Source organism: Vanacampus margaritifer, chromosome 1, assembly GCF_051991255.1.
Source record: "Vanacampus margaritifer isolate UIUO_Vmar chromosome 1, RoL_Vmar_1.0, whole genome shotgun sequence".
Lineage (NCBI taxonomy): Eukaryota > Metazoa > Chordata > Actinopteri > Syngnathiformes > Syngnathidae > Vanacampus > Vanacampus margaritifer.
This window is the reverse complement of record NC_135432.1, coordinates 56,809,891-56,881,979: the sequence shown is the minus strand read 5'-3', so window position 1 is coordinate 56,881,979 and position 72,089 is coordinate 56,809,891. Positions and strand designations below refer to the sequence as shown.

The window sequence follows — 72,089 nt, the reverse complement described above, 5'->3', positions numbered from 1 at the left end:
GTGCCCAAGTCTCTCTGGTCGTCCAGCTTTTTCCTCTTGCTGCTTCTAATAGCAATACGTCAATGCACTCATCATTCACCCCCCCCCCCCAAAAAAAAGCAACATCTGGTCACCCTATGCAAATACTAAATCACATAATGATTACAGCTGGGGGAAAAAAATACTTACTCTTCTTTTTTTCAGTTTGAAAGCCACAAATCATTGTCGGAACTGGCCTCAATCAATTGACCATGGATGGTCATCACTGTTGGTCCTAAATGTTGGTTCTGTCCCTGAAATGATACCAGCATCGGCTGCCCACTTGTGACCATTTTATGATCAGGAACTAGAAATGAGAAACTAGAAGAATCGAAAATTGCCATTAATCTCGTGCAATTTTAAGTGAAAATGTTATATTGGAATATATATGCCTTTTTTTTTTTAATTATTTGTCATGGGGGTTTTGGGAGATGTTATTTGTCAAAAGTACTACTGGTATCGGTACTTGGTATCGGTATCAGTTACAACTCAAGAGTTGAGTGCGCACTCGTGCTGGTATCAATCTGAGGGGAAAAAAAGTGGTATTGAACATCCCTACTCACTTCACTCCACCTGTTACCATGACATTGCTAGACTCTGAAAGAAATGTGTAATGAACATTCTCATTAGATCTAGACTAAATTCTTTTTTTCTGAAAAAAAAATAAAATAAAAATAAAAGTGTAACGGAACAGCGCAGCAGTGACGTTGACTGTTTGGAAATGCTCTTCTACTTGGACGATGTGTATGAAAGATTTTTTAATAATCCATCCTTTGATTTTCTCCTCATTTGGGTCACAGTAAAGATGGAGCCGTAGCCAGTTGCAGGGCACGTTTACATTTCCATTCACACTCAAATTCACACCTATGTAAAATTTACAGTCTTCGATTAAATGAACATGCGCGTTTTGGGAACATGTGGGGAAGTGGTGATACCTGAATAAAATTCACGTAAGAAGAATGGGAAGAGAGCGAGAGCTGAGATTCGAACACTGAACCGCGGCAAATGCGCTAGCCACATATGCTCCACCATGCGGTGCCCTTTTTTTTTTTTTTTATGGAAACATCTTTTCCTTATTTCTTTTATTTTACTATCCTGGACAATATGTTATAGCGATGGAAAAATTGCAAAAAAAGATTAAAAAGTAAACAATAGATGCATATAAACAGAATATGGATACATAAAAGCTGAAAGTGATTAAAAACTCGGGTAAAATGTTGACAACTGGATTTTGCTGTACTATGTCACTAAAATGTTGATAAAAAATGAAATTCAGGTCATGTGAAGACACCACATGACATCACAGTTTGTTAATGAACAAATGCAGAATTAGTCTTAATTGAGAAATCATTCTAATCTTAAATGTAGGTTGAAAATTGTTTAAATGTTGCTCTTGGCACATGGGAATTTCTTGGAAGTCTAATTAACAAGGATTAGAGTTTTTTCTTTTGATGGGGGTCCAAAGAGAATGACAAGAGGGCTTCATTAGACTCATGACAATTTGTTGAGCGTGGTCATTCCATCTGTGTGTGTGTCCGACTAAAACAGAGGTGGGAGTACTATGAGCCCACAAAATGATTAATGGCACCGACCAGGTAAAATGGCCTGATGTTTTTAATCTTCTCCATTGAAAGTTACTGAGATAACTGACATATCTGCAAAGTAAATGAACGTTTGTTGCTTGTAAGATAAACTCTATTGGACAGAACTTTATGTTACAAAAACTGCACCCCGGAGTTGTTTTGAAAAAAAAAAAAGTACTTTTTCATCTCCCTTTCTTCTCCCTTAGTCACAGACATCTTGGCTCATGTTGACCGAGCGCAAATGAAAGCATCCAGAGCAAAGAATGGATGAAGCCGTGTCCATAGTGTGAGCAGGGGAGGAGAGGCCCCAGTGTGCTGAAATAGCTCCAAAAGAAATGAGATCCAGGCTCTTATTTGTCAGGGTGTCTGCCTGCCTGCTCTGCACTCTGTGAATATGCATGAGGATTTGAGAGGTATAAATAGCGGAGGTGTCCATATTGCCACTGCCTCCTCCATCAGCACAGAGAGGGGCTTTAATGGGCTTATTATGAAGCGTATTACATCACCAACGGCCAATTACAAACTCCACAAGGAGCGAGGAAAGGGAGCACTTTTTCTGTCACATGCCTTGGACTTGTAGGTAGCATATTCTATTGATCAGTTTGTTTGCATCATTGAAAGTGGCAACTAAATGCACAGATGGCTTGTTCAAATGGCATTCATTTATTTACTCACAACATGCAAGGCTAGCGGGGTTGCAAAGTTAACTTCTATGACTGACAAGGATGTCCTGCTAGTTTTGGCACGAATGCTAATAAAATACATGATGATATGTATCCAAATTATTCACGGTTGACATATTTTATTCTGCAAAGTGGGCTGTTTGCCACTAATTTATACAGTAATGCAGATGATGAAGATTTAGTTTGAAACATCCGCTCATGTGAGCAAAATGCCAGGTGTGTGCCAGTTGAAGTTAAGAGTAGGCCAGGCCAACTCAATTCGGAGTCAAGTCAGTCACCACAATTGCTTCCGAAGGCCAACTTCAAAATAAAAGCTAGTAAGGCATTGGTATCCATGTAAAGTAATACTTGTTCTGCTTTTATTTTGAAGTTGACCTTCTCAACACAGTGCATTATAGCCTAATCATAATTATTGTAATTATTCATTAAATTTAATTATTATTTGATCTATTACGATTTATTTTTGCCGTGAATCTAAATGTGCCATTTAGCAATGACAGCTGTCTATTAGGTTAAAAAAAAAGAAGTAATTCTGAAGTTGAGAGAAGATGGAAAATTAATCAGCCAAATATTGATCTTACCCAGTACCATCATTTGGATTGTCCTGAAGAAAAAAAAAAAAGATAAAAATTGGGAAGGAAGTAATGGATATTAAATGAGTAGATCAAGTAAAACTACAGCAGCTGATGACAGAAAGACCATAAAATAACTTTGTGATTTGAGCAACAAACTTCCAGAAGCCAGGATGGAGGTAACATAAGGGACATTTTGTAGAAGACTTCATGATGAAAGTGCAAACACTACACCAGAGCAACTCATTAGCAAAAATAACAGGAAGACACGGATAGTAAAAAACAAAATCCAATTGGGTTGCTTGCAGCATGCAGCATATTAATGACTCCAAACTACAAAGGAATTAATCATATGAGCAAATTGGAAGGTTTATTACTCACTAGCCAAGTCAATCTCCAGACTTAAACCCTATAGAACACATATTTTACCTACTAAAGAGGAGACTGAAGGGGTTGAACCCTCCAACCACACAACCAAAATGGGCTGTGGGGGGTGGGGGGAAATCCTGAAAACCCATAAAAAAAAGAATGCAAGTTTCCAGGTGTCAGGGTCACAAACGCCAAATGTGCTTATTCTTTTTTTTTTTTTTTATGAATTGTACCAATTCTTTTATATAGTAAATACTGTATGTATTTAGTGTTGCATATTTGTTTTAATATGCTTAAAATGCAGTACTTTTATTCTTCAGGTATATAGCTAGCCAGACAGAATATTATTTAATTTATATTTGGATGAATAAAGGCTTATTCCGATCTGTAACGCTATTTATTAGAGTCCAAAGTAACTGTAACTTTCCTGGGCTTAAAAGGTACAGGATTGTATGTTTCGAAACTGTAACAATCAAGTGGTAGGCAGTTAAAAGGGTACCTTTTTTCCTGATCTACTTTTTCTGAGACCAACTTGCTCCAGTCAATTTGAATAGAAACAGTTTGTATGTGTCAGCTCTGAAATAACAGATTTTTCAAGTTACAACCTAGCATGAATTATGATGCTCTAGCTTTAGCTCCTTGCAACCCTGCACGGGATAAGTGGTGCAGCAAATGGAGAGACAGATAGCATTTGGAATCTTGTTAGAAAATCTGATCAGTGGTGTTTGTGAATGCAATCTTTGCATATGGCGTGTAAATTTGTTTATCAGCGTGCACCTTGGCCCACTTCTCCCCATAGTTCCCTGATACACTCAGTCAGACTCCTGCTCCATTTCCATTGACCCACTTTGATTATGATATCAGATTGTAGCAAAACTGGAAGTGGGAATATTGTTTTGCATTATCAGACGGCGGCGAGTGTAAACGGTGCTTTTATAGGCAGCGCGGAAGGTCAGAGGTAGAAAGTGGTCTTTACTTATGAAAATAATAAGTGCAGCCCGTAAGAGATAAACACGTGTGATACAACCACAGCCAGTGTAGAAAAGAAAGCGGGTGAGATAAGTGTGCGATGGGGGAGACCGAGCAGTGATCTCACGATAAGCCTGATAGAAAAGAGGGGCTCAGAGTTCGAGTTGCATGAATGCAGCGCAAACCACATTGGGCCTCCTCTGCCATCGGCGACACCAGCGACACCAGCTGAGTGGCTGCCGCCGAGCGGATGCCAGCGCACATGCAGATGAAAAGCGTCGGGGAGAAACAATTGGGCAGTGGGGCAGCGGAGCCGGCCATGAGGGGAGGCAGATAGAGAGTAAGAGCGAGCGAGGGAGAAGGTACCATCCCTGCCGCTCTTTATCGCCGCCATTGATCATGGCGTGTGCGCATTGATCCAAGTCGACCATCTGCTACAGTTAGATAAGCGTGCGAGGGCCCGGGCATTGTGCTGTCACTCACCGAGTGTGCGCCGAGAGAGTGAGGGAGAGAGAGCGAGAGAGGGGAATGGGAGTGGTGATGTTGAGGAAGGAGGGGTGCGTTGGCTGCAGGGAATTATGGGGGCAGGATTAGCCTCCTCACTTGCAGGAAACAGAATTTTAAACGGCTGTCTCCTGCCTCCCTCACACAGACACACACCGCCCCCCCAGTGTGTTGTCTCCCTGCCCCCACTCTGACTCCTCACACACTCTCTATTACAGTCAACTTCATCAGCTTCGTGGCTCAAACGGTATACGGACGTGAAAGAGTGCTTCATCGTTAGGTCTCATTTCAGTGTCGTCGGATATGACCCCATGTCGTCATCACGACAGATAAAGCTCAAAAGCCGGCAGAAAGAATGTAGCTTCTAGAAAACTAATCAAAACAGAGGGAATATCGAAATAAAGCCAGGAATTCATAACTCGCGGGAAAAAAGGCCATCTTGCGTCACTGTTACTGTCAACTTCTGTCAATAAACTAAGAGGAAGAATTAGAAGAAGAAGATTTGATTTTGATTTTGAAAAATGACATTTATTTGCCGCACTTATTTACATTCGTTTCATAACACACAGCTCGACAAGAGCAGTTAAATAAATAGATTTAAAAAAAAAATGCTTTTACATCAGAACATCACTAAAACATAGCGCCTCCTCATTCACGTCGCACAGTGCCCCGTTAATAGTCCACATCTCACAAAAACTATCCAAATCTCCTGAAGAAGAAGAAGAAGAAGAAGATACAACTGTGAAATGTATTGAGCTGGTTGCAACGCTTACTTTTGTTAAGTTAAGTTTATTTATTTGGAAGAAACAAAACAAATTCACCAGTAAGAAGTTCATCACGAAAATAATGATGACACAGTCATGATGGACCGGTGAAATTTACTGACAGTCCTAAAATAGCGACTGTAATTTAGCGATGATTTCAAATAATGGCAGATTGAAGATGACGGTCCAAATTCAATGACGCGCCATCCTCTACCACTTTCACTCTCAGTAGTGCTAGTGTCATTTTAACCAGAACAAGTCACCAATACTGCGAAATACTTCAAGACAAGTAAGAACCGAATCTGTGATTTGACATTATTTGCTGTTGCTGGAGTTTGATGGTTGTTGGTGACTTGTGTGTTGGTTGCGCTTAATATTGTAATCGAAATCATTTCTTTAAAAAAAATTGTCACTAGTAACAAGAGCTGTACAAAAAAAATGGTGGTAATTCCTATTTTTTGACTGGTGACACCGTTTTTTTAGGGAAACAAAATGGCATCTTGGTGTAAAACAGCGGTGTTCAAACTATGCCCCGATGTCCATTTGAGGCCCGTCCTCCATTTTTAAGTGGTCCGTGGTATAAACTAAAAACAACATTTGCTGCTAATAAATGTGTTTTAACAGATGCAAATAAAGTGCACTGTTAACAACATATCTCTTCATGGACCGGACTGTTTTTTACATAGTGCTTTATCTACACCATAATGTTGGGAGATGAGCACTCTACCACTGCCATGCCGCCCCCTAACATAAGCCGCTATTCATAACACTGTGATGAATAAAGATGATTAATTTTTACGAGCAAAAAATCCTCCACTTTCTGATCTGTGTCAAGGTCCAAATGGTGAAAATATCACGTGAATGATTTCCAAGCAACTTCTTTTGAAATGGCCATCTTACGACAGATTGTTCCAGTTTTTGGTTCTGATTGTACAGATGGGATTCAGCTGCTTTTCAGTGCAGGGGCTGATATTTTTGAGTGGGTTTTAGGGTCTCGACCACCCCAAAATCTTGTAAAATCCCAAACTATTTTTCTTATGAAACACTGTTCAGGTAGCAGTTTTTCAACAACAACAAAAAAGAAATTAATTTTGGTGTGCTTGATTTTGAAATTAAAGTAAAATAAATAAATAAAATTAGCCCTTGCATCCTTTGATTTTTGTGTAGTGTAGCCAACGGAGGGAAAAGTTTGGACACCACTGAAGTGCATTGGGCTGAGTTTCACCTGCTCCCTTCCCTCTGACTCGCAGCAAAGCAAAGAGTATTTGGGAAACATTTCAGTTGCTGGGGAGACCTATAAAAGAGCAACTGCAATAGCGCGATGTCAGCGAGAGCGTGTGTTCTCCACTGAGGCCCCGCCCTAACGCCAAAGCTCGCCCTAGCTTGTGTGCGAGTGTCTTTAAGTCTATTCTGCTCTGTTGTTGCAACTTTTTCTTTTCTTTGCTCCATTTTCCTCTTTAGAATTTGCACATCGGGGTCCAGCACACAAGACCACTGCTTTGTGGGAGGGTGGGGGCTGTTTTTGATGTGAAGGCGAAAGTGGTATGGAGGGATTAGTGTGGTCGGCTGGATCATTTTACAGCCACCGAACCCCCCCCCCCCCCTCCCCCCCACCCCAGACTGGTGGACAATGGGGATTAAAACTTCTCTTATTCTTCAGCCCCAAATGACAGGATGACAAAGACAGTATTCCTCTGGGTCTTTTAACACCAGGCTGCACAGCTGAAGTTGTGGCCGGGGTGGGGGGCTGCGGTGGGTGGGGTGGGATGGCTTTAGTAGGTCCAGCGTCTTATACAGAAAATTAATCCTATGGAATTTTCTCCTCATTGCAAATGGAGATTTGTACCTTTTGCCTTGCTATATTGGTCAATCCCACATCAAGCATCAATAGAGGAAAGGAGCATCCGGTGGATGGAAAGTTCGTATATGGTGCATACCAGCTGGTGCATCCGTTCAACTGCACTGCGCCAAAGACAAGGTTTCAGTCCCTCTTTTGCAACACAGTCTACATGACACACTAATTATACTTCATTTCATCCTGCACAGCTTCTTTGCAAAGGCCCAAGCAATAATCACATCAATTTCACTCCAATTTTCGGCACCAAGGGGGAGGCAACCTACCGAAATGATCTTCACAAGTTTCAAATTGATGCCAGGGTGGATGTGGCGCAAAGGAAAACGCCACAAACGCCTTTTACCAAACAAGCCAATACCAAAAGAATGAAAGTATTTTGACCAAGTAAAAGCAGGTCTAAATTGTGGCGCAGGTGGTGTAACCCAATTTTGTTGGATTTGATTGAGACCGAGGCAGACAAAATCTGAGGTCTGATGTCATGTAGGGTGATCACATGATCACAAAACAGCTTGCGTAATACATTTGGGGGGGGTTGGGGGGGGGGGGGGGGGGCAAAAACATAACGATTTACGGCCCACTTTTTGAAGATACTCATTATATAGAAAAGTAGGCCTATTTAAAGAAAGAAGAAAAAAGCGCTTAATCGGTTCAGTCTAAACTAGAACAATCAATTGGGATTTTTTCTTGACGTTCCCAATTGGCGTGCTCAATTACCTTATGTGCGGCCAAGAGTCACCAAATGTAATTTTTTTCCATCTGCAGCAGGTTTCAGCAGTTTACCAAACAACCTCTTACCTTGAACACATTTCTTCAAGTTTAGCAAACCATGTGCCAAAGCTAATCAAATTCTTAAGAAAAGCAAAATGCAACTAGATAAAGTGCAATTTCTGCAAAAATTGCATGGGAATGCTGAAAGCTGAATGCTAATATCGGAATGTTCAGGTTGCTGGTGCTTTTGAAGTAAATTGAAAGATAAATTATGTAAAAATTACAACAACAAAAATTTGTAGTTAAATGACAAATTAATAAAAATAAAACCTGAACTTCAATCTGTCTAAAGTGCAAATTAATGATTTTAGAGAAATTACAATCCATTTCCTGATATGATAGTCAGTTGGTATCAAACCATCGAATGTACTCAAATGTCCAAGTGGGGTTTGAACCCTTTAACAACTGAGTTAACTTGACTTCTTCAAAATCATGGCTAATGGAGTATTTTGAAAAGTTGACTGAGCAACTGACATGTATATCACTTGGCATAACGACCATGGATACATTTGCAACGTATAATCAGAGGTAGGATTCAAACCTGCAACCTCCTGGTCATTGCACTTTACCAACTGCGCCACTGAGCAGTATCAGACACCTGGCAATGATGATAAGTTGTATGTATGGAAGTGGGTGGGAAAAGTACTTGGAAAAAGTTCAATGTCAGTCCCATTGAAAATGAATGCGGGAAAAGTTGATATTTAGCGTTAAATTGTGCGAATGTAGAATCCGACAATGTGGAGTCCTTGAGCAAGACACTGAAACTTAATTTGCTCGCAGTGGACCTAGTAGCGCCCTGCATGGCAAACTCAATGTCACTGCATGCTCTTTTACTGATGAATGGAAAAATGCAATGTTGACGACAACACAACAAATGACACACATCCCCTTCCTCCATGGGAAAATTGTCTCTCTATTAATAATAATAATAGGGGGGCGGGGGAGGCTTTTGATTGTGGGGTGGGGATATTTAAAATATATGCATATTATCTCTTTCACCCCAGCCTCACATCTCACACCCTTCCTCCTTCTCGCTCCCCCCTTCTGTCTCTTGCTCTCTCACTTCCCCTCTCTCTCTCTTTGCAGTAAATAAAAGATTAAAAATGAGTGTTCTAAAAACACCGACTGGTCACCAGAAGATAATTGTTTCAGCTTTGTTTACTGTGCGTGAATATTTTCTCCCTTTTTAGTCCTTTTTTTTTTTCTTTTTCATTGTGTCCATAATTAAAAATTTCTTTATTTTCAAAGTAGCCCTAAAAGAGGGAGCTAAATTGCCTTTTCTGTGTTTATGTTGTCATTGGCCCACTGTTTGGAAGGGTAGAGGAGGGGGCGCATGGGAGAGAGCAGCAATGTCCTTGGGAAGGATGGAAGATCAATTTTGTGTGTAAAGTGAGGCTAGTGAATATTTTTCATGTAAATTCATATTTCTGCAATCCTAATACAACGCCATGCACTTCTTATTTGGAAAAATATATATAATCTAGAATTAAATTCTCAGCATGTTTGGGCTGATCAAATCTTCAAATTGCTCCTTATACACATCTGAAGTGTTGATAGACCCCAAAACAAAAAAACTACGACAGGCGCCCTGACACCTTATAATGAACCCTGCATCTCAACAACAACACACACTCCAAACCCCTGACCTGAAACCTGCTTAACCAGCACAGGCAGCCAAAATGAATTTCCGGAAGCCTGACTTTCTTGCACATTGATGAAGTCACAGTGTTGCCTCCATTCATTTGATGAACCGAGGAAGTGTGCGCCTCCTCCCTCGCGGGGCAATGTCAGAACTGAGAACACATCTGATGATTAGGGAACTCATTAGAAAAAGGTGACAATGAGCTTTCGCGACAATTTTTTTTACACATCTCCCTTCAGCGAAGCCGGCGACGTGAACCGCCTCGGAATGATGCTGAGACTCCCAACGGAGGACAACACAGGAGTCCCCGGTGGAAGTCAAGATCGGCATCAAATTTGAAGCCCCCCGTATATGAGAGAGTCAGAGATGAAGAATGTTCAAGCAAGCACACACTTCACACAAATGCACAACGCTACAGAGAAGCTCTTCCGTGATCACAGTCGCCTCACCCCCGGTTCTATTCCTCTTCTGCTTAGCCAGGCGGCCATAATTGAATCTCAGGTTGGGATTAATTCTAGGAGCCGCACTTGACTCGGTCAAAACCACTATTACAGCGAGGCAATGCATTTCTTTTTTACACAGCACTTCACATTGATTAGGCAATGTGCAGTGATGAGACATGCATTGGATTCCAGAGCAGTCATTTGCATGAAATGAGTGGTTTGGGGAGAGGTGTTGCCTGGCACTATATGAAAAAAGGCCTGGCGGTGAATCCTATCATGTATTGAAGGGCACACATAACCTAATAAGTGGGAATATCAACTCTTGTTTGTTTCATGTTTACCTGCGGCATAATTATAATAATTGACATGCCCTGAGTGTATTTCCATCTTTAGTCAGCTTATGGGCAGCACTTTCAGTGGGTTTAGCTGCTTTCTTTATCAGTTGGCTTCTTACATCACATCAAAACAAGGAAGCTCCAGTTGGCTAGTAGTAGACCAGATAATATCCTCTCAGAATTTTTGGATTCAGATTAGAAAAAGTTTTAATACGCTATAATAATTGTTTTGTTTTTGTTTTTTGAGTGCTGGGAAAAAATATAAATTACACAAGCCATTATTTTAAATAAACATTGTGTAAATTGTTGTGTATTGTGTATTTCTGTTTTACTGAATATAGTTGTGTGTGTTTTTCCATCCATGTGCTGTAAGATATTGTTGTTGTTCAGTTACTTCAGCATAATTTTTGGTTTGCTTGTTAATTTTAATATGAGCACTTGGTATACAGTTCTTCATAATTTTTTACATTTATTTTCAATGTTTGCCATTTTTTGTGAAGCAGTACAATTGAAAATGTAGTTATCATTTTTAAGTATTAACAATTTAAAGGAGTATCATTTGTCAACCGTCCATTTTTTTTTACAATAATGTCTTCTATGCACTCCCACTGGTCTAAACATGGTATTCTGATTAATATTTTGTTTGTGGAATATGACTTAAGCAGCAAAATCCACCCATTTTTATCCATCTCAGCCACTTGCTGCCGACTGAAAATGACATCACAGTTGTTCAGGGCTCACGTACAGTAACAACCAATCACAATATCTTAAATACTTTTTTTCCCTTTAAAGCTTTAATTTTATAATATTCAAAGATGCTTGACCTGTTTTACTGTGAAATTTTTAACATTATTTTTTATTTTCTTCAAATCTTTCAAATGAGCAAAGATATTTTTTTGACATTATACAAGAAATGTTCTTAAATGTTGTAACATTTTTCTGATTGTTTCAAATAAAAGTTAAAAAAAAACCCTCTTCTCTCAATCTCTTAAATGCTTTTGAGACAAGACAGAATACAGAATAAGAGACAGAATAAGAGAGATTAAGATTAAATTGTAGCTATAACATCCAAAAATGGTTCACCTGTTAGTGTGACCTGAAATGTTCTTAAATGTTGTAACATTTTTGTGATTATTTCAATAAAAGTTATGTATTTATTTATTTAATTATTTTTAGAGTAACAACCAATCACGGCCCACCTGTTTTCTGAAGCAGAACCGTGCTTGGCCATAACCTGAACACTGAGCAACTGTGATGTCATTTTTAGTCGATAGCAAGTGGCAAAATGGCCGCCTTCCGAGATGGTTAAAAATGAGTTGTTTTTTTCTGCTTAACTCATATTCTATGAACACAATATTACTGAAAACTATCTTATTAATTACATAGATTAACGCCATTAATTTAGAGCCACTATGACATAAACCGTACCATTGCTGGTGGTCACGTGGTGCAATTTAATTAATTATTAGATGTTTAAAGAAAATGTCCACTACATCGACTGGCGCAAGTCTGGTTTTTAATGATGAAATGTTTTCTCTACTCCACATGTGAAAGTACTGACTTGATCAGAAACTGTCTGACTGTCATTTTTAAGGTGAAAGGACGGAGAAGAGAACTTGTGGTCCAGCAAACGCATCTGTAGAGTGCTGAGCGGATGGAAGGATGGAAGAGTGGACTGAAAAAGGCCCTCTTTCAGTTTTGAAAGAGAGCAAGGGAACGTTTTCCTTGCCTCCTCCCGTTGTGCTGTCAAACTCGATCAGCGGTGAAGAGCGGTGACGCTGCTCGCCTCCCAGACTCCCCCTCCGCACAATGGAGTCTGCGAGGACCCACCATGCATTTCACATTCAATTTAGCCCTCCCCGGGACATGGCTGTCAGGGTCAGCATCAGCGGTATTAGACAAGGTTGGGGGTGGTGGCCAAAGTCTTGGACTGTGGCAGGTTCTAAAGGGAGGAGGGGGTATAATGACAATGCTGATGGGTTTGGGCTTGTCGTCCAAAAAGGGGCGCTGATGTTGGTTCGGGTTGGAGGGAGGTCGGCTGGGATAGAAGATCCAAGGGAAATGGACAGCAGATTTGGGGTGAAAATGGGGGTGATGGAGGGTGGCCTCTTCCCAACAATCAAAAAAAAAAAAAAAAGTCCTAAAGAAAGGTCTGGCTGGAAGCTTTATTCCCCAAAGCTTATGCTGCTTTCCATGGGGTCTTCAATGGGAGCTGGAAGACTGTTACTCTGCCGAAGCCCATTAGCCAGCATTAGGAGCGTCCACACAGCCGCACAAGGAGATTTGAGACAAACCCTAAACAGCCCATAATAACCACGAGGTACAAGCCTTGAGCCTTAAGACCTCGGCTTGGCCCAAAAAGGCCTTGAATAGACGCGCCCCAAATCATGTTGTTGAACAAATCAGGTATTAGGGAGAGAGCAGTTTGTCCGAATTTACTTTCCCTAAAGACTTTAGTTAAGCTAGTTACTGCGGAGCTTTGCTTGGGCGTCGCTTGCTTGTGTGCGATTGTGCCCGTGTGAGGGGGCCATCATTCTTCACACATCTTACGCTATGACCCCCTGCAACATAAATTCTTCCATCTCTTGCCCCCTCTTTCAGATAACAGTGCGCCAAGCGCCCAAGCCCAAATTCAGCCACTCCAAACAATAGGCTGCTATTGGCAATTAAATGGCATTTGCTGATCCCGAGTACAAGTTAATGGTATTACTCTTCTGCTGAATGGTGAAAAGGGATTTGCCTCTTCACCAATAAAGCACGACTCACTGTCTTAGCGGCATTACATAGCTTACCTTGGGCTTATGATTCACGGCCTTCCGATTACCATTTGAATGTTTCCTTCTTGGACAAGCGGTGGCAGATGTAGCACTGCTGGGCCCCAACTCCAGGAGCCGCTCTGTCGGCCCCCCGATTCAGTCCTGCTGTCTCAGGATGCTTTTCTCTCACGGTCCGTTAGTGGAAACCAGTGTAGGTTGATTTGGACTTCTTTTCTTTTCTTTTTTTCTTTTTTATTAATATTCAGCATGTTGTCATTTACGTTTTATGGGAAAGTTTTGTTTCTACAACACCAACGTAGCCCGGTTTTTGTCAGAATACACCATGTCTAGCACTAACCAATGCCAACTGCACCACCCCCCCCACCCCAAAAAAAACACTTAAAAAAATGAAAATTAGTAACCAAAAAGTTGGCAATTCCTAGGCATTCATAACCGACATTGTTGGTTGATTGCAACCCGATGACCCCAGGAGTAGGAGAGTGTTAAAAAATGTAAGCCATTAATTAATTTGGATTGCAACGTAAGCATCACTGCAAATACTTTGCCATAAATTTCAAACCAGTTAGGGATTTGTTCAACATAGCGGTCACAAAAAAAAAAACATAAATTTTTTAAAATGTATTTATTTATTTATTCTTCTCCTTATTATTATTATTATTATTATCATTATTATTATTAGGGATGGGTGAGTAACAATACTACAGTAGCTATCGTGTGAGGCCTCTTTTCAAAGTATCGGTACTCGCAATTGAGGCTGATACCAGTATTGCCCTCTTGTGACTGTTTTACGATCAGGAACTAGAAATTAGAAGAATAGAAAATTTTAATTAATTTCATGTCAAGTAAAAATGCTATTTTGGGACACATAGGTCTATAAATGGGGTTGGTTGATTGTGTGTTTCAAAAGTACTACTGGTATTGGTACTTGGTATCGGCTACTTGTCTGAAAAATAGCAGTATCGAACATCCCTTATAATAATTATTATTATTTTTATAATAATAATAATTATTATTATTATTATTATTAATAATAATAATAATAATAATAAATCACATAATTTGTTTTAAGTATGCCTGCCAACAGATTCATGACACCCAATGCTAATGCAGTGCATTCATTTCCATACTAATTCATACGAACATAAGATGAGAACGTTCAACTGAAAAAATTTAAAAAGTATTCCATTTACACACATAGAAAAAAGTATTCCATCAATATCCTTCCTTTCTTTACTTTCTGCGCAGCTCTTGTTTGTCCAAAGATCCGATGTGCCTGCAGGCACATTTTCTTTGGAGCAGATGCTTTACAATGAATATGAAAAGGCAGATTTAAAGGTGATGGCTTGTCAGAGGGGAAAGGATAAAGGTTATCGCAGCTATGTGACGTAGTGTACATATGGAGTGGTCTCTGTGGATAGAAAGGTCACAACAAAAAATGAACAAAGCACTGGAAGGGAAACAAGCCGCAGACAAATGTAGCTGAAGTATTCATGGACACCAGAAAAAAAATGTCGAATTTTGTTGTAGGCTGGCACCGAATAATGTTTCCCGGTGAAAGGAGCAGTCACAATGACTCGACATGGACAATGCATCGGAAGGCTCAGTTGAGATCATTTCAGGGTTTGTTTATAGATTGGGTTCCCACAAGCACCAGAGGGGCTCCCTTAACTTGACACAAGCGGAGAACAGAGGCGAGCGTGTCAATAGCGAGGATTATACCAGCGGCTGTTTGGCCTGCAACCATTTTGCCCGTCACAAGACACAAGAGGGCTCCAGTCTGATTCAGTTGCGCTCTCATTGTTGAGTGTTTTTGGCACTAACAAGCTGCAGTAGACTGACTTAAAATTGGCCATCGACCTATTGTATACTCAAAATCGAATTATGGTTTCCTCAATGCAAAAATATTGCAATCTGTCTGAATCATGAAATCTGGTACATTAATGTATATCACTGCACCAGTACACTGGGAACCGTTTGTCCTTCATGCTTCATTAACTTACATAAATGTAATGAAAATATATGTAATCAAGCTCTCGCCCTCTCTCTAAAGTGCCATTGCCCTAATAGCCAATAAGTGCATTCAGGCTAGAGAAACATGGCGTCTCGCTGGCATTGTTAGCCTCCTCTGGGACCCGTCTGCTTTTGCAGCGCACTTTAAGCCATTTGAGCCTCGGCTATGATCTTAATTAGCTACACCTAAAGCCCATCTCTTCCCCAGACAAGTCTAATTAAGCCCAGCGCCTTCCCACATCCACGGCCCCTCTCCTGGCTGAAAGGGAACCCTCAATCTCATGTCCGAGGATTACAACCTGGGATACCTCACAGGCAATCATCGTTCCCCGCAGCCCCCCAAAAATCCTTGGACGCTGCCCCCACGTTCCCGTTCCATGAAAGGCGCAATGCTAGTCCGCGCTAATTTGCTGCGTGTGTATTTAAAAGCCTCTTCAGCCAAGTTGAAGAGGAGAATCCCTCTTCCAGAAGCCTTAATAAGGCCAGGGGAGCGAGGCTAACCGTGTAGCAAAGAGCGCTTGTTCCTTTATGGCAATGTTATTAGTTCGATGGGGAGGAGCGCTAATATGTGAAGCCAACTTGGTGTGAATGCGCTGAAAGGCACGCTGTCTTAATTGGATAGTTCCCTTAACCCTTTGATCCGTATTGTAAACTTTCATTGTTGTCCATCAGCCTTACAGCAGCCACTGCTTGGTCTCATCTTAGCATCCTAAACTCCTTAGTGTTAGTATCAGCTCAAGCTCTTAGCGCTGGATAAGCCCTCGCTAATGTCATAATGGTGATGATTTGGCTGAGCCCTCCGGCGTTATGTCAATTCTGCCTAGGGAAGTGAGAGCCACAATTAGCAGAAATTAGCTAAATGCTATTGAGCGGCACTCAGTGTTTGAGAACAGGGCGGCGACCTGCGCAGCCCCACGCTGCGTTGACAATCAATTACGCTTGCTGGCCAACTTAGTGATCCGTGTTGCGGTCAATAATGTTCTGTGTGTGGATGCTTTTGCTTATTGAACAGGATTCGACAACCTTTTAATATCCATAGTACAAGCCAAAAAACACTGGGTAATGAGGCCCATCATTAATATTTTTATACACATCCCGCAAAGTTATTTAAAAATTAGAGGCAAAGAAACCATTTATTACTAAAAATAGCACCAAATTCTCTCTTCATAACACAATGCAAAAAAAGACAATAGAGTTTTGGAATCATAATTGGTTTGCTCTACATTCTGTTCCGTGACAAAGTCCAATTTGTGAACATATCACAACGACAATCCTCAACTAAACACTGCTTTAAAGATTGTACATTTATTACAGATTGCTCTTGTTTTGTTTCCAAAAGTGGAGATGAGAGTCGAGGTGGTTCGATTTTGGCGGGATACAGAGCCATGAGCCACACCAAAATCATGAACTGTTTGCTGAAATGCTTTTTTGACACCTTTAAAAGTTGTGATGTACAATTTAAACCAATAATAATAATAATTATACTATATATATATATATATATATATATATATATATATATATATATATATATATATATATATATATATATTAAAAAAACACTATGTCATATTGTGTGTTTTTGTTTTATTTCATTTTAATCGGATTTAGTTTTCTCATGTCGCTGTTTCCATTTTGGTGTCTTGTCTTTTGCTCGTTAGTTCCCCCCACCTGTTCTCGTCAGTCCGATCCCCGTGTCCACCAATCAGCTCCCTCAGCCACTCATGTCTCGTCCAGGTGTTCCTCGTTCTCTTGTCTATAGCTTCTTTATGTCTTTGTTGGTTCATTTTTTCTGTTTCTGTCAGTTGTCATGTCAAATGTCATGTCAAATGTTCCTTTGTTACTTTAAATCCTGATTTTTGGAATTTTGTTAATATAGTGTTTTGGATCATTCCACGTGCCTTGATTGGTGTTTTGTTCTTTTGATAGTAAATTATATTTTGAGATTACTCCTGCCCCTGGTCTTGTCTTCCTGCTTCTCTGCACTTGGGTCCACTGTTTTACTTCCAACACCATGAAAAAGCATTTTGTGACATATGGTAACAGACTGAAAAATAAAAGTGGTATCGAACATCCCTAGCCACAACTCTAATGAGAACAAGCGTTATTGAGAATGGATGGTTATATCTTTGCATAAGTTGGCAGTTATTGTTGTATTTTTCTTGGTTCTTTTGTTGACAAATCAAGGAGGAAAATATGTTTAAAAATAGAACATAAAATAAAATAAAGTGTTACTGAAGTTATGTTTAAGGCAATGCTAAAAATATACTGTAGTACCGAACATAAAAAAACATTTGAAACTGGTGTAAGGAACTGTATTTTTGGTTAAAGTGATACTTGACTCATTGAGCCATTTTCAACATAAGAAGAAAATATTTTGCCTATAATTAATGTGATACCTTCATTGTTTTTCATGAACAATTAATACCTTTAAAAACTATTTTTTTCTACTTGCTGCGGACTGAAGATGACATCACCCGTGCTCATATAACAGGTAACGGCCAATCATGGCTCAATTTGCTGACCAAACCCAGAAAACAGGTGAGTTGTGATTAGTCGTTATTTACACTCTTAATAGAGTTGGGTCAAAACTAACCCAATTATGGATCAAAAATGGACCGATCCACTTTTCTGGGTTGTTTCATGCCCCAATTGTTTGACCCAAGTAAAGGATCTGACTAATATGTATGAGTTGTTTTACACTAAAAGACCCATTTCTTGACTCAAAGTTGTGTCAAATTGACCCAAGTAGAGGATCGGTCCATTTTTGACCCATAGTTGGGTTATTTTTGACTCAACTGTTTTTAGAGTGTATGCTGCATTCGAAGAAGGTCAGAAGTCGGATTTATCCCAGTTGGCTTTTCCTAGTTCCGACCTGAAAGCGTTCGAGGCGAAAGTAAACAAGCAAAATGGCTGATAGTGATAAATTGCATTTTGTTTTGGTCCTCAAAACACATTTTGACCTCCAGCAAACTTGTCTTCTCGCAATTTTGCTTCATTTATGCATTCATTTTATTTCATAAGCATTCCATACGGTTCAGTAGTTCACCGTATAATCTCATGCAGAGAGATAGCGGCATACTGTCACGTACGTTGTCTTACGTGATGTTATGTTGAATATTTATGAATGAAGAAAGCTATCTAGTTTGATACTCGAGTAAATTGTGTTTTACCATTCACGGTATGTGTTTCCATAGTAGCCGCCATTGTAGAGTGACATCACATCAAAGTCGTGACGGTGAAGTCGGGGTATTTTTTTCTCTTGACTTCGTAAGTGGGCTTTCTGAGTTCAAGGGGGTGTTCTCGTACACACTTCCTGGTTTGAAGTCGGAAAAGTCCGACTTCCCACTTTCCTCGAATGCAACAGTATTTCCTCAGCACAGGTGATGTCATTGTCAGATGACGGCAAAATGTGTTTTTAAAGGTAATAATTAATTAACTCATTCACTGCCATTGACGGCTATAAACGTCAAAAATTCATTTGAGCTATTTCTATTAGTTTAACAGTATGAAAACCTAGAATTTTTTTTATTGTACATTTAGAACAGATATGAAATTTGTGATTAAACGCGAGTTAACTAGTGAAGTCATGCGATTAATTACGATTAAAAATTTTAATCGCCTCTTGCTCCTAATTTTTAATAATCTTTTTTGAAATGAATTTATGGCAGTGAAAGAGTTAATCAAATTAATTCTAGACAAACTGTTTCACTGTTGAAAATGGTCTAATGAGTCAAGTATCCCTTTAAAAAATGCGCCCGATGTGCCCAATGTGCCCGACCCAGACCCAACTTGTGCTTCTGTGCTGGACAAGGGAAGTGAACCATGCTAAAGTACAGCACGAGCGCTCACGAGAGTTAAGTGTGCCCAACCACAGAATGAATTGCCTAATGTGAGTGCTCACTAAAACACGTCATAATCCTTTTGAAGATTTTTTTTTTTTTTTAAAGCACAATGACTGTACTTTCTCGCTTTAAGTCTGTTTGAAATTGAGTAAATGGAAGAGTAGCTATTAGAACCCTAACATTTTCTATATTAAAGCATTATAGCCTCTATCTCAGGGAACACTGAAATTTGCTCCGCTCGCTGTCGAATCAGCCGAAATGACTCATACTGGCTCCCACTTTGAAGTTCCTCAGCAGGCTTGTGGGTCAGACCTCCCGAGGAGAGACAGTGAATTTATCAGGGTGCAACACAAAGTGAGAGTAGAAAACTCTTGTGTCCAATCGGAGAAAGGAGGCCGAAAGAGGAGGTGAGAAGGGAGGAAGAGAATTTGAGCGGGCGAGTCTGCAAGGGTCTCCTGCGAGGAGGCCAGCCCAAGGTGGCTCTCAGTGAAAAAGCTTATATGTGGATGAAAGTGCGGCCGCCCCGGGGTCCACTCGCACAGAGAGACGAGGCCAGTGATTAAGGGGGCGCAAGGGCAGGACGGCCCTTTAATTTTGGGCTGCAGAGGGGGGGAAAAAAAGGGTGGGGGGGGTTCTCGCTTGCTGGTGTATCTGTAGCCAGACAATGGCGATTACCTTCCTCTTTATCTGGCGGAGAGGCGGCTTTGAGAGCGCAATCTGAGGAGCGGAGGAAATGGCACGACACAGGATTAGTGGCACAACAGGATGGTAAATTAAATGTTGGAGATGAAAGAATGAGCCTCTGACATGCATCAATAGAGAGCATTGGCTGCATTTTAATAACAGCAGCTGAGGAGAAATACCTGTAGAGATTAACGTGTGCGTGTGTGTGTGCGTGTGTGTGTGTGGAAGGGGGGGAGATATAATTGTATAAATGACTATGGATGCCTTTTATCATGCATGCGGCAACCACAAAAAAAAACAGGACGCAAACAAAAAGGGTGTTTTTGTAATAAGCAATGGTGTCAAAAGGTCTCTACTCAGTCTCTACTTTAAGTGTGACCCCATTAGTCAAACAACAAAGTGCATACTTGTGCTTTCTTTTGAGATTTTGCCTTTACAAAGGAAATTATACTTTTATTGACATATCTAATGTTTCAATGAATAAAATAAAATAGTTTGTGAAAGTAGTGGTCTTGAATTGTGTTACTTCATAGCAAGAGGCGTTTCTAATATTTTGTCCCACACTCTAAAAAGAGAATTGTTCAACAAATTTAAGATTACAAATTGAATTGTTGACCAATTTAAAAAAAAACAACACATGATTGAATTAAGTTAGTCCGAAGTGAATATATCAAGTATAAGTGATTATGAGTTCATTAAATGTAATACTTTGGATTGGAGTCAGTTTGGATTAATTTACATCAGGTGAATATATTAAGTTTAAGCGATTATGAGTTCACTAAATTTAGGACTAAGTTAATTGTGTGTTACCACTTGAAGCAATTTTTTTTAAGTTGGTCAACAATTCAATTTCTAATCTTAAATTGGTTCAACAATTCTCTTTTTAGAGTGCAATCATGTAAGAAAGGTGACATTACGATGCAGTACAGTTTGCGTCCTCTGTAAACTACACCTAGAATAAACATGACTATTTGGGGGGAGGGGAAGAAAAATATAATCTTCACAAACTTCTTTCGACATTTTCTGTCACTATTATGTGACAGACTTGACTTAAAAGGGAAGTCCATCCCCAAAAATGTATTACAATAATTTCTATGTAGCCCCACTGGTCTATACACAGTATTCAGATTCAATCCAGCCATTTTAATCCATCTCAGGGGGCGGCCATTTTGCCACTTGCTACTGAAAGTGACATCACAGTTGCTCAAGGTTCAGGTAACGAACAATCACGTCTTAACTTGCAAACATCAAATGACCAAACTAACTGGTGAGCCGTGATTGGTTGTTACCTGCACCTGAGCAACTGTGATGTCAATTCCAGTCGACAATAAAAGCCTCGCCAAATTTGGCACACAGGCTTTTAGAGTATAAGGAAGGCCATTCATTCACCCTAAAATGAATAATGAAGAACAAGTTTCAATCAAAAGAAATACATTTGGCTTGGATTATATGGCTGGATAAATGACTTAAGCCTACTTATATACAGCTGCAAACAAAATATTATACGGTCTTCATTAGGATAAATCAACACGCTCATACATTCTCATTAGTGTCTTGGTATGCGACTGACAGCTATTAGAGATAGTAGCTACCAAAAGGAGACAAACATCATGACAGACGGATGGAAGAAAGAGAATTAAAGAGCAAAGAGTGAGTGACAAGTAACAAGGCGTGAGCGTGAACGTCCAGCAACGATTGTATCAAAGAGCAGCCTTATCGAGGTTATTACCACGCTGAAGCGGCATGATGAAGAGGAGGTCCGCCTTAATCTGGCCCACAATAGAAGGCAACAACAAAGGCGTACTTACAAGCGTTATCTGCTACAAATATCAAATCAGCTCGGGCTGCACCTAATCCTGCTAGACGGCATTGTGGGCGCTATGAACCTGAGATCACATGTGCGCGGCCATCTTGGCGAAGGAGATGTGTGTCAGGATCGGCTTTTGTTGACTTTGTTTTCATTATGATTAGATTTAGTTTTGTTGCATGGTTTGTTATGTTTTGTCCCTTTTTTCATGTCATGTCTTTCTCACTAGATTTCCACCTGTTCGCCTCAGCCCTGTTCTTTGTGTCTACCAATCATTTGTCAATTTGTTAAAGTGTGCCTCGTTGTTTTATCAATTTTCTTGAATTTAGTTTGCTGGTTTCTTTCAGTCTTTTCAGTTTATTGTCGCTGTCATGTGTTGTTAGCAACAAGTTAGCAATGTCATGTTTATGTTTCCTGCCATTTGGCGCTCATTGCCCAAGCTTTCTTGTTTCTCTAAACATTTCTTTTTTTCTTTTTCAGACTTTGTTAATTTAGTATTTGATCATTACATGTGCCTTGTTTGTTTTCGGTGAATATATATATATTTGTTTTTTCTGGGTTTGCCTATTTCCTCTAAGTAACAAAAACCATGACTATGTGAATGCTCACTCACTTAAATCCTCACTCAAATAATGACTTATTAAACACACAAACTTATCAAAACACACTTTTTAGTGTTTACCTTGACGCCTGTTTTTTTTGTTTTTTTTTGTGCACAATTCTACAAATAAAACGCTTGCTTGCTTCCAATTTTGTATCTAACAGCCCCAGTTGATGTTTATGGTAAAAGCGACTCATAAAACAATTAAAAACTGTAAATTTTAACATCAAAATGTTCTACCAAACCATGTAATTTTCTTAAAGCGTCTGCTAGCTTAAGGCTAACATACAGTATAATGCAAAACACCGTAGACAGGCTAACACAAATTAGCATCGATGTTACGATTGACATGCGTATATTTTTTCTTCTCTGTGGGAACTATGACTATTACTGGAGATTAGTTGGGGATCTTCTCTGCCCCTTTTTCTTGCGCTTAATCATGGTGCCATCCTTCCATTAAACCTCAGCACTACCCTGCATGTTGTGATACTACAATGAAGGTGCACAACTCTAAACCCTGACGAGCCTGCATGTCTACTATTTAAAAAAAAAAAAAGAAGCTATATAGCGATGGACCCAATGATGAACAGTGATATAGTTAGAGGAACACTGTACAAACATACAACAGATGCTGGCGGACACAATAATGTCACGCTAGCTCCAGCAGTGTATGAGTCATTCACCCTATGAAGTAGAAGTGTCACTTGTCTCCACTTTTCTATGTGAACTTTGAACTTGTCAACACGCCTGCCCTCAGGACGCATCCTCAGTAGCAGCAGCGGCCGGTGGGCGTGTCATTGTTGAAGGCGCCACTTGGCAGCGAGAGAAAAGGACACTGGCAACTTCATTATCCCACAATAACAGGGTAATTATTGTGTTTGTTAGCAACAAATCACAACACAACAGACTGCATGTCCCTGTCCTGTTTAGAGCATCTTAATTACTTCACTAAACACACACACACACACACACAAACGCACACACATGCATACCCCTCTCTGCTGCGGTTGTTACTTAGCATATAAAAGGCAACAGCTAATTGTCTGGACTATAAATATTCGGCATGCAATTAGCGTCCTGGCCCGCCTCAGCGGTGTGTTATCACCTCGCCGTTTTGGAACGCGGCGCCATCCGCTCGCTCAATTCTCCATAACGAATGGGAGTTTGATAGCAACGTGCAATCTTTATTTGTAACAACAAATGGACAACAGGCACCTCGCCATCAGCTTCATTTAATTTTGAGGATGGAACAACATGAAAGCCACCTAAATACAGCAGGCATAAACACACTGATTATACCTGCATATGATGTGCTACTTGAAGTCAGGTACGCTATTTTATTGATCATGAAGATGGCACTCCTTTATTGTTAACTTGTAATGAATTAATTTCTTATTTCTACAATATTTATTATTATATGTCATTTATTCATTGTTATCCTTTATCATTAGTGTCATAGAAATTAAGTTGAGTAAAATTTCTATGTGTATTTTTGGATTAGGGTACACGGGATGAAATCATTAAATCTATCGCTCTCAAAATCTGTGAGCGGACACAATTCAGTAGCAGCAGGCAAAGCGCAGCTGCACCTGTGGCGTCACTTTCGGTTTGCAGCTCATGACAGTTTGGTCAAATCAAATCTCCTTACGTTGATGAATTATTTTGTTTCATTCGTATTCAGATTAATCTGAGTATTTTGTTTGGACTCATTTGGGTTTAGTTCTTCTTTAAATGACTCAATTCCTTAATGTTTCTCTCAAGTGGCAGAATTTCAATATGTCACAGCAGAATAACGAGGGGGGAAAAAAAGGATATCCTCAATTCAGAATCTTGCCTCTTCTAAATATGGATACAAACATTCACGCTACTAATGCCTTACTACATAAGTAACACATTAGTCAATAATAGCACTGGTCTATTTCTAATGTGGTAGTCTGCTTAAAGTTAGTAAATTCGAAGATTTAATGCGTCAATTTGTGACTAAATAAAGCTAGCAAAATCTTCAACATAACTCAACATTATTTATAATGGTACATTGAAGCAAAGAAAGTCCCAGCTTGTTTAAAGCAAAGCTGCGACTAATGCAGGAGGTTCCCACATATATGCATACATTTCATAAATGACATCTACAAAAAGTGGGCAATTTATGTTCAGTGAAATACAGAATGACTCTTACTTTAATATAATACAATTACTTACTGGTATTTTAAGTTAAAGAAAGAAAGAATTTTTAATTTAAAAAAAAAAATTCATAACTTATTCACTACCAGCCATTTTCACTGAAGCAACCTCCTTCGCTCGGATTTTGACTGATTTTGCAAGGCCCACAGAATATTATGTTCTAATGCTATAAAAACATGGAACCTACCAAAATAAAGATTACAGTCTCTTCTTTCATCAGGAAAAGAGTATATTTCTATCTGTTTCCATTTTTTCAGCAATTAGCATTAGAATATAGCTAAGTTTCATCATTATTCACAAATCTGTTTAAAACAGTGGAGTAAAGAGCTTTTTGCAACATGACCCAGGTTGATCTCGTATACTCTGCTACCACCTGCTGACCATTTTTGTAATAACTACCATTGCTTCAAGCGTTCTCTTCAGTTCAGAGGCTGCGTCAAAGCCTTCTGTATGCTCTAGTATTCAAAAAAAAAACACACACACACACACATAAAAAACAAATAAATACGTTTTTGGGATGGTTAATATTTAAAATAGAACGTATTTGTATGTTTTTGGGAGCAAATGAGTTAAACATTACTATTACCGTACTGTGCTTAATAAATAAAGTGCAAAATCGGTTGATTTTTATGTTACGTGGAATTGTCGGCGTAACTAATAAAGTAACTTGTCATCTAATTTAGTTACTTTTCAAATTTACACGTTACTTTTCAAATCAAATAATCAATAATGTCACTAAGGTACTTTTTAAACTCAAGTAAACAGTGGAGCAAGTTTTTCAAGGTAAATGTGGCAACACTGGATCCAAATCAGTTATGCATCTGATAGATTGCATTGGATAGACTTTATCATGGAAGCAAAATTCAAAATCACACCATTTTAATCCGTTGTTTGCCAGAAACGGTGTCGTGTCAACGGCCCTTAAGGGTTACATTCCTCACAGGCCTTACGGAAAGGCATGAGAGCCTTAGAAAGACTTAAGGAGGTGCAGAAGAAGGTCCAAACACGAGGCTTCACTGACATTCCCCTCTGCCTGGAATGAAAGAACACGGGGAAGGGGAGAGGGGCAGAAGAAAGGTGGATCCATAAGCGAGCCTTCACGGTTGACTGCAGCCCAGTTTGAGCTGCTAAAGTGCAAACGAGAACTCCTTTCATCTCTCTTCGGGGTCACTGTCCACGGAGGCAAGGGTCCTGTCATCCTGCTCTCACTTCCAAGCTCTTCACCTCGAGGAGACCGAGGCAAGTTGGAATAACACAGCAGGAGCAACATCAGCTCAAAGCTGAGCAACACACAATAGGCAACAGAGAGTTAAGGCAATCACAAAGAAAGGCTTCAATTCACCTTAGGAGTTGATTTAAAGATGAGTTGTCGATGCAGAACATGGGAAAGTAGAAATAAAATCAAAAGGATGGATGACGGACAATTTATTATATAAAGAAATTTGGGCTGTAGTTACCCATTGAAAATACTTGACTTCAAACAGAGGAAGAAAGAAAATGATTATAGCAAGTGGAGATTTTGAGGGTGGGGCTGTTGGGCGACTAAGTCCCATCTGATTGGAGAGGCCGACTGGAGCCTAGAAACTGGTTAAGATCAAGATCCCGAGAGCTCCTAATTGGACTGGCCAGGACAGAGGAAGTCAATGAGCGGGGAGTCAGTCTCAAGATTTGGGTCTGGAAGCAGTGGGAGTGGAGTGGGCCAGGAATTTTGTGATGAAGGGGGCTTTCCAAGTCACATGAAAGTTTGCGGGGATGAACGTACCATAATTAGATTAATAAGTAGCTTAATTTATCGCAGCAGAGGATATCAGCGGCTCCACATTAGAGGCAGGCCAGAAAGATTAGCCTCGATCGGCGTTTCCAAAACACGATTAGCCTCTGCGGCACAAAGACCAGACTCTTTCACAGGTTCCTACCACAAGGGCTGGATTAGAGAAACGTGTTGAATAATCAGCAGTACCCCCGCGTGCTCCTTGCCACAGTCAGGCTGTTGGACAAAACTTCAGTGCTTTTTCCTTGTCCTGCTACAACACTTAACAATGTCGATCGTGCCCGTCCTGTCAGAAAGGCTAACAGCTCAATAGAATCTCGAGGAACAACCAACAACCTCCCCTCGTAGCACCCTGAGAATACCTTACAGACGGGAGATTGGCCCAATGGCCGATGAAGTCAAGTCCAGTCGGCAGGTTGGTGAGTGTCTGCACGGCCACAAAGTCGTTTGGCGTATCCCAAAAGGCCCCTGGGGAAACACGGCTCTAATTGATTGGCTCTCCTCTAGAATGCCAATAAAGACCCCAAGCATATGTTCGGCAGCCACATGCGGCATGAATGCAGTGCTCCGACTAAGCCTTAGATCCCTTGATCCCCACTACATCCTCTACAACCGGCCTATTGTTTAAGAGAAAAAAAACTGGAAGAAAGAGAAAGGAGCGGATGAGCTTTGCCAAGATCTGTGCAGTGGTACTACAGTAGAATAGAACTTCTATTCGAATATTTTACGAAAAAAGGTGAAAATGAGAAAACTATGTTGAAAATTCAGCAAATTCGACTGTGAACATCTAAAGGCTGAACTCGCCAAGTGTGTTTTGCTTTTATTTGGTTTGGCACTGTATATCGTGAATCGTCAAAGGGCAGTACGGTCATTTATTTTATGGTAGGTCAAACTTCCACAAAGTATGTTCTCGTGATTGAATCTTCAATTCCAAGTTTTCAAGTTCCTTTTCAGAATGCTTCCACAGCTCCGTTGTCACAGCCATCTTGATGTCGTCCACATCTTCAAAACGGTCAACCTTGATGACTTTTGTTGTGTTTGTAAAGAGAGAAAAAAAAAACACTCAACCAAGTTAGGTGAGAAGGGAGGTAGCTCCAGTTGCACCAGTAGTCTTCGTCTCCGACAGGAACTGTAGGATGCTCAGGGTATTGTTATTGTGAAGCAGCCACGAGTTGTCCTGCCACAACTCTCTGCTGTCGGCTTTTGACTGTTTTGAAGGTATGTCATGTGGTGTCTTTATGATTGTAATCCCTTCATATATATAACTATGTTGAGCAAAAAAAGAAAGTTGTCGGTCAAATATGTGCAATGTGAACTCACATGTATGAATGGAACATATGGTGTTCCACAGGGTTCAATTTTAGGGCCTGTGCTGTTTTCATTGTATCTACTGCCCCTGAGTTCCATCGTAAAGAAAACAGCAGTGGTTGTTTTTAACTGCTTTTTAAATAAAGAGTTGAGTTGAGTTGAGTGATGGCATAACTACATGATTTGCAATGCCATGTTGAGAGAGCTGTTCTAGTCCAGCACAACTAGCTATCCATCAAAACTAAAGGATGACTTCACTTATTAAGCTGCATGGAGACACTTTCTGAATTCAAGGTAAGGAGATCCAGATTTGATGAAAAAGCTACTCTCTTTGTTTGTTTTGTTCCCCATTAAACCCTGCACCTGTCTCCTGAGTTTTTGCAGTGTGGGATCCAGCCTGCCTAACGAGGACAAGCTCTATAGATTAAAGATGCTCTTGCCATCGGATTTTAGCTTCTCAGGTCTACTGTGGCAAACTGAACTGAACTGCGCTGCTTGGTGGAAACGTGGCTCACAGCAAGTCCAACTCCTGCTGTCGTACATCTACAATTCAGAGCATGATGTGTATCCTTTAGGAAAGCACACCAAATATCAAACAGATTCAAACGTGCTCGTCGATGTTCTCAAAGCACGGGGTCGTCACCACAAGATGAGTCCTGTTTACCCTTGAAAAACCAGCAAGTTTTACATTTCCTGCTGTGGCACCGACACGGCGGCCCCGATTATCCTGTGTGACTATGCAGCGCCACGCCTTGCTGATAATGTACGCAGAGTCAACACGCCTTTCAGACGGAACACGCTGGCATGGGTTGACCTAAGAGAACCTCGGTTAACTTTAGGCAACGTATGTGTCAACTTTTGATCAGCATCGCACCTCCTTTCCAGCTTTCATACCTACTAGTAGAAAATGCTTTGTGGAGGCTTCATTTCCTACAGCTGTAATGCAATAAAAGTATATTGTCTGAACACTTAATACCATTTTCTACCTACGCAAAAAGCAAAAAAACAAAAACAACTCGCGTCATGCGCACACACACACACACACTCAAGATGAGAAGAGATAAATTAATAAAACACTGGGCTTTGCTAAGTGCAGTGTGAAAAAGCTTTACCAGCCACAAATGGGCGGAGCCAACTATAGTGTAATCCTTTTTTAATAGGGGCCATGTACGAAACTGGAACTGTTGTCGAGGGTCATGCTAACAGGCTAATCTCAATTGTTTTAAACATGAAATTGTACAACAAACACTGCTCGTGTACATATGTTACACAGTATGTGTTTATATAGTTAATCAATATTCACATAAATAAACCTGCCTACACCCGTGAATCTAAGAGGGTCGTAAAAAATAACCCAACTATGGGTCAAAAATGGGTCGATTTGACCCAACTTTGAGTGAAGAAATGGGTCTTTGAGCGTAAAACCACTCATAAATCTTGGTCAGATCCTTTACTTGGGTCAAAAAATTGGGTCGTTTTGTATAAAACAACCCAGAATGTTGATCAAATTGACCCATAAAATGGATAAGTCCATTTTTGATCCATAATTGGGTTACTTTTGACCTAAATGTTTTTACAGTGCACCACTATCACAATAAAAGTACCACCTATTTTGTTTTGTTTTGGACCTGTCAAAGACCACGGACGGGCCAGATATGGCCCACGGGCCGCACTTTACAATTTCTTATCCACTATCATTCCTTCAGTAAACCTTTAATGCTCTCAAGTGCTTTGCTCCCCTCTGTTATCGGAATTAGCGCTTCATACAAAAATCAAGTTAAGTTGAACTTTTTTTTAATCGTTCTTTTGACCTCTGAAATCCTCACTGGCATCAGATTGTCCAAATGAAAGGGTGGCGTGGAAACTTAATTGGTTTGAGCTTCAGGTCAGAAGACGAGCAAGAAGTTTCAGCATGAAAGTGAGCCCTTGATGAATCAGTGTCTGTAACTTTTCGTATTTTCGATGGCATCGCTTCTAGTGTCTACAAGCTAGCTGTGATCATGTACCATCTCATGAAGTACAACAGTTCCGATGCCAGCTTCCACAACGGTTAGGCCGTCTCTCCGATGCCTCAATGGAGCATCAGAGTATATTTGATTTGATCTACATTCTGCTTGTTAGATGGCAGCTGTTAAAGTCTTCCAGTTGCCGAACAAACGAGGTGAAAACAAACAAACCCCAGGCTCGATCAGGCCGTGCGCAGTGAGCGGGGTGTTGCACGCTCTGTTAGCTATACCCCGGCAGTGAGCCTTCGCCGTGCACCAAATTAGGAACCCCCGCCATCGGGCCGACAGCTGGCGGCACTCCTCGGGGAATGCCAATTAAGTTTGTAAAACATTTAGACAACAAAACTGCACAAGAAGGGGCAAAAAACATCCCATTGAGGCGCTCGTCCCTGCAAGTCCCAGCAGTCCTCACCGTGACCTGCAATGCCTCCCACAACCCATCTGTAGAAGGATGGAGCACCTCAAAGCCAATGTGGGCCTGGGAGAACAACAAATATGTTCATACAAATGCACATATCCAATCCAAGTCATTTGTTTTGTCATGCTAATGTGCTGTTACAGCGCATTAAGGGATGATGGTGTATTAATAAATCCACATTTTTTCTATCGTGTCAAACCTCACATGGGACCATATTAACTGACAGCTCTGAATGATCAATAACGCACCTAAGTCAAAATTTAGTACAGTAAAACTAAATAATTAGTACAAAACTGACTTTTTGGGCGTTCATTTTTGATCATTAATTGATAAAATGTCAAATTTAGTGTTTTATTATTCACGTGTGGTCTTTGTTGTTGAATGACATCGCATGTGATGTAATACGTATGTGGGGATGCACAGCGTGACATTACTCGAGACCTGACACTCCGAAGTGTTTGCGTATGTATTGGAATGTTTAGCCAACTAATGGCCATTAAAGTGTTAAACAATCAGTCAATAAAGCCCATCTAGGCAGTGTATCAACACCTTGTCGTTACTTCAGTGGCATCTGACCTAGCACGAAAGGAGTTTAAACTTGGACGCTGGACCAGAGAGATGAACCCTCGTGGGGTTAGCTTAGCGCAAGCTAGCTGCTATGACAGACACGACATGGATGGATTTAAAACTTTAACAAAAGTAAAAAAACACACGAGGTTCTGCCATTGGCCAGAGTAGTGAGGAATGATGGAGGCTAAAGTAAGTTATTTCAAACTAAAAAGGAAAACCTTTCCGTAGGTTGACGCGGCTGTGTTAGCATGGTAGCCTGTTCAATCAGTTATGTTTTCAAAAAAGAGGCTTGATGAAGTGCATTTAATTTTGTGATCAAATTGGATTTTTCATTTTTTGGAACATGATATGTTTTTTTGGCAAAAGTACAATTAATAGTACTAACCATTTGAATGGATTCGAGATTTGGCAGTTGGATGGTAAACAAATATGCAAACGCACATTTGGTGTTTATTATGCATTATTGTTTTTACTTTTGCTTTTGTGTGTGTATGTGTGTGTGTGTTTTTGCTTAGTCATAATCACATTAACAAGAGTGTCAAAGATATTGCACCCCTAAATCATCTTGTGATAGAAGACTTTGCCTAAGGGCACCTTGTCAGTGTTAGCAAGTAAACAACTTATCTCCTGCAACAAACCCAACCATTTGCTCATTTTATTATTATTATTTTTTCACAGCAGGATTTCAACCTTCAACTCAATGGGAAATAATCCACATTGACTGTAATGTACTTCTATTTATTTTTATTTTTTTATTTTTTTATTTTACCTATATACAGACAATACATTGCTCACCTAAAACCTGAGTAGAACCTTAAGAAAAATGAGTTTGGTTGGGATTAGAATAATGCCTAAGTAGCTTTTTTGATAAACGGAACCCGTGAGTAGGAGAGGTATAAAATGGCCTCAGGCAAAGAGTGTGACCCACGCTGTAGTTGTCTGCTCATCCAGGCAACCCACTCTACAGTTGTCTGATTGTCACACGTACACACGCCAACATGTGACAGACAGAGTGACAGTGTGGGGAACTAATTGGGCCTTGAGTAAATGAATCCCTGCTCAGGGCATCTCTATCAATGCTAATTAGACAAGCAATGATTAATGTAGGAGCTAAATGAAGTTATTTCACGTAACAGCTTTGGGTGTCTGTGGAAGATCATTCATTGTGTCAATAAGAGTGTGTTTGAGCCCCTTTAAGACAACATTGGTACAGTGAGAGGGGAAAGGTGACCGAGCGAAAGATTTAAATTGAAGGATGTCGACTGTATGAGTTTCCATACACTGACTGAACATATTGATTCATACAGTGACAATACAATGGATTTTAATGAATGCAATTAAACACACGTCACTGAGCATGTGATTTATTACAACTGTGCTTACAAACTTGTAAGCTGCTTGTGTAAACCTGACATTGACAGGCAGATTGTGAAGGAACACTTAATTGGAAAAAAAAATAATATGTGCTTCAGCTCTGACCGATACATCACAAATGAAATTGCACAATTTGGATAATCAATGAAAGTGTGATGTTACAAACCTGCACATTTCTCTGCTGTCAACATACTGCAAATTGAACATCTGCGGTTTACTGTTATTTTACAGGCATATAATGAATTCATTAAATTAGAAGGAAAAAAAAGTTTTCAAGTACAGTATCGGTCGCCCTCTAGTGGCCATTTTACAATCAGGAACGAGAAATTAGATATTAGAAGAATAGAACATTTATTTCATGCAATTTTAAGAAAAATAACATATATTTAGATATATGTCTTTTTTTTTAATTATCTGTCATTGTTTTGGGGGGAAATTTTATGTATCAAAAGTACTAGTGGTATCGGTACGTGGTATCGGTACGTGGTATCGGTACGTAGTATCGGTATTGGTGACCACTCAAGAGTTGAGTAATCGTGCTCGTATCGGTCGTAAAATAAGGAATTTTGGAAATACAAAAAAAAAAAAGAATTATTCAAAAGTTGGAGAGTTTTTGAAATCTTTCATTTTTTTATGACTAAAATGTGTCACTTTGGTTTAAAACCGAAATGTCTCCCACAATAATCATTCAATGCTGAAACTAATAACACTGATAACAATTATATAAAGTGTTTTGTTGACTTCAAATTTGCTCCTGGCATTTAAACAGCTGGTAAATTGACTGCAGAAACAAGTGGCCGAGTAATTTCAGCACACTTGTGCTCCATCCAGATAGACATTTATTAAGAAATGAATGCTGGTAATGGCTGATACAGGCGGTCCTAATGGAGTTCTATTTTAAAAAGACTTTGCCCTTTTGGGCTTAAAGAATCTAATCTGAGTCTTTTGTCAGTATAGTCCAAGTTTCTAATCACCCTTAACCTTGCTCCAGAGGCCTAACCCCCCCCCGCCCTCCTCACCCTTTTTTCTTTACCCTCCAACAATCCAAACATGATTTTAAACATAATAACGAGACTTTTGCCATCCTTGCTGCACCTTCTAGCACACTCGCCACAACTAATGGGATCTAATCTATACAATAAGGGACATTAATATATATGCAAATCAGCTCAGGCGAGATAGACTCGGTTGGCACACATACACACACCAAAATGTGTGTCACTTAGTCGTTAATTACTGTTAACGTTCAGAAAATGCAAATATGCGCTGGTGCAAATAGAGTAGCAGAACCATGTATCTTCAAGTAATAATGTTCTGGCAAAAAAACATAGCCCCCCCGCCCCCCGATTTGCCGTCTCCCCATGAAAGTCCAGCAGCGGAGGCGGGGGTTGAGGGTTGCAGGTCGGGCTGTTCAAAGCCACTCTGTGCATTGTTGCCTTGTAGGGGATTAGGTCTCTGCAGGCTGCAGAATTTGCTTTCTAATTAAAAGGGATAAGATGTAGAAAAATGGTGAGGGGCATGACTACTGTAGAGAAAAAGGAGGGGGGGGGGGGGGGCACAGAAAGAAGAAATGCTGAAAAGAGGGGATAGAAGTTTGCAGAGTCACCACTGGTGTTTGATCACAAGACTACAAAAGTTACCAAGCTCTTGTTCTGCTCCCGCCGCACCCCAAACACCCCTCAACCTCACTCCCCCACCCCCATCTCATTAACTCATCCTGAGTGGCACTTACACTGGCAGACTCGGAAAACAGAAATAAGTATTGGATTCTTTTTCATTTTACTTTTGATATTGGACCATTGCTGTTTGAAGTGTCACGAGTGTTAAAAATAAAATTAGACTCAGCACCATAGCTGTCTTGGTTTTGTAATCATTATTATTATTATTATTATTATTATTATTATTATTAGTAGTAGTAGTAGTAGTAGTAGTAGTATTATTATTATTATTATTATTATTATCATTTACTACCTGTACCTGCCAATTAAATAAAATGAGAATTAGACCTTTCCAATCTTTTCTAATTAGTATTTACCTCTATTTTGCGCCAAGAGAGGGAGAAGGCCATAATCAATTTACAATATAGACAGCAAACTGTGTCAAAATATATTGCATAATATTAATGGCAATTTTCTATTCTTCTTTTTTCTAACTTCTATTTCCTAATGGTAAAATGGCCACAAGAGGACGGCTGATACTGGTATCGGCGAGTACCTTGGTATTGACCCGATACCGATACCCGGGAAGCGTTTTCAAGTAAGTCCAATAATATATTTTCTGTTAATTAATTAAAATAGAATACAATTAAAGTCAATTGACAACCTCACATAAAAAACCCAATCACCAACTTATTATTATGACCACATTTGACTTATTATGACTTTTATACTGTACTTATTATTTTGAGTTCTTTATTGATGTTATATGTTACATTTTACAAATGCATATTATTTCTTCAAAAATCATTCTAAATCCTCCCACTCATAAAACAAAAGCACCACTTGGTTTGTATTACTGGCGCTAAAAAGTCAAGACAGTTTTTTTCTTTGTTAAGATTTTCACAACAATTGTCTAAGGGCTTCATTGAAGCGACTTAAGATAGCAAGCAGGGGGCTGCCTAAGCACCCGGGTGAGTCCCACCCCCTCAGTTAACATGCTGCTGTTTTGTTACCTTGTCCTCCAGCAGGGGGGGTCCGGCCCTCCCCAGGCACCTCACAAACAAACCCTGACTTTTAAGCATACACACAGGCCTGATTCTTTTCCCCTTAGCCCTGGGAGGTTAACGACATGCTGACGAGGGTCCGCTGAAGCGCAAGATGCCCTCCCGTACCCCCTGCCTTGGACATCCTCCTTAACAACACATGTACACATTACTTGAGCTACTGCCATAAGTCAACTGCTCCACTGAATCGGCGTTTGGGCTACAGTTTAAACTGGTGGTGCAGGTCATCATCTACAGATATGTCGTTTTTTATGCTCGAGCGCTTGAGTCTACAAATATAGAGCCCCTATATTTGCTTTGAGTAGGTTTCTTCTTTTCTCGATTAATTGCTGCAATTTAAAGCTTCAGGTTTCTTCGGGATGCGATAAAAGCTCTTTAGGATCATCTTATCAAATCTTGTTTGTACACCCGATAACACAACACAGCACTACTTTTTTTTTAAAGGAAAATAAATGTGTGTGTCCCGATGACTCCTGGTTGGCCATTTAAAAAGCAATTAGCTTTAGGCTAAAGGCTTTAGCCAACCGTCATTCGATCCATGTGACCATTTGGTGACTACACGCAGAACTCTTGCCTACAGAAAATACTAAAGGTAAAAGTATACAAATATACAATTAATTCCCACTAGGAACTATTTATAAAAATGTAATCGCTTGTCAATCTGGTGACCTAGCTATTGCTAAATGCTATCTTGGTTGACAGTTCAACAGCGCTAAACAAAGTAATGCACTCACCATTATCCTGAACCTTTTTTTGCTCGTTCTTGTTTACCTCGCGCCAGTCCCATATTGCAACATTGCAATGCCACCAGAAAAGCTCCGCTTGTGTTGGGTCTGACCGGCAACCACACCATTAGGCTAGTAGGACTACATTACCCATAATCCTTATACATGGAAGAAGGAAGTGGTTCTAGTACAGGTATGACAAAAACACACCTGTTAGCCGTTAGATTTGAAGTCGAATGAATTGCTATGCTAACTTTGTGTTTGACATACACATGGCCCAAACAATTGGCTTGCTGACTGGACTTTAAAAAAAATAACTGAGACGCCGAGACATGAAGAAGACAAGACTCAGGACTCGAGGCTCTAAACTACTGTCCTGATTAAACTGAGACATCTGGTAACCCTATAGGTAAAAGTAAAATAACTTATCTTAGTAAATGACAGTACTTACTTAAGTCTCATCAATACAAGTTGGAGTTTTTTTGTACACTTTAATTATCTGTTTTCTTGACAATACTATCTTATATGTGACCTTACTACTGTAAACATGACATTCTAATTGATATCACATTTGTGGAATATGAGTTATGAATCAAAATCCAGCTGTTTTTATCCATCTCATGGGGTGGCATTTTGTCACTTGAAGATGACATCACAGTTGTTCAGGGCTCAGGCAACGACCAATCACAGCTCACCTGTTTTCTGAAGCTGAGCCGTAATTGGTTGTTACCTGAGACCTGAGCAAATGTCAATTCATTAGCAAAATGGCCGCCTTCTGATACAGTATTGATAAAAACTGCTGGATTTTTGCTGCTTAACTCATATTGCAGTAATGCAATATTAACCAGAATACCATATTTAGACTAGTGAGGCTATAGAACATATTACTGTACTGTCAATAATTATTGGGTGGTTGTCTTCTCCTTTAAACATGCTGACTTTAGTACTACTGCAAATGCACATCTTTACCCCTGAGGCAATCATATCCAATTTAGCCAGTGTAAAAAGAGTCATGTTCCATCTCAGACTTGGTCAAGAGAGCAGCCCCAGAACTCCTCGCCCGCCCCTTTGCAATCATATGAAGCCCACCTAGAGATGAGTCGGTCCAGATTTGGGCTAAAGAGGGAGCGGGGTATGTAGTGAAAGAATCTGCTGTGAGCCAAAGAGGAGATTAAACGGCGGCTAACCATAAGTCGTCCACTGCCTCGCCTTGCCTTCCACCTCACTGCTGTCCTGGGGGTGGTGGTGGTGGTGGGGGGTTTACAAGGGGGGGGGGGGGGGTTGGCCGGTGGCACAGCGGTGGCTGAGCCATCTTGTCATCATAGCAGGACAAGCACATTCAAGCATGTCCTGCGTTCCCTCCCATCTTATTCCAGACAGTCCACTGAAAGGCATGGTCACACACCCCCTTTACTGGGGGAGTGCTCTCCGCTGGTGTCTTTTCTTTTTAAAGGGCAGAGATGAGTCTCCAGCTCTGCAGTCTTTCCATGCGTCCAAATTAATTTGCGTCTGGGCAGCAACACAAGCAGCACGGGGCTATTTGATGAGAGTGTAGGCCAATGACATGCACTGGCAGCCATGCCTTGATCTCTTGCTTTCGTTCCATGTCACTTTCCACCTCGTCTTGCGGCCGCACTCGTCCACATGGGTGGCGCACAAAATGCACACATTCTCAATAACTCTGCTCAAGTGCTTTTTCGCTCCCCACTTTTGCATGTATTAAACGCTCCTCTCTAGAATTACCCAAACATTAGAACCAGAGAATTAAAAAAAAAAAAAAACATAGATTGCATGCGTTGTCCTCACGTCGTCTAAAACGAAGAAGCACTCCATGGAGCAATCTTTCCAAATCCCCCTGCTAATTTTGGGATCAATAACTCTTCAGTTTCATAATCACAAACACAGTAAGGACATCTACAAAACACCATCCCTTTAGTTTGATAAATGGATGTCAAAGTAAACTTAACGCAATTCCACACTCCATTGAAGTGGCGATCCAAAAAGGAGAGCACGGTTAATGCCTAATTAGCATCCCTAAATAATAAAGCAACCCGGGCTAATAATTATTGCATGTCGCCATTCTACCGGTTGCGCTGACAATTAACCTTTCTCAACTGGTGAGTCGCAATTGGAGTAAATCCTGTTATCAGCAAATATAACACATGGCGTGCGCGCACCAACACGCGCGTTTTAAAACAGCACTCAAGGAAATCCAGGCGGTGTTTACAGTCGGGGAGCAGAACAAGAAAACAAACAGCAGATATCCACTTTCAGTAAACAGCGGCCCGCCACTTACACAGTCTTCCCAGTGGCTTAGAGTGGGCGGGGAGTTAACTTTAGGTGGCTGCTGTGAATGTCGTTGAACTACTTGTGTTTACGCAAGCTTAATGTTGCAGTGACAAGGTCTCTTTAAACACAGAAGCAATGTATCAGGTCAATTCTTCCCTCAAGGTTTAATTTGAAACATGCAAAACAAACTGGAGGATGTTTTTTAGTGCCTGTAAAATAGTAGTGGGAGGATACAAAGTAATGCAAAGTGTTACAAAATCCAAACAACCAAAGCGATTGTACACTTTGGAGTCAGCTCAAAATGTTTTTTCCATGCAGCACCACTTGTCTAAACACGCTATTCTGATTATTATTATGTTTGTGGAGTTTAAATTAAGCAGCAAAATCCACCCGTATTTCTCCATGTCAGGGGCGGCCATTTTGTCACTTGCTGTCAACTGAAAATGATGTCACAGTTGCTCAGGTAATGAACAATCACGGCTCACCTCTTTTCTGGAGATAAAACTTATTTGAACATGAAACTTTATTTTTGTCACGCAAAATATGCGTCACAACCACCCTCGCCTGACACAAGGATTTATTGAGCTATTCGGGCCCCAGTAGGTAAACTTGGATAAATGCAAGAAAAGTTTACGAAGTGCTAAGATGGCGATGTTGTGAGCAAAAATCACAGGGAAAATACATCTTTTAATTGCCTGTTATTTTGAAAACATATTTTACATTGTTCATTTTAATAACCTTTTTTTTTTTCCTGTCAGGATTGCAACTAACGGAATGATCTACGCACGATAAAAATGAAACATAAAACAGAAGCAGACAACAGATTCGGTTTGCTTTTCTTTTCTTTTCTTTTTTTCCTGTGAATAGATTATTTATCTTTAATCTCATAAATACTAGTACCCAAGTTCTATTTTATCTGGAAGCAATGTTTAGTTTTTGTTGCATGCAGAAATACAATTTTGCATTCTCAGAAGCAGTTAAATGGATACTTCTCAAGAGTAAGAAGATAATATTTTGTCTATAATTAATGTGATAACGTCATTATTTTTTCATGAACAATTAATACCTTTCTGTCCACTGAAGATGACATCACCTGTGCTGTGGAAAAGACTAGCCATGGCTCAGTTTGCTGACCAAACCCAGAAAACAGGTGAGCCGTGATTGGTCGTTAACTTTTTTTCCTCAGACATGTCATCTTCAGTCGACAGCAAGTGGAAAAATGTGTCTTTAAAGGTGTTAATTGTACATGAAAAACAATGAAGTTATCATTACTGCTGAAAATGTCATTACTGAATCATTTGCTCAGGGCTCAGGTAACGACTAATCGCGGCTCAGCTTGCGAACGTCACATGACCAAACTCAGGAAACAGGTCAACCGTGATTGGTCCTTACTGTACGTGAGCCCTGAGCAACTGTGATGTCATTTTTAGTCGACAGCCAGTCACAAAATGGCCGCCCCCTCTGATGGCTAAAAACGAGTGTATTTTGTTGCTTAATTAATATTCTATAAACGCAATATTAATGAAATTATCATGTTTAGACTAGTGGGACTGCATGGAACATATTTTTTGCATTTACTTCCCTTTTAAATGACTGTACAAGTTGTATTTTATATAGTGTATGTGTTGAAAATAGTTAATAAATGTCAGAGGTCTCTTGTAATTATTAGCATACACATTATGACAGTAAAGGGATTGACAAGTCCCCCCAAATGTCCTCCTTCATCCCAATTTGGCAGCACCTGGCTTGCTGCCCACTCACATTGCCATGCCACTGTTGCCATGGCGATATGTGGACCTGCACAGGCCCTGAAGGCTGAATGGCCTGGTAGCGAGGTGGGGGTTATCACCAGTGACAGACTACGCCGGGCGCCTATCCAGAGGCCCGGGTGCTGGAGGAGGTACCGTCCCACCTCCACCCCCCCCATTTACCCCCACTCCAAAGGGGATATGCTGCTGTTTGGAAATCAGCAGAATCCCTGAGAGGGTCCCCGGTAATGCAGGGCTCCGGACGGTCCACTGGGGGTCGTCGGCCTGACTCCCGTAAGCTCGGGCCAGACGGGCTTGTCTGGGCTGGGAGGGGGCCCGGGCTGGACGGTGGCCCAGCGCAGTGACTGCCTGTCTAAGCAGGCGCTGAGCCACGCTGCCTCTCCTCCCCGGGCTCGTGCGCCTCTACTTGGATTTCAAAGCGATGCGGTTTTCCCTCTACGCCAACGCCGCCCACCCGTCCCCAAACACCGCCGAATTGCGCTCCAAATGTTTTTTCTGTTTCAGCCATGGACTCCCTCCCACCTCTGCTGCCTCACATTTGGGAGGAGAGGGGGGGGCTGTGCTGCTACACTGCACCCATCTGCCCCATGTCTTTGCATGCTGTGGCCCATGATGCTGCAGCATGGCTCTCTGGTCCACGCAAAAGGGGGAGAAAAAAAAACCTTGGCAATGACACCGGCGAGACCCCTCGGTTTGCGCTCTCCCTGTCCACACTGATGCACACCATCTGATTTAAAATGTACTTACACAGAAACTAGCGCATGTGATCATGCTCACGTAATGGAGACAGATGGTGGTTGATGCACACTTGAGTGAGTTCAATTGAAACTAACCATGCACAATATTTGGTGCATTCTGTTCGAGAGGGGCCGACTCGGAGTCACAAAGGTCCCAGCAGTCAGATGTGGTGCCACTGTGTCTGCGTGGATGACACCGATCATGAAATGACAGGATCGGCTCTCATTGGCCAAGATCTCTTCTTCTCTGGTCGCTCGTCGCTCGCCGCATGGCACTTCGCTGGCAGGTCCTCCGCAAACATTCCTCCCCTCCCGGTCGTGTCATTCCCGCAGCCGGCCTCCCTGCCCGGGGGGAGAGGTGGAGGGGCTTTAGGACGGTTGGGGTGGCCCACCACCATCAACACCACCGCTAAGCTGGTCCCGAGCTTCGTGCTTTACAAGTCCGGCCCACAAGAAATTCCACAAGCCGCTGACCAGTCCCCCCAGCAACCAGGAGAGAGGTAAAGGAGGAGGAGTGGGAGAGGGAGGGGAGGGGAGGAGGATTAGAGGTGGGTTGCTTTGTATTGTGACTGTCTGTTAGAAAACAAACATGCTCATATGTAAATACAACACTGTTCTCATTTTACACTTCTTTTTTAAAAAAAAAATCTTTTTTCTTACTATACCTGATAGCTGAGTATTTTTTATGAATCCTGTTCAGAAGACTACGAATAAAATTTTTTAAAAAAGCTGAATTTATTTTCTACTACTACTAAAACGTCATCTTTTGTTCTTCTAGTGTCTGGTTGAATTCAATGCTGACAAGCAAGAAAGGAGCAGAATGCTATTTTCGTTGGTTGGAAATAAGTGTGAACTATTTGAAATGTTTCCTTATTCATTTAAAAAAATATTCTATATGTAAATAAGGTTTGCTTTGATTGGGTCTCTCTGTTCTGCTTAATTTGATATAGAAAACAGTAAGGGCAAGTACCGATACCAGGTATCTGGATCGGTCTGCTACCTGGCCTTATTTCAAGGTATCGGTACTCGCAATGGCGGCTGATATCAGTATTGGCCCCCCCTCTTGTAGCTGTTTTAGCATTAGGAACTAGAAACTGGAATAATGAAGAATGGGAAATTTCTCTTAATTTCATACAATTTTAAGTAAAAATGCTATTTTGGGATATCTGTCATTGATTTTTTGGGAAATAGTAGTTATTTAAAATAAGTGGTATCAAACTGAAAAAAAAGTGGTATCAGACACCCATAGAAAACAGCTTTTCTCTGATTAGTTAGCTCCCGCAATGGTGGCCTCTTGTAGCCACCATATTTTCATGCCCAGTCAAATCTATCAAAGTGTAGTCTAAGTGTACACATGTGTTGAGTTGTCTGTTTTGGGGTATTTTGCTAGACTAGTGCAGATAGAAGAGGTTGTTTGCCCAGTTGTGGGAGGGAATGCAGCCGACTCCCAGTCAAATGAAGCGGCTCCTCACATTATTACATTTAAATGATTCAGAGGGATTGTACCATACTGTCGTCATCTTTATGAATGAAATACGATGACATGCACCACACACATCCACAGAGCTCAAAATCTGTCTCTCCACCAAAACGGCGTTAAACCACTTGTGTCACCACTTAGACCTGGTGTTAGCGATTCTAAAATCGAGTCTACTTTTTGTCAATACATTTCCAGATGCACCAGGGTTGTTTACGAGAATATGTCGGAATGCCTATCGAGGTTTAACACAGTCTACTAAATTCGCAAAAACGCTAAACTAGTCTCTCCCCGGCACAAAAATGATAACACCGTTTATGGAAATACGACAAATGTCAAATGCCTTCTTCTGATTGCCCCAACATCATCAGATGAATATTTCCCTCAATCCCAAACTGCTGATGGACACCTCAAGCAGCAGTAGGACAAGAGCCGTAAAGGCCCCCCTCCCCGCCCTCCTCCCTTCCCTCCTGTGTTTACTCTCCTAATTGCAGGGGAGGGGCCGGCTGACAGGCGAGCCATCACAGATTCCCCACAGGCCCGAGGCTGGGAACGCTCCCGCCGCCGTCTCCCAAAAAGCCACGACGATGTCCAACTGTCACGGAGGAGCCTTCGCTGGGCCCAAAGAGAGATATTAAAGAGTGGGGAGGAATTGGCACTGTTGGCACTAACAGGGGGTACACTTGAGATGTCCAAGTGGGTTAGGGTGGGGGCGTCGCCAAAGTGTCATTCAAAGCAAAGTGGGCTTTGGGCAGGGAAACACAACAAACACACACGCACACGGTTTCAGGCACAAGTTCAACTGATGTAAAAGCACTGAAGTCAACAAACCACTGATTGATTTTGATTTAAGGTTACTTACTTCTCTGACACTGTCTGTACAAAATGTTAAGTCTTTTGTAAAGTGCAGAATTTCCAATCCAGCTCGATTTTTAATTTTCACAAGTGAGTCTAACAGATCTGTAAATTTTCTCTAAAGGTCATTAATGACATTAGAAGCTATCTGCGAATCATCAATAAACAGCTACAAAAACGTTTGATTTAGTACAATTTGGCAGGTTTTAGCGACAAACACATTTTCTACTGTAGTTCTAGTGAATACTCACAAGAACAAGCAAAATGAGTATTCTCATAAACTAGGTAAGTTGTGCCTAATTAAAAAAAAAACTACTGTAGATAAAATTACGCTCACAATTTGGCATTCAAGATCTGAACAAACAACGCAAATTATCAAGTCTTAAAGTCGTAACGAGCTAATTCAATTATATATATATATAATTTATGTAATAATTAATCATTTATATATAATATCAATAATGATATACATATATATATATATATATATATATATATATATATATATATATATATTTTTTTTTTTTTTTTAATAAATTTCCTGATTATATTGAAGTGACACCTTTGAATGTATGCTCTCTATGAGGAACTTAGAAAAGACATAAAATGATGCATTCTTGGCTCCGCTTCACAAACTGGGATTTGAATGGACAGTTTCAGAGAAGAAAATATATTTATTTTGAAAAAAATTATAAAGGAGAATACCAAATAATGGTTCACTTCTATTGAACTATAGAGGTGAGTAAACTGTGCATGTATGTACGTACACTAACAGGCCATCCAGGGAGGTCTAATCCACTGTGGGTTGTAAGTGGGGAGGATGGGGTCAAAGAGATTCCCAGTGGGGGCCCACACACTGACCCTATCACATATTCAGGTCAGATAAACAAAACACAGTGGAAAGGAAGGTCAAAGTGGGAAGAGTCTCCTGTTCAGGAGCTCTCCAACACGGCAGATTCTCACCTCACAGCCCCCCAACACTCCAAAAAAAAAAATCATTTGATGAATCATGAATAGTCACACTAGCGCAAGTGCTGTGACCATTCTCCCCAAAATACATTATTATGGGGATTAAACATGAAATCTCACAATGTAACGTCTTCAAATGTGTTATGAATGCCTCCCAGAATCCAATTCAAATCCCAGGTTGCCAAATAAGCCTGAACAAATCCCCCCACTTTGACTTCGTCTTCCTTTGAAGACTCCACAGGTCCGGTCTGCAGGGCAGCTTTTAGCACGCCGTGCACACACCTCCACGTGCACGCAGGACGCCTACAGAGGCGAGGAGCAATGCAAGCCTCTCTTTGCAAACACATTTCCACTCACGCCGTCGCACAGAAACACTACGGATGCACCGACACCAGTCCTCTCAACTCAAACTCATAAAAACTCTCCGATTCGACGACACTTGTCATATATGTACTACTAGTCTGTCTTCTGAGTACGTGCTGTGGGCATTTTTATAGCTAGCTAATTGTTCTTCAAAAAGAGTCCACGCTTGCTTATAGCTTATTGATACTCAAGTTGATGTTTACTGTTAAGCTAAACAAACAATAAATATAACTACATTCTACATTTAAGCAAACACATGTAGCCTATACTCCATTTTAGCTAGCTAGCTTAATGCTACACATAATGCAAGCACTTTTGACATGCTAGCAAATAGCATCGATGTTTCAGGATAAACATTAAAACACCATATTTGCACATTAACAGTACAATAACATATACAGAAAGATGATATATCGATACACTTCCTACTCCGTGAAAAAAATAAATGGATCATTGTCATAACATTTGATCATTAACAGGAATGACATTTGTAAAAAAATAAATAAATAAATAAAAAATAAATGTAAATGTAAGTAAATGAGTTAATATTAAATATTACTATAGTAATATTTAATATTAACTCATTTACTGCCATAAATTCATAAAAGAAAACAAAGATCATTAATAATTAGGGGCAACAGGCAATTAAAATTTTTAATTCTACTTAATCGCATGACTTCACTAGTTAACTCACGATTAATCACAAATGTTATATCTGTCCAAATGTACAATAAAAAAATCTAGGTTTTCATACTCTTATTAACAAAAGTTGGAAAATCCCTCTGGTGTATTGCGACACCATCATGAAGCTTTCTACAGTGGCATTAACAGTGAATACAGCCGGGGTGGAATTTGTTACAAATAAATAAATAAAGAAAACTGAAAGAAAAGGAACTCTGATGACATTTTGCATTTGTGTTAGTTTTTATGGAAAAGGCATATGAAGCCATACAAAAAATAATCCCATGTTGTCACAAATGTAATTAGCAGCTTCAGAAAATCAAGACACATAACAAAAAAGACATTTTGGCATTAAAATGTATATGAAAAATATTACTTTATAATATTATTTTACTTTAATATTGTCACTGTTTAAATGTTAACAACTGCAATTATTGATCAAATTATATGAAAATGACCCTTACATCCTGGGAAAATTTAATATTCAGTGTTGTTATACAAAACACAACTCAAGTAGACTTTATATTTGTTATGGGCTAATTAGATTTTATTTATTTATTTATTTGTTTGTTTGTTTGTTTGTTTGTTTGTTTGTTTGTTTGTTTGTTTATAGGGCATTAAAAAACAACAATAGTCGTGGCAAAGTTCTGTACAAAATAAGGATTAAGCATAATTTGTTAAACATTATGATCGTAACAATAATAAGTGCTATTTAAGTAGTACACTCTAAAAACAGTTGAGTCAAAAGTAACCCAATTATGGATCAAAATTGGACTGATTCACTTCATGGGTCAATATGACCCAACTTTTTGGGTTGTTTTATACAAAATGACCCAATTTTTTGACCCAACTAACGGATCTGACCAATATTTATGAATTGTTTTATGCTGAAAGACCCATTTCTTGACTCAAAGTTGGGTCAAATCGACCCAAGTAGAGGATCGGCCTCTTCTTGACCCATAGTTGGGTTATTTTTGACCCAACTGTTTTTAGAGTGTAACTATGCGACATTCAATACGTTTGTCTTTGTCAATAATGTATCCATATAAAACACAATTTCATCCATATTTCAAAACATAATGACATATTCAAGTAAGCATGTATCAAAACACAGCTCACTTCATGCAATGAACAAAACTGTCAACTTTGAGTTCACTTGAGTGTCTTTGCTTCTCCTTCAGGCAACCTTGACTTGGCCTGATGTGCCGTCCTTCCCTTCCTCCTCCCTTGCCTCCTCAGTGATGTCAAGTGATGACAGTGAATTTAATTGCATCCGTTTGTTTGTCGGGAACTCCTGCGTAAACACAACGCAACACAACAACAATTACAGCTCTAATTAAAAGGCGTCAACTTGGCAAACGCACGCATGCAGTCATGGCCTTGTGGGGCCACATTTGATCTGCGTGGAAAATGGAAGGTTTTATGATTGTGCTTGCAAAATTGCAGCACTTAGAATCTACATGTGAACAAACTGCTTGTATTTCTTGTCATCTTTTGGCCTTTCTTTTGGAATATCGTGTGAATGTGGGAATAGCAGAGCCCGAAGGAAGTTTGATTTGACCTGGATGATTTTGTTTTGAAGACCTTCCTTTATCATTAAGAACAGTGCACAGCAAAAGTTGGAGTGTTAAAATTTCAGGGTTACATTTTTGGGAGTTGATTTGAGCGCCTGAGGTGCAACTTTAACATTTTAGAATTAAATGATGTCTAGGGTAAGGGTTATTTTACAGAGTGGATCACCTAGTGTTAAATTAACTCAGCAATAGATGTAGTTAAGCTCCGCCTTCTCTAGTTTGAGATAGATAAGTCAGCCATTTTTTCGAATCCACAGAAGGACAAACAGAAGGAATTTGGGTCCATGAAATCAATGCATCGTTATTAGTGCGAGAATTGATAAATATATTTTTCACTTATGCTGTCTTTTTTTTTGTTTTGTTTTTTGAATGCGGTAATGTTGTACAGTGTGTGGGAAAGAAGTGGCAGTTTAATTGATTAGTTAATATTAAAAAACAATTGTGTTAATGTAAGCAACTAATTTTGAGTGTTAAAAAGTACAGCACTAGATGGTGTAATATTATAACACTACACACAAGCGTAGTGCAAAATCAACACTGACCAGTGTTGACTATAGAGTTACATTTCAACTACCATCAGAGTTGGTTTAACTCCATCTCGGAGTTAAAAAAAAAAAACACTTTCAAAAGTGTTGTTTTATTTTTATTTTTTCTCTATCTCAGAGTTAAAAAGAAAAAAAAAGAAAAAACACTTTCAAAAGTGTCGTTTTATCTATATTTAATGTGGACCAATATAGAATTTTTTTGAAATGTTAAGTCTAATTCTGTATGAGTTGAATTAACACTGTCGAATTTGCTGTGTATGTGCGGACTGCTCCTCCATTTTGGATACATTTCGTGCACCTTCATGGCAAAGGTGGCATATATTGTGGTCTCTATTGAGTCTCACTGGCTAATTAAAATACAGCTTGTGATGATTCTCATTTGCCTCAAATCCCCTTCTTCCAAGCACACACACACACACACACGCTCACACCGCTGCTCATCCACTATGTATAATAAAGGTTTCACTTAACTGCACGTTTAAAAAAAATAATAATAATTCTGCAGCCAAAATGTCCTATACTGTTCCTACTGTTCTAATTTTGAAAGACCAACAAGAAGAAGAAAAAAGGTTGCTTTCTTGCTTAAAAAAATTTGCAAAAAAATGAAATACATTGTTTAAAAAAGGGAGGAGAAGAAAATGAAACTGTAGGGTTTAATTTCTTCCTCCTCAGAATAAATTCCTCCAACACATTCTTCCTCTTCATCCATGCATATATGAAACAAGAAGCAAGATGTGGGCTATAAGTGGTAAATATGCATGTGAGTGTGTGTGGGGTGCCAGTATTTAAATTCTCAAACAGCTTGTCTTCTATTTGCTCTCCTCAATTATTTATGATACATATGTTTATTCTATCACGTTTTTTTTTTTTTTGTACATAATGTGCCGAGGCAGTGCGAACGATTTATTAATTGGCCCCAAATCTTTCCAACCGCCACCCCTGCGCCCCTTCCTTGCCCCTCACGGCTATCAAAGTAGGTGCAGTGAGTGAGACAAAGTGGGAATCACAGGTTGGAGGAGGCCCTGCTTTCATGCACAGCCTAAGGTGGAGCGCAGCAGAGGCGGAGATAAAAAGGCGGTGGGAGCGCATGCAGCCCGCCAGGGGCGCTTAACTCCTTGTGCCTTTAAACGTCCTTTTAACACGCACACTCCCCGCGGACGGCCCCGCTTTTAGCAGCCCATCAATTATTGAGCTATATACTTCCACGGCGAGATAAACTGGCGCAGACGTGCTCGTTTGCTCATTTGACACGCAGTTTTATTATTATTTATTTTGTAAATCAACTGTGGATAGAAAAATAAATGTTGAAGAGGAAGAGAGGCTCAAAAGTGCATGTCCACAAAATGTCAAATAAAATGTAAATAATAAGCTATGTTGTCTTTAAATAACAAAAATATAAACAGGATATTTTTCATGAACGGTAATAAATAAATAAATTAATTAATTAATAAGAGACGTACCTTTAAGTAATAAAAAAACAACCATGTGTAAAATATTTTGAAATAATAATGGTCGTGCATGGTGCATAAAAGAAAAATCAATTATATTGATGTTAAAACATGGCCATATGTCAATATAAGAATATACCTATATGCATTATAATGTGTGTTTTTTTTAAATAATAATAATAATAATAATATAATGCAATGCGCCGAATAAATATTGAACTACCTGCTGCCGCTGCGTCCCCCATGAAAAAGAAAAAGAGAGCAATCCCTCTGCTCAGGTGAACGCTGCCGAGTGAAAGAAATCCAACGTTGGGGGGTCCAACAAAAAAGCGTGTAAGTGTGCGAGGAGAGCGATTGGATGATGACAATTTGGTGCAGGCCTTGCTGGCACGCCGAGAGCTACGAAAGCCTCCAAATTGTCAATAATCAATATTCCAATATGTTGCGTGTATTTGCTTCGCTTTCAACTGAAGAAAATGACGGTAAAGTATTTTACCTTGCATCTCGTCTTGCCATTGGAACATCTTCATCCTCCTCCTCTTCTTCCCGGAGCTCGTGTTTGTGCGTTTGTCTGGCGCAGGCCTGCAGTCTAGTGACACACTCGCTGCTCTGCGGATGAGAGGACACTTTTTCTTTTTTTAAGAAACAGGTCTCTAAATCCTCTTTTTTTTTTTTTTTGCCTGCATGCGACACGTCGCGGGTAATGGCGTCTTTCGACATTTTTTAAAACTCTTTTTTTCCATATGAAGGACGTTGATTGTCTTCATTTATTTTGCAATAGTTTTAAAATTCACTAACTTACGCTCGCAAAATGACATTTAAGAATGAAAAATGAAGTGATAGTAACTCAACTTTTCATCATTTTCAAACAGGATACTTCCACATAAATTGTACTTTTAAACTCCACTCGTTACAACCTACGTGGAAGAGTCTCGCGGGGCCATTGGATGAGGGCAGTGGTTCCAAAAAGTATCTGAGGTGGGGAGGGGGGAAGACCCCCCCCCTCTCCTCCCCCCGCACCCACCAGCACCAGTGTGTGTGTGGGAGCTGAGCTCCTATTGGCTGCCTCTTTGTACAAATTCCAACTCCAAGCACTTCACTCCCAACACACCAACAAATCCTATGCTGCCTCCTCCTCCTCTTCCTCCTCCTCCTCCATCATCATCATCATCCTCATCATCGTCATCATTATTTCGCTGCTGCAGCACCGCTTCAAAACGCAACGCAGGCGCTCCACGTTGAACTTTGTTTTCTGACGCTGCGGATACTGCTTCCTCTTTTTTTGCTGTGTTTTCTCCTGTGGCATCTTTTTCGATATTGAACAGGACGTCGTTGCTCTCACTTGACTTTTATCAGTCGTTCAGGAGGACGCACAAGACGTTTGCACTCCCAGGAGCAAGGTGGGTTCACTTTTTCCCCCCCTCGCTCACTAAAGGGTTCGTTTTAGCTCGTTGAAATTTGAAGCACAGCTTCGATTTGTCTGCAAGAGAAATACATTGGCCACACAGACAGAAAACAAATAAAAAAAAAAAAAAAGAATGTAGTGCGTATAAAATCGAAAAAAAAAAATAGACGAACAAAAGAAATTACGCTGTTTTGTAAACGATTTGGGTTCATATAAGGTAGGCTAGGCAAGTAGGATAAGAGAAGAAAAACAACAACTTTTCAGGGAATACATCTTCATTAATTTTTCCCAAAAAAGCCTTCTTTTAAAAATGTAAATAAAAAATGTCTGCAAATTTGGGCAAAAATGAACAATTTTAGGCTTCCCGTATAGCATTAATTCATTGAGTTGACATTTTAACCTTAATAAACTATTAGCATGAAGAATTTAGGAGCAAGAAACGTATTTTCTATATTTTCAAATTTGTTTGCCTATATATGCCAGATTATCAAAAGAAACGATAAATAGGCTCCACGTGATTTTAAAATTCAAACGCAGGCCTACAAAAAACATTCATCTGAGACGCGTTGCATATTTATCAGGAAATTGGACTGAACTCAGTTGCCACTTGGATTAACTCGTTAATTAATCAATACGTTAATAAAAAGAAGAAGGGCTGTGATAATTAAACTCGGCCAGGGGTGATGATGATGATGAGGATGATGATTATTGAGCGGGAATGTGCAACTGGTCCACGGGTTTCAGCGTGACAGATTGGGACGAGGTGGTTAAAACCGTTAGAAATAAGGACACGGTGAAATAGGCTATAAAATCACTAACGGACGAGGGACATTCATTAACTTTTACATTGTTATTATTATTTTTTATTATATAAGTGATTAAGGTCTAGCTATTAAAAAATGCACACACAATTATGAAATATTGTATTCTGCTTAAATTCAACATACATTTATAAACAATTTAAAATGTTGAAAATTGCTTGTTGTGCTTTTATTTTTGTGTATTGCCCCAAATAAATTGCAAACTCGGTGCAGCGTGTGTGTTCGTTTTCCCAAACGTTAAATGTATTCGCTCCCCGTTTTCTTTGTGGGCAGGTGTCGACAGTGAGGACTGTGTGAGGACAGCAGGCGCACATCAGGCGCTTCATCCATTTTCAACATTTTCTCCAACTTGAGCCACCAGACCAACATTAGCATGATGTCGTATCTAAAGCAACCACCTTACACAGTCAATGGCCTCAGTTTAACCACTTCCGGAATGGACCTCTTGCATCCGTCCGTGGGCTATCCAGGTGAGCAACAACTGTCCAAGTCTTCCGTTGTGATGTTTTACATTTAAATAAACCCAAGACAAATGTCACAGATTTTCTGAAGTTAAAAAATCCGAATTACATTTGTTTGTGTCATGATTTGGTCATAAAAACACGTAACCCCAAATGTAGCCTAATTAATCCCCGGATTCGCGCGCCAAACCAAAAGATTGCAAATTCCAGTTTCTCAATTTTACCTCGTCGTATACTTTACTTGAACATGTCTTTAAAGTGTTTACATATTGTTACACGCTGTGTATTTTTCTCGTGCTGTTGCAGCGACGCCAAGGAAGCAGAGAAGAGAGAGGACTACTTTTACGCGCGCGCAGCTCGACGTCTTGGAGGCGTTATTCGCCAAGACGAGGTATCCCGACATATTCATGCGCGAAGAAGTGGCACTCAAAATCAATCTACCTGAATCTCGTGTACAGGTGAGTCGCTAAGATTCTGATTTATAGGAACATCCGGTGAGAAAACATTCAGAGTGAACGAAGCAAATTGGGGGGGAAAAGCATGGAAACAGAAAAAAATAAATATTTCATTCAAAATATCGAGTGACAGTTATAAAGAAAGAAAATAAGAGTCGATTAAATAAAAATAGGAGGACTTCAAATGAAGGATGATGAATGCTTGCTGTGCTTCTTTGCTCATTCTCACATTGAAGATTTGTCGCCACATCATTTTGTAGTTGTCTCGATGTTTTTTTATTTTAGTTGAACTGTTCATGTTTGCAAGTATAATATAGCCTGCAGTACATTAGGAGCTCTGTCCTCCATGTTAGCTCAATTTTGACAAACCATTTTTTTTAGCAATAAAATTAAATGAAAATGAATTGTGACGATAATCGAATTAAAATGTAATTGGCATTAACCAACGTTTAAATAAAGTAAACGGATGTGGTGTTCGTTTGGCAGTCTGATTGTTTTTGGCCTATAGATGGAATTATAGTGGCATAATTATGTCTTGATTTTGACCAATAAGAGAACATTAAAAAAACAAAAGCAAATCAGATTTAAGGTGGCTTTAGCATAATTTTTGTTTGGTATAGGCCTACTTTTTTTTCCTCTTTTTTTTTAAAGGAGTGATTCTAGCACTTTTTCTTTTTTATATTGTAGAACTCAAATAAAGATGTGCTGTTGCACAGATGATGATTTTGTAAAAAAAAAAAAAAAAAAAAAGTCCCTGCTAATATTTTGCATATTCAATGCATTGAAAAATAACACATTTATTTGAAATAACATTTATTTAAAAATATATATACAGTATATATATGAGTGAGCCGTGATTCCAAACCTTTGAAGAGTGTATTTGTTATTGTCATTATTATTGTTATGTTATTGCTCTTTAAAAAAAAAAAAAAAGAAGAAGAAGAAACATCGCGTGACATCCAAGTTTTCTTCTTTCAAACTATTACTGAAACTTATATAATGTAAACGTTTGTTTTGGTTGGTAGAGGTGTAAAACAAAAAATGTTTTAACGCGCGCATAAGAAATGAAAAGTTTTAGTCGACAAAATACAGCATAGATTGAGAAAATGTCGGCGTTCCCAAGGGAGAAAAATAACTTTTATTAAACGCTCTTATGGTGCACGTTTGCAAATTAAATTGCATCCGCTCGTTGCAGGTTTGGTTCAAGAACCGGCGGGCCAAGTGTCGCCAGCAGCAACAGCAGCAGCAGAACGGGGGTCCGAACAAGGCACGGCCGGCCAAGAAAAAAAGCTCCCCCAGCCGAGAAGTGAGCTCGGAGAGCGGCGCCAGCGGCCAGTTCACTCCCCCCACCAGCACCACCACCGTTCCGGCCATCTCCAGCAGCACGGCGCCCGTGTCCATCTGGAGCCCGGCCTCCATCTCCCCGCTCTCGGACCCGCTGTCTACCTCGTCGTCGTGCATGCAGAGGTCGTACCCCATGACCTACACGCAGGCGTCGGGCTACGGCCAAGGCTACGCCGGCTCCACGTCCTACTTCGGCGGCATGGACTGCGGCTCTTACCTCACCCCCATGCACCACCAGCTGTCCGGCCCGGGTTCGACCCTGAGTCCGATGGGCACGAACGCGGTGGCGGGCCACCTCAACCAGTCCCCGGCGTCGCTCTCCACACAGGGCTACGGCACGTCCGGCATCGGCTTCAACTCCACGGCGGACTGCCTGGATTATAAGGACCAAGCGGCCTCGTGGAAGCTGAACTTCAATGCCGATTGCTTGGATTATAAAGATCAGACCTCCTCGTGGAAATTCCAGGTCCTGTGAACTGCTCGCACAGCTGCGGACACTGCGCACGGGGGCCCTCGATAAAACTGCAGGGAGGGGGGGGCGCCTCAAAACACTCTCTTAGAGGAGAGGTTTAATTTATTTTAGCACTGGCAAAGAGATTTTCTTTACTTCTTCCACTCACCTGTAGCCCCCCATCCATGTCTAGCAGTGCACCTGTTGAGGACAAGGCCACGGAACGAGAACCCTGGACTAGAACCTCCTTTAATGAAGCTTCTTTGTTCCGCAACGCTCTGCGGACATGGATGCACTACTTTATTTAAGAAAAAAAGTGTTTATAAAGAATCAATATGTAGTTTCTAAGAGACAATCAGTGTGTGTCTTATATAAATGGTACATGTGTGTTTTTTTATTTTTATCTGTGCTAGCCTTCGAAACTGTGATCTGTTGTATTGTATGCAATTTGTCAGCCCGTCCTCGCATCACACTCTCTTCCAACCTGTTTTCTTTTCTGGAGGGGGAGAGCAGACGCTAATGATTAAATGAGACTTTGCAAGTGGTAGTGATAATATGAAGGGTTAGACACACACTCACACGCATACACACACACACACCCCCAAAAAAAAATCACAAAAAAAAAAAATCCGGCTCCTCTATACTGGATCTCAACATGATCGCGGGTCTGGTACCGGCTCCAAGGAACACATAAAAAATAAATAAAATAAAAAAAAGTCCCATGAGCTTTCCACTAGACAATTTTTGCTTGTGTGTGATACTTGTATGGCATTTAATTTCATATAAATTAAGTAATGTCAAATATTTAATTGGAAGAGAAAAATCCCATCGCTAACTAAAGGCCTATTTATTTTGACCTCATTGAAACCTATAATTTAATGGGTTTAATAAGGTATTTAAAATATGATGACGCACATATTAACTCTTTTATTTCCCCCCACTTCCGGATCCCCAATTCGAAAAATCCTCACAAAGGTCCAGCAGTTTAATCCCACAAAAGATGTTAATCCCAATATTTTCACCTAGCAACAGCGGGTCCCATTCAAAGCCCAAACGTGTGGTCCGCTAGCGTGTTGAAATAACACAATGGAAGTGGATTTCTTTTATGAAAAAAAAAAAAAAGGGGGGGCGGGGCTCTGAAAACTTTAAACTCGATTTCTATTCTTGAATGAGGAGTCAAGATGTTGTCCGAAAAATGTTGCTTGCGTTTTTCACCTGCTACTTCAAACTCACCAACAGTCATAGACTATTACGGGATGTGTAATGAGTCGACATGGCTGTGAAGCGGGCTAATTGTTAGAAGTCCAACATTCAATTAGTATCCTTGACATTGCCAATAATCTCTCTTTCATTGCAGCCTCCGCTGGAGGAGCGCACTAATTAAAAGCTTGCTTGAAATAATCGAAGCGTTAAAAAAGACAAGAGCCACTTTGATTCCACTCCTGGATGCTCAATAGTGCGCCTGCGCGTCGTTTAATTCCAAAATAATAATAATAAAAATAAAAAAAAAGATGTGGGATTATATTTTTGATGGTCTAGCAGTGCAGAACTTGCATTCAAGGGTAAATGTGTGCGTGCAGGTTTGCTCACTCGTCACATGCGTGCTTCATTATGGTGATAAACAATAAAACAATTGAATGAGGAGACAATAGCTCGGCTGACCGATGCGTGAATATTCATGAGAAGAGTCTGCATTGTGGGAACAACCCGTCAACTTTCTGAAACAAAATACAAGTGTGTTCTCGACCAAAAGTTCTCAAACACTTTCACATGTGTGAAAGTTTGATTTTTAAACGCACTTCCATCTGTTAAAAGAGGATTTAGGTTGCGTAATAATAGCCCCAAAAAAAAGTAGCCTCGTCCGCGCACATTGAAAGTTAAATAACAAAGCGTCCCCAATCTTGTTATTGTAACCGCGAAGCCTGCAAAGTGCACAAGTCAGAGGAGGACGATTTTGAGACGGCCTCCGCAACGCGTCATATACATACAAAGAGTTTTAATCAAGACTTTAGCGGCATATGGGCCCAACAGACGCTGCGGTAATCCCCCCACAAACCCCCCTGCATTGGAGTGAGCTGCGGACTGCAGCGCCCCTCCGCCGCTCCGCTCGGCCCCCGTTTGGGTGCTGCTGCCTCGGTCAGAAAGACACCACAGGACCGCAGCAAACAATGGCAGGAAAAGGATTTAAAAAGAAAAAAAAAGTATGTATTTAAAAAGGTGAAATGCAATAATTGTGTACACATCTTTATTATTGTCAAAAGCGCAACAAATAAAATAAAAAAATCTTAACAATAAATATATTTAAAATAATCCATCGGCATCCCCGTTAAAAGTGCTTATCCAGGCTTAGTCGACATTTTCTCCAATTATTCAAGTTGGTGACATCATCAATGCATTTGATAATCTTGTCAAAGATTGCATTAAATGGCTTTTATAGGGCCTACATAATAACAGATTTAGATTTGTTTTAATATACAAATCTAAAGAGCTTTAACGTAAAAAGCACAACAAGCGTGTTATTTTAATTTTTCAGACTGCTCACACAAATCCATAGATTTACACAGATACGTGATAATGATACTCACAGCTTTAGCCGCAGGTCTGATCAAGTGTGCACAAAAGGGCCCCACAACCAATAACCCCCGCACACACAAACCCAAAAAAAAGTGCAACTGCTTTTTCTCCCGTCTCCTGCAAGTTCATTTTATGGACTTTGTGTTACTTTAACATTTTACTTTTGTCTATCATGCCCCAAAATGGCTCCATACGGTTTCATAATCTGATCAGTTCATTAGCCACTTGATGGCCTATTGAAGTTGTGGAGGCGATGGAGGAGGTTAAAACCTTCCATTACTGAGGCATATTTTGTTAAGCTATTCAGAGAGACCAGAGGGGGGAAAAAATGCTCAAACACATAAGAAGATTATCTGATATCAGCATATGTTAAAAACACACGCACACAAACAGGCTTATGGGTCAAGTCAAAATAGTTTGTTCAAGCTCACCTGTATACGAAATGAAATATGTTTTTGGAATAATATCAGTGCTTGCATGTAAACGTTGCGTATACATTTTATACTATTTGTATCACAATATAAACTATAGTAAATATCTTCTTATCTATAAATGGGAATATTTTTAAATGCAGGATTAAATATCATCATTGTATTAATGGCGATCTCCTGCACCAATTGGTGAAGTGAAATACCGAATTCGATATTTAATAATTGCTCTGAACCATTAAAAAAAACAACATTCATTTGTTCAGTCAATTCGATTTTAAAGGCATTCTATTATATTCTTTACAAAAAAATAAGTGTAATTAATATTTTGTAACAGTTTAGTCCACAGTTTACTCAATTGCATTTGAGCTACAAAGTCCAACAGGCCACTTGAAATTTTGCTGACTGATGCCAATCAAGTTTTTCTGGACTCAAACGTGAGCAGAAGGCAAATTTAATACTTCAAACTGCATGGGGTCAGAAAACCTTCGGAAAGAGCTATTCTTGGATATAATGCAAATAGTCAGTCTATAACTCTGAAATAATAATAATAATTATTAATATTAATAAACTCAAATTAGCATTAATTAGCCTGTATGCTATATCAATAATTAATTATAGCCTATTCGACTATTTGCAGACACGATGTCTCCCACTCAATAAATAATTGAACAAGGTGAACCAGATCATCAACATGTAGCACTTTATTTCTTCCAACTTGAAATTCTAACATTTAAAAAAAAAATTGTTTTAGAACAGGCCCCATGTTGGTGACTCTTTACTACGCTTTAACATTCCGCGAAAATGGCGGGAACAGCTGACATTTGACGTTTCGTACGCGCGCCGTGATCAAACTCCACGCTTAATTGCCTCCAACACACTTTGATCACAAATAGCTCGGAAATGTAATGAGTTGACGGTGAACGCCGCCAACTCCGGCTCCGTTCGCACCACAGGCTGCGCGGTGCGTCACCGACAGCTAGCAGCGTGCCTCAAAAGAGGAGCGAGCAGCGGCACAATGGAATGGCGACGCGTCCTATGGAATTAAGACCTGCAGCCGCATCCGTGGAACTCGTGGAAGTCATTCACCGGATTCACAATCACAATACAAAAAAAAAAGTTGATTGAATATTTGGTTATGATGCTCATTTTTAGAGGTGTAAACCAACTAAGGACCTGCTTGGACCCCAGGACCACTAGGGGCCCCAAAACAGTCAAAAGAGCACGCAGTAGCATTATTTATTGATATATTTTTATTTATAAATGTAACCATTTTGGATTGGGCTTTATTTGAATTGTTCTTTAAGATTCCGCACATTTTCAATAGACCAAAATTATTCAACTTTATATTTAATTATATTTTGTCACATTGTTTTAGATACTTCTGTTAAGCAATACAAGTATTTGTTTGACATTTAGTCATTTTTATAAATCTAAGTGATTTTAGTTTTTGCTGTTGCAGTTTTTAAGGTCTATAAGTGGTGTCAAACTCATTTTTAATTCAGGGCCCCCTTTCACCCAAATTTGATCTTAAGTGGGCCAGACCAGTTTGTCCGTGGCCTAATAATCGTAAAAAATTACAGATAAAAAAAAAAAATCAGATTTTTGTGTGTGCAAATAATTACAAGTATACATTCTGAATATGTTCCATTTTTTGATTATCTTTGCATCAAATTCTGAGTAACAGCAACATTTCAGAATGTCATTTAAGTGCTCAGTGCGCCCTCCACTGGACTAAATTAGCAACAACAATTAATTTTGGGGCAAGACTGCAGTTTGTGCTCTGTCCACACGGGGCGGAATTTACCCTCTGATGGGCAGGGTCTGGCTCGCGGGCCCTATGTTTAACACCCCTAGCCTAGACTATAACCAGTATCCCTTTTAGTTCATTTCACTGACCCATGGCAATATTGTGTAAATCAATAAAAGTGCACCCTTACAGTTTAGTTTTGACATATTTATTTTATTATACTCTATAATCTTTCAAGGTGAAATTTAAAAAATGGATGATAAATATATTCAATGTTATTGTCAAAAATAGAAGGCCCCAAAATCCAGTTTTGCTAAGGGCCTCAAGCAGGACGCTTGGGCGAGCCTGATAATTCCTATTAAAGCAAATACATGTGTCCCCTTTGGAAAATTAAAAAGATGTTGATTTACATTTCGAACACCACTAAATGCATGCTGCGTTTGCTCTTCTTACAACAAATATCTTCCAGTTCTGTGGGACAAAATGGCCAATTTGACCCATCAGAGGCCCAACATGAGCCACCAATTGATTTCATTATAATGGAGACTCCTAAGTTGAATGCAATTAGAAATTCAGAACCCAAATTTGAGGGCTATAAACTTTTGCAAGACATCAGCGTGTCCCGTGCAGTGAAAGTATTAAGTCTTTAATACTTTAATAAAAGGAAGTTGCAGCAAGTGGACTAGCATTGTAAGACTCCAGCAGTGTCCAAACACTTTTGTCCAGTTTCAGTTAAGCTTGTAGTTTGATGTTTTTTTATTTATTTTTTTATTTTTTTACATTTGACAGCGGTTAATTTATTTTGGCACCTATAGAATAGTGAAGAATGTCAAAAATGTTATTGTCTGTACAGTTAATAAAGATTACAGACTGGAACAGTTTGGCCCGGGTAGAAATTATTTTTGATTTGTCTTATTGGGAGAAACTCTTCCAATAAAAACAGAATTCCTAAACAAATTGTGCTCAACTTGAGAGGTTCTACTGTATTTCAATGAAGTTTGTATGCCGGTGAAGTGCTTGGCAGTGTCTGAATACTTGAAAGCATGCATCTCAATGCCCATTTACATATTTCAACCGCTGCAATGAAACCTTCCATGCACAAGCAGCAGCATTCCACAAGCTTCGTTTCAAATTAAAATTCTGAGATGCAGGAAAGACACATTTGAGGATGGCTCTAACCTTTTAGCGGTTTGTTTATATTGTACTGCGTGAGTCTTCACATTTTTCAGATGCAAATGCAAATTGATCAGCGCACATCTTTTGAAGAGCGATGACTTTCTATTCCACAAATATTTCCCAAGACAATATTATGATTCATCTTAATATTCCTAGATGTGGCTGTGGTCCATTTGTAATTATAAAACTGCTCATTGGTTGAAACTACAACACATTTGTCAAAGTGCAATTTGAGTAACTGGGACAGTTAAACTAGAAACCTAAATTTAAATACCATAAAAGCAAAGGTTTAAAAAATAAAATAAAATAATAATAATCAAAAATTTTCCTGACTGGATAGACAGGTTAATAGTACCGTCTGCCATCTAGTGGTAGTGGAAGAACATTGAATTTATCTACCTGTCACTATATGTTGCTGGCATAGATAGATGAACAAAGATACGTTATTTGTAGTAAATAAATGCTAATTTCAGACCAATGAAGTTGAATAGGATACTTTCACCTGCTGCAACTCAATTGTTGTGAATTACTGAACTAGTGCGTGTATATTCAATTACCCTGCAGTCACATTGGCAGATCTAATTTCAACTACTGTATCTTATTATCAGTGCCATGAGGCCTATCCTAAGTGGGCCATGTGGGAGAAAAATATGCCCCATATTTTGGACTCTATCGAGCAGGCGCCAAGTGTACGATCAGATGTATGGAAAGTACAGTATGGATCCACAAAAGCAACATGAATAAATGCGTAGGTGCGGATTGAGACTAGTATGGATACCCTGGACGTTTATCTTTTTTAATCTTTATTGAGACATTTATAAATTACAATTTTTTTTGTCGCGCTGACATTTTTGTATGGTTTTTTATACGTGGGTTTTTGTAATATTGATTATTTTGTGTACAGTGGTTGTGTTTTTAAATTTGATTGTATGGAGGTTGTTGTTTTTGTCTTTTGCTATATGTTAATGTTCGTAATTTGAAAAAAAAAACAAGCACATGATTGCTGTTGCACTTTACTGAAACATCTATGTCGTTACTGTTATATTTTAAATGCCATTAAATCTGTTCCTATTTACACAAAAGTGAAACTAAACTGTGAACTACCCAAGGTACGTAGCATGACTTTTAGCTTCTACCGTTCCATCCCTGGTTTTTATACATTGATGTACAATATACATATATATGAACAATGTCCATACAATATATATATATGTATATATATATATATCAAATACAGAGTAATATACAGTACGTATTTTGTACATATATATGTATAACATACATATATGTACATTGTACATCTATACATACAATATAAATATATACCGGTACATACAATATATGTATAAGATAGGTATATACGTACAATATCTGTATATACATATAAAATATTTATATACAGTACATATTTTGTACGTATAAAAGTACACATATAATATACACATATACGTACACTATACGTATAATGTGGCCCGTAAAAAAAATAAAAAATAATACACCTGCTCTATCACTTTCAGAGCTATTATTGCAAAAAGTATGTTTCCTAAAACAAACGTTTAATATTTCAATAACCAGTCCAATCAATGCTCATAGCCAATCACTGCGTGAACTAATCAATAACATGCCTCCTAATCAAGCCCTGCACCCCAGTTCAGTTTGGCTTTGCATGCGTGCCTGCTTCTCTGCCGAGCATATGGAGCTGTGGCTGACCCAGGGAGTCGTTGAGTGTGGGGACAGATGCACTTGTCCCGCACCCCCCCCCCCCCTTCTCCTAAACCCATACTTGCGCCCACCCGCTCCAACCATCCTATCCACCTGTTTTGGGTCACACACACCAGTGGGACGAGTTGCACTGCGCGTGCCACACCAGCCGCTTGGCCACCAAGACAAAAGAGGATTTATTAGGGAGGCTGGCCGCCTGGCCTGAGGGGGAACACAATGACGTGAGGCTGGCAGGGCCTCGGGGCAGGCCATCACGTGCCCGCTTGATCTGAATAAGCGTCAGGGGGCATCTGGTGCGTGTGTGGAACCTAAGGTATTATGCCAAACAAGGGCGAGCAATAATAAACTATGTGTGCTTGTTTGTGAAAGGCGGCGGTGGGGGTAGAGAGGGGGTCTTTCAAAACAATTAAATGAGGTCTACACTTGAAGACAATGCAGACTCACTGTTAGGAGGTGAGCCTAAAATGACGTTAATGCTCGAGTTGAAAATATTTGATCTTTTGTGATGTTAGCTGACTTTTTCTAATAACAATTAAAATGCGTTGTGAATTTTGGGTTTTCTGACCTGTGCCATTGAAGCAAAATTACATTTGTCAAGTACTTTAAATGTCAGGCCTTAAGTTTTATGCATCTATGAAGTGCTGCGTGTGCATTTTGCAGTGAAGCGATACAGTACAAGCTAGCTTCATAAATCGACACGATCTTGCAGTTCAAATAAGCCGTTGATTAGCTGCTCTCATCACACGCGCTGGCTGTGCTGCTGAGTGATTTATGAACTCCAGCAGCGAGCTGAGCATTGAGGCAGCGGGGGGGCGTCGGGCTCAGGTCGCCGAGGTTACCAAGGTCGGGTCAAGTTGAGCCTGAGCAGACTGCGAGGAAGTTGACCTGTGGGTCGCCGGGCAAAATGAACTAACATAACACGCCACCCTGGAGGCTGGGCTGAAAATATGATTGTCAAGTTTAAACTGAAATTTGCGATTATTTAATGTGGGCGCAAAACGAGGTCAAGAAAAATTCTAGAGTGAAGAAGGCTCAAGAGTAACAGGAATCTTTGCCACTGCTAACAATTTCTCGCTCTTTTGTCAATTTAAACAAATACTATAAGACTGACGTGTGCAGAGTACGGCCTGGGGGCCATTTACAGCTCAACCATAGTCACAGAGACCAATGAAGTCAAAATAAAATATAAAATATGCGGTGATTTTATTTAGAAAGTTGTGCTTTTATTTTATGAGCACACATGTGGACACGAAAACAAGCTAGGTAGCAAGCAAGAACTACAACTTGTGACTGTTGTGCTGTCAACCTAGCAACATTTCTGCTACATTTAGTGACTTCTCTGACCATCCTAGCAACTCGTGTCTGCGGTGCTGCCAATGTAGCAACATTTTAGCTATATTTAGCGACTTATCTGAAAATTATACAGCAACTTGTGTCTGCGGTGTTGCCAACCTAGCAACATTTTAGATATATTTAAAGACTTATCCAACCATTCTAAAGCAACTTTTGTCAGCGGTATTGTCAACCTAGCAACATTTTAGCTATATTTAGCGACGTAACCATGCTAGCAACTTCTGTCCGCGGTGTTGTCAACCTAGCAACATTTTAGCTATATTTAGCGCCTCAACCATGCCAGCAACTTCTGTCCACGGTGTTGTCAACCTAGCAACATTTTCACTATATTTAGCAACTTCTCCGACCATTCGGGCAACTTGTATGTGCGGTGTTGCCAAACCTAGCAACAATTTTGCTATATTTAGCGACTTCTCTGACCATTCTAGCAAATATTTTGTCCATAAAATAGACTAGCAAATATGACAACAGTTGTCTAAATGTTAGCAACATCCTTATTTCCTGTACTTGGACGAAAGAGGGCCAAGAGGATTTGGCCTGATGATATTGTCTATAAATCTAGTTTCACAGACCATATGTATTGGGTGTATGATAAGTCATTTATACTTGACAGTCATCTATACATTTGGGAATTGCAGATGTTCCATACAATTTTCCACCTGTCAAAAATGTGCAAAATAAATGTATCATTGTTTGTAGTAAAATGTAGAGGAAAAGTGGAACACTATGCAAAGTCTGTTTTATTAACCATAATTTTGAGTGTAAGGTTGTATTCTTTTAATACATTGCGTTGCAGTAAGTCGTTGCTTCTAATTAAAATAAAAGCCTTAAAAATGTGATGATGGCTCAATCTCGGAAGATACTCCCGGCACGCTTTTCCCGTTGTGACCAGTAACGTGGTGTTAACCACATAAAAAAAAAAAAAAACATATTAAATGTGTTGATTTACAAGTGATGTTATGTTCTCTCATTTAATCTTTCTGTTATTTTGTTTACTCTGGTGTTGTTGTGGTGGAGTCTAGACGGCGTTACATCATACTGGCAGGGCTGGCTTGTGCGTTATTGTGTCTATTGTAGGCAACGACGGCGTGTCATGCTCTTTCGACAGGCACGGTTACACACAGCTTGTGGCACTCTGACCTACAACTACCCCCCTGCACCCCCACCGCTTGTTTGTCAGCGCTTGTTTGGCCTACTTTCATAAAGACAAACACTACCAATTGTTTTGTTATGCATTTCCATAAAAATAGAATAAACAAATGAAATGGGGGTGGGTGGGTCTTCATGGTTGGGCAGCAAATGTAGCAGTTGCTCAGTTTCCGTACCACACACACACACAATAAGAATATTTCTGGAAAAAGGAAACAAAAATCCAATATCTATCCAACAAGAATGATGTAAAGGGCAACAATTGTGACAACTCAATTAAACTCGTCATTCCTTCCTGAGTTTGTGGTCAACCATCATGGAAGCAGACCTCTAAAGTGGCCCTTGACCCCTCCTCCCATTTTCCTATTAAGAGACAGTAGAGATGCTACAGTTGACATTAATGAGTGTGCTCCATGGCACTTTAAGAGTCCTTAATTAGTGGCACACAGCTCAACACAGGGGTGGAGGTGTGGGGGGTGGGTGGGATAGAATCCAGCGGAGGGAGGGGGTGTCCAGTCCACAAGCCCCCCCCCCCATTGGCTTTTATGTTTGTACGAGTAAATTACAATCATAAAAAGGTCAAACAGAATACATGTGATTGAGTAGTAGATGTATTGCTTTGACATGAGGAGCGCAATCAAACTAAATTGATTGTTTCTTTGTGTGGCAGCTTTGTGTGTGTGTGTGTGTGGTGGGGGGGGGGGGGGGGCATGAACAGCCCCTCAAGGCTGGACTGTATCAAACACATGTGATTGAAACGCTCTAAATGGGTGTCAAACAAGCGTGGACATCGTGTTTGACTTAAATTATCAGCAGTCCCACAGGAGGTGTCTGCGGCTGCTGCGTCAGCCCCCCTCCCACCTCCAAAGCAGAGGGGGTGTGCGTGGAATACAAACGCGGGCTTCACCGGTGACCACTGGGTCAGCGCGCGGGTGGCACTTGCGCCTGTGGGACTTCATTGCCACATTCCTACGGCAGTGTTTTTAATTTGCTGGACATGAGTCAACCCCCACAAACCCCCTCCCACCGCCCCTCTCCAATAACAGGACAGACAGTACTTCTAACATGCAGGCAGAGAGGCTCTAAGTCTGTTTGTGTGGCAGGTGGTGGTGATGGGCGGGTGGGTGTATATTTGTTGCGGGTGGGGGGGTTGTCTGTTGTAGGGTCCCAGATGGGTTAATGGTGAGTTTAGCATCAGGATTACAATGCAACAGTGTGGCTTGAGATTTAGTTGTGATTACCCCCAAGATGACTGGCAACCTCCTGCCGCCCCTCAGCAGCACCACCACTGGGCCAACTATTTACAGCACGCCTGGATGAACACAACCAAAAAGTATCTCTTGACAAAATGCAATTATAAAAGAAACTAGAGAGAGCTTTTTGTTCTATGTGTATACATAAATGCATTTGGAGACATGGTCAACTGGTGTTTAGTTTCTCTTTTCTTTTTTTTTTTCTTTTCTCTTGCAGTTAACTTCAGTGCTGTTCGGAATGTTGTGAATTTAAACTTGGCTATGCTGTTTGTTTTGCTAATGTCTTCTTGAATCAAGTGTGCATATGCTCAGTAAGAAGATGGAATACAGTAGTCCATTGCATGAGAAGGGATGGGGTAGCCGTCAATTTTTTTTATGTGTTTTTAAGCACGTGAATCAAGACAATGCCATAATTACTGCTTTAAATTAAAGAAAACTATTGATCAGTTTTCAGGTGACACACGCGACTTCATCATCCGCAAGAGGGGGTCTTGCAGTTTACTTGTATAAACGCACTTAGCGTGTGCTAATGTAATTGTTCGCTGTAATTCGACCGGCATTTAAATGGGAACGAGGGGAGCCGCTTCAATTGGCTGGGAGTCGGCTGCATTCCATACCACAAGGGCATATCTATATCTATATCTATATCTATCTATATATATATATATATATATATATATAAATTTGTGTGCCTTTGTGGTATGGAATGCAGCCAACTCCCAGCCAATTGAATCGGCTCCCCTCAAATCTCCATCCAGATAGACTGCACTTTTCGCTAGACTTGCACTGGGAACTAAAATAGGGTATGGAATGCAGCCAACTCCCAGCCAATTGAATCGGCTCCCCTCAAACCTCCATCCAGTTAGACTGCGCTTTTCGCTAGACTTGCACTGGGAACTAAAATAGGGCCTTACATCTTGCGTTTACAAAACTAACTCTATTTACTTTGGTGGCTCATTTTAAACACATTTATTTATGCATTGCTGTTTGTCCGTGCAGAAGGAAGGTCAAATAGTCATTTGACAATTGTAGTTTAGTGTACTTTATTACACAACACTTTGTGAACCTTTTTTTTTAGCTCAACAAATAGTAAATATACACTTTAAAAAAACTAGTATTATGGTAATAAAAACTAACAACAACAAAAACAAAGCTTTCTGAAAAATAAAATCTACCATTAATCTAAAAAAAAAAACCTGCTCTAAAAAACACAAGTACAAACTAATTAAAACTAACAATAATAATAAAAAAATACAAAATTATTATAACTCTGCTTCATGCTGTAATTGTACATGTAATGTATTACTTTTTCCTGAGAAGCTTAAAACACAATGATTATGTCTGTAAGCAGTAATATTTTGTTCTCATTTAGTAAAATTATTGTACATAAATACGGTAATGCTTTCTAGCTATTACTTTTGAAAGATTTCTCAACGGGCCAAAAAAAAAAGAACATAATCAGTGGCCATGGGTGGACTGCGGTGTCATTAAAACAGACATAATTATGAATGGGCTGTAGTGTGGTCTGTCTCCAACTCCTCACCTCCACGGGGCGTCAGACTAATCCGTTTGTCAAACGCGTGTCTCACCTCTGCACACTCCGCCCTCTCCAGACCCTCGTTCCCCAGCTGCTGGCCGTAACGGGTCCGGTTCGAGCACAGCCAAGCCCAGGGAGATTGAAATGTTATGGAAAAGGAGCACTAATTAAATTCCTTAGGTTAATCCCTGCCGATCTCCTCATTGCACTCTCCAAGTGGGCCCTGTGAGGAGAAAGAAAGGTGGGGGGCAGAGACTACAAACAAACACTCAGCACAAACGCGGCCCAGAAAAACAATTTCCAGCCAAAAGGAGGCCCGGTGTGAAAATGAGAGGAGTGGAAGTGTTGCACGGCTGTGGATTAAACAACATGTGGACAAACAGTCATTTTGCTTCACAGGCGAGAGAGGAAACACGAACATGCAACAGGAACACGATAATCATGCGCACACCTTGCCAAAATGAATGCAAACTAATTAGACACAAAAGGCTGCACAAGGGCAATCAACCTCAGATGCCCCAAAGAACAAAAAACGGTGTTTTAAAAGATGTTCCTCTGAAAGCCAGCCCAAAGGTGTTTTAGCTTCTTTAAAAAGTGGGCTACTGTATTAAAAATAATTTTAATAATCAGGAAATGTTGCGTCCAATGGTTGCTGTGTAAAGCTGTACAGTTAGTGTACTGTGCTTTTTTTTTTTTACTGTTTCATATTGACATTGCAGTCAGTGGTGATGTTTAATATCACTGATTTTCTTTCTGATCCGAGTCTGGATAAAAAAAACAAAAACAATAACCTGGTATCAAGGTTTTTATAGTTAACGAAAACTAACAAAATAACTAGAACTAAATTGGAAAAACATATTTGCTAATTAAATAATTTTTTTTTATAATGCTTTAAAAAAAAAAGAAGAAGACAATTTACTAAAACTAGATTTGCTTTTTTAAAAAAATTCAAACTCAGAAAACAGGTGAGCTGTGACTGGTTGTTACCTAAGAAACTGTGATGTCATTATAAATATAATTTATGAAGGCAAATTGCAAAATGGCCGCCCCCTGAAATTATTATATATATTTTTTTAAAATACATATTCCACAAAACACAGTATGAATCACAATACCATTGGACTAGAGTAGACGATTGGGGGCTCATACAACATAATCACGTAAAGAACATTTATTTTCCCATTCAATTCTTATATCTCCTCAATAATGGCTTAGATGAAAGGACCTTAAAAAATTCAAAACAAACGATTACTTTTTTAATTTTTTTTTTTATGTTTTAGGTCTCTGTTATTTTTGTTTTTAAGAGTGTGGGTGATTTTTCAGTAAGGACCGACACACCTGTTGTTAAGTATTCAACCTGGCTACTGTATGCATACGTGGCCTCGTCTGACTTCTCGCCACAGTATTTCACAAACGTAATCACCTGAACAGCCAGACATCATCGCCTAACATAATATCAACTATCAATGCATGAAATGTAAGTTCATTAAAACTCGTGCTAAAAGTTATTGAACTGTTAAAAGTAGTTTGTAATTGACTCACAGCCTCTGGTCTTGGCCATTGAGGGGATGGCAGCGTTGAAGCTAGCAGGTGCTTGGCGAGCCACGTGGGGACGTCGCAGGGGGAGACGTGGGCGCATTACACTCTGTGGGCGTGCTGCGTCACACACACCACGCGCCTGCGTTGTGGCTTCGCTCAGAGGTGTAATGCCTGATTAGGGGATTACAGGAAAGTGCTTCTTTGCAGTTCTGTGAGAAACAATTATTAACATGCTGGTGTCTCTAATCCTGGATAAACACAGCTTTTCAAGAACAACAGCAGAGTCTCTCTTCCCCTCTTAAAAAAAAAAAAAAAGGCCTGTAGTCACTTGAACTCCAAAGTCTACCTAATAGCGTCAGAGGAATGAGGCTAGCGTGATGACATGCGGTAGCTAGCTAGCAGGCCTTTGCATCACAGCTTGGGGACAGAAGAGCATTGTGCTGGGCGGCTTGTTGAAAGGGCATTACACTCAGACGTGTAATCTTGTATTTGTTTGCGCACTTGGCTCATGTAATCTGTCTGCTAGCAACTCTGTCACAATTTCCTGAGTCAAGACGGAGAGAATAGCTCATCCAGGTAGGACTGGTAGCGCACAGATTCACGACGGGGATGCTGAGGGTTGAGCTGCTCATTTAGTTACATTCATAAGCTATTATGAAGCTATCCTTATATTGACAGAGGAACTTTGGTCGGCCGTTGTCTATAATTTAATGTGATCTTGCAGGAATTGACATTATAATTAGGGTGACTAAACATCCCAGGTTCCTCCGAGACCGTCCCGATTTTGAGCCTTGTGTCCTGATTTCGAGCCTTGTGTCCTGATTTCGTCGGCGTCCCAGGTTTTGTGTGTGTGTGTTTAATTCTAATCATCATGCTAATGGTTTGGGCCACGAGTATATCAATCACACAGCTGTCAAATCGTTTCAAACAATAAACCAGTTAAAGAGGAATTTAACTGCAAACATTTCTTCCTATTTACTTTCACATTCACGTTTGCGTCATGGTGGAACTAGAACTACTTCCTGCGTCTGTGTCTAAGAATCATGGGAAAAGTAGTCAGACGGAACACATCTGAGCCTTTCTGGCAGTGCGTTTCCAATGTTACAATGTGGAACCACAAGGTAATCGGGATCGAGCAAAAAACATTTGGGATAATGGTGAGTGCACAGACTTGTTCAGCGCTGTTGAGGTGTCAACCAAGATAGCATTTAGCATTAGCATAAGTAAAAACAAAACAACCGGTCACCAGATTGACTAGTGATTAAATTTGTTAATTATTCCTGGTGAGAATTATTGCATATTTGATCTTGAGCAAAATTGTAGTGTCTTGCTTTTTAATGAAAAAAATATGGTCATCGTGTAGTCACCAAATGGTCACATGGATCGAGTGGCGGTTGGCTAAAGGTAATTGCTCTATAAATGGTCGACCGCGTCATCGGGCCACACGCATTTATTTTCTTTATTTCAAAAAGTAATGCAGTCTCATTTTTAATTCAGAAAATCTGGTCACCCCATAACTAAATTACATTCAAATTGGACTACAATATTTTCCACAAATGCACAAACTTTTCCATAATTAACAACAAAATTGGGCCCCTGCTCTGATATTGTTAGCTTAATAGCTGCCTATCATATTTGAACATACAAAAAAAAAAATCAACAAATGAATAGAGTCCAATTGCCTTGATTTGACCTTTTATTTTTTTTGTATGCACATGGGTATTTTTTTTATTGATATTGTGACAGCAATGTAAAATACTTCAGCAATTATGCTATTAGATTAACGATATGGTGAATTTGGTCGCCAAAGGGAAAGCCAGTCCCTATGTGAGAACATGTCCTCTGAATGTAGTAACACACACACACACACACACGACACGTACACACTCACACACACACACAGTTGCAGTGTTGCCTGTGGCTCTAAAATAACAGCACATCAAAACTGTACATTCTATTTGTGATGCTCCAACATGCTGACTGGCCACACTGTCCACTCACTGACACTTTGAAGACTTCCATCTCACCCTCTAAAGCCAAGATATAACATTAGAAATGTAGGTTTAATCAAACGTGTGCACTGATCAGACCTCACAAAGGATTTTAGTTTCACTAAATGACCTCGGAGTCAGTCGAGGAATTGCGAATTACAGTCACTTCATTTCCTAGGAGGGCGCTGGGGGCAGCGGGGTGGGTGCGGTCCAAAGGGTGCTGATGTGCGATGTTGGGGATGCGCTGTGCCCATCTGGCGGGCGAGGGTTTATCACTAAGCTCAGAGACCCCCTGCAGGGGTTCCACTGACTGTTGATCACTAGCCTCCCTGCTGGCTCTTGCAATCACTTGACCTCCTCAGCACATAAACACACAAACGCAAGCCACAAGAAAATATGTTCACACATGAACCTCTGACTTGACCTGATGCTTACAGGCTGGGGGGTTGATGCCAACTCTCTCTCTTTAACCATTAACAACAACAAAAAGAAAGGCCAACCTCTTCACTATGTTTTGTAGAAATGGGTTAATCTTGCTCACAAACAAACAAATAGCAATAAACGCACAACCTTTCTCGGTGGAGGCAAAATGTAAACACGGGAAAGAAATATAAGAAGCAGCACAGCACAAACATACCGTGTACATATGGAGCAACACTTTACCAAGCACACACATGATCAAATAAATATCCGCACGCATAATTACAAAAATATAGACGGCTAGGCAAACACGCAGAAGCAGCCACACGCCACACACAACCACTGATAATCCCCCAGACACACACTCACGCAGGGCATCATATTGTTTATCAGTGTGAACCAGCCCGGTGACACCCATCACTCTAATTCCATTTGTCTGTTTAGATTCGTTTTGCTTTAATCCCCCTCTTGTTTGTGCACATCTGCAAGCAGCGCCACGGTGCATCCGTCGCGAGGCCGGACGGCATGGAGGAGAGGGCGGGGGAGAGAGAGAGAGAGAGAGAGAGAGAGAGGAGAGAGGAGAAAGAAAAGAGCAAAAGAGAGGTTTGAGTTTTTGATTGAGTTTCAAGACATCAATGCATGTAATATAGGTGAGATGAGAGAGAGAGACCGACAGACAGAGACAGACAGGCAGACAGAGGAAAACATAACACAGTTAAAAGAGATGAGAGAGAGCTAGAATAAGAGTACAGCCCGTATCGCGCCGAGGGATGAACGTTTGCGACACTAACGAATGTTGATTCCGCGTCAGGATTTGTTCAAGGTCGCAACTTTCTCAAATGTTCTCTCAACAGTTGTAATGGTTCTCCAAACAGTCTTAATGGTTGTCTAAACGGTTTTAATGGTTTTCTAAACAGTCTTGATGTTTTTTTCTTGTAGCAAGAACATTTTGAACATGTTCAACACAAACAAATCCAAATATGTTACCGTATAGCAAACGTTTGCCCCTCAGTGGGACACGGAGAGCGAATGAGAGACCGAGGGTAAGAGAGAAACAGAAATAGAGAGAGAGAGAAGAGGGAGAGAGGGAATTAGAAAGCAAGAGGAAAAGAGTAAGAGAGAGCAAGAGGCAGACAGAAAGGGGAAGAGAGATGAAGGGGCAGAGAGACAGACAGAGAGAGAGAGAGAGAGAAAGAGACAGAGTGACGTAAAGATTAAGGCAGGGAGCAGTAGCGAGAGACAGACACAGAGAGAGACAGGGGAAAAAAGACAGAAATAAAGCGTGAGAGAAATGGAGAGGAAAATAGAGGGATGGAGACTGCCAGATGGACAGAGGAAGGAGAGACCGGGAGAGAAGGGACGAGAGACAAAGACGGAGAGAGAATAAGAGAGAGAAGAGACAGAGAAAGATAGAAGTGAAAGATTGAGCGAGAGAGATGGGGAGAGAGTGAAAGAGAGAGATAACGAGTAGACAGGGAACATGAAAGAGAAAGACAGCAAGAGGGTTAGAGAGATAGCAAGACAGACAGTTCTAGAGAGACAGAGAGAAAGACAAGAGTGTGAGAGTCAGAGAGATGGGGAAGAAGAGAAAATGAGAGCGGGGGAGGCAGAGAGAAGGTGGAAAGGGTATAGAGAGAGAGACAGGACTAGAAAGTTAGAGGGATAGAGAGGGGGGGAAGACAGAGACGGCAGGAGAGAAAGAGAAAGGACTAAAAGAAAGAGAGAAAGAGACAAAAGACAGAGAAAGAGAGAGAGAGAGCAGGTGAAAGACAGGGCTAAAGAGATCGAGAGACAGAGAGTGTGAGCGACATAGAGAAGGGGTCAAGAAGAGACACACGAGGAGAGAGAGAGAGAGAGAGACAGACACCGAGACCGACAGAAAGAGCGAATGGGTCTCCGTGGAGCTCCATCGGCAGAGGCACACGTCCGTATCTCCATGCCCAGGGAGAAGCGCTCCATCCCAGCTACGGAGCTGCCGCCAGGCCCGCGGGCCCCCCTAATCACAGCAAACAGTCAAACACGCAGCCGCATGGGCTCCAACACCAACACAACGTTTAAGGCTTTTTACACAGTATTACAGCACATCTTATTATCCCATTCAAGTCCCTCTATTAGCTCAATTGGATGGTGGGATTTTCATTTGTAAATTGGGGGATTTTAGATTAGCTTGTCTGTCAGCAAAGAAATGCCCCCTGAGACTGTGAATTATGTGACCAATCACATAGGAATCAGCGCCTCTGCATACTAGA

The 72,089-nt window shown here is 40.2% G+C and overlaps 1 protein-coding gene and 1 long non-coding RNA gene across 2 annotated transcripts; one reads left to right on the top strand and one right to left on the bottom strand.

Moving 5' to 3' along the window:
* Positions 1-43,250: 43,250 nt before the first annotated feature.
* Positions 43,251-48,957, bottom strand: LOC144059610 (uncharacterized). The gene is made up of 3 exons (XR_013295689.1): positions 48,864-48,957; positions 48,508-48,620; positions 43,251-45,738 (listed from the first exon to the last, which is right to left on the bottom strand). It is a non-coding gene; the product is annotated as an uncharacterized LOC144059610 (long non-coding RNA).
* Positions 48,958-49,130: 173 nt separating this feature from the next.
* otx2b (orthodenticle homeobox 2b) lies at positions 49,131-59,842 on the top strand. Its single transcript, XM_077556085.1, has 4 exons — positions 49,131-49,411; positions 50,511-50,707; positions 51,005-51,156; positions 52,349-59,842. The coding sequence occupies exons 2-4, from the start codon at positions 50,611-50,613 to the stop codon at positions 52,970-52,972; spliced, it is 873 nt and encodes a 290-aa protein (XP_077412211.1). The 5' UTR covers positions 49,131-49,411; positions 50,511-50,610; the 3' UTR covers positions 52,973-59,842.
* Positions 59,843-72,089: the final 12,247 nt, after the last annotated feature.

Coding starts and splice junctions, on each gene's coding strand:
- otx2b (XM_077556085.1), top strand. CDS start 50,611: ATGATGTCGTATCTAAAGCAACCACCTTACACAGTCAATGGCCTCAGT. Junction 50,708..51,004: donor TCCGTCCGTGGGCTATCCAG/GTGAGCAACAAC, acceptor GTGCTGTTGCAG/CGACGCCAAGGAAGCAGAGA. Junction 51,157..52,348: donor TACCTGAATCTCGTGTACAG/GTGAGTCGCTAA, acceptor CGCTCGTTGCAG/GTTTGGTTCAAGAACCGGCG.